General features: G+C 43.9%; 1 protein-coding gene and 3 non-coding genes across 4 annotated transcripts; 3 read left to right on the top strand and 1 right to left on the bottom strand.

The window, feature by feature from the left end:
• Positions 1-2,366: 2,366 nt before the first annotated feature.
• Positions 2,367-2,440, top strand: TRNAN-GUU (transfer RNA asparagine (anticodon GUU)). The gene has a single exon. It is a non-coding gene; the product is annotated as a tRNA-Asn (tRNA).
• A 29,376-nt stretch (positions 2,441-31,816) lies between these two features.
• TRNAN-GUU (transfer RNA asparagine (anticodon GUU)) lies at positions 31,817-31,890 on the top strand. The gene has a single exon. It is a non-coding gene; the product is annotated as a tRNA-Asn (tRNA).
• A 15,950-nt stretch (positions 31,891-47,840) lies between these two features.
• Positions 47,841-48,218, bottom strand: LOC138368018 (uncharacterized). The gene has a single exon (XM_069330312.1). The coding sequence runs from the start codon at positions 48,216-48,218 to the stop codon at positions 47,841-47,843; it is 378 nt and encodes a 125-aa protein (XP_069186413.1).
• A 2,889-nt stretch (positions 48,219-51,107) lies between these two features.
• On the top strand, positions 51,108-51,181 carry TRNAN-GUU (transfer RNA asparagine (anticodon GUU)). The gene has a single exon. It is a non-coding gene; the product is annotated as a tRNA-Asn (tRNA).
• Positions 51,182-72,089: the final 20,908 nt, after the last annotated feature.

Genomic DNA, 72,089 nt, shown 5'->3' with positions numbered 1-72,089 from the left:
GGTGGATATGGGAGTGTTGAAAATAGCGCTCCTGAGATGTAACCACCTCTCACTTGCGCTATCCAGGGTGGTACAGGAAGGTCATTTACCAGCGCAGCAGTGAATTCCTCCACCTTGTGAAGGTCACGGGTCTTGTTTACGTTAATGCTTGGTCTTCCCTCCTTCTTTAATCTGTGGATTTTCCGTGGCTGGAACTTTACTCTGCAAACGACGAGAGAGTTGTCGGTGTCACAATCTGCGAGCTGGAAGCTGCGGGTCAGTTTGACGTTTCTCAGATTGCTAAGCCCCCCCCCCCCCCCGTAAGTACCAGGTTGAGTTGGTGCCAATGCTTAGACCTCGGGTGTCTCCAGGAAACCTTATACTGGGGCTTGGTATCGAAGAAGGAATTGGTGATGCAGAGATCATGATGACAGCAGAACTCCAGGGGGGCGCTGCCCACTCTTATTCATCTTCCCAAATCCAAACTGGCCCAGGCAGGAAGGCCAAGAGCTGTGATCAGAACCAACTCTGGCATTAATGTCCCAGGAAGAAGACTGGCTCTTGTTGATTCATGTCTCTGAGAGTTAGGCCGAGGTCATCATAGAACTCGTCCTTCTCTTCGGTAGAGGAGGTCAGTGTTGGTGTATAGGCGTTGATGAGGTTGACAATTCCTGTTGCTGTATAAAGATGAAGTTTGATGATCCTTGCAGACCCCTCCGTGGGTGGAACGATGGACCCTAACAACCTGTTCCTGATGGCGAAGCCAATGCCATGCTCCCTTCTCTTCTGGATGTTTGCCCTGCCAGAAGAAGGTAAAGTCCTTCTCTTGTATGCTGCCGGTCGCAGGCAGACGTGTCTCCTGCAGGGCGACTATGTCCATCTGGAGGCTGCTAAGTACATTGTTGATCACAGCTGCCTTGCGGGCGTCGGTCACTTCCAGTGGATCTTCCGAGAGACCCGGTGTCATAGTCCTAACATTCCATGTGTCCAGTTTGAGAGCTGGGTGACTCTGTGTTTTCTTTTGCCTGGTGCATGGTTGACGATCCGCTTTTTGGATTGTGGCCTAAGCCCCACGCACTCAGTGGAGCAAGTGGACCATTACGGGACAGCACCTTATTGGCTGGGGGTCGCTCAGCTTGAGGTGGGATGTAGCTGTACTATGAAATCGGGTGATTTCTCCCACCGACGGAAGCAACCCCTGGCGCCTCACACATCTATGCTAATTGAGTGGTAGGCTTATCACCGGTAACTGTCACTTCCCGTGCAGAGCCATCGCCTGCTGGAGTGTCCCCTCCAGGGCACAGGCCTGGGCAGTAATTATGGAGAACCGGCTGTTGCCTATGTAGCAGATCCACACTCTCCACACAACTGATGTGATCCAAGGGAAGGGCAGGCGCCGATACGCTTGGCACTAGTGTCGTCGCAGGAGTTGCCAGAATCTAGCTGTAAACAGCTGCAAACTGCCTTAGGGACTATAACTCCTGATTTTTCCTCAGGGTTGACTCCTGAAGCCTTTCCCATGATTGGGTTTAACCGCAAGACAGCAGAGGTTTGAATTCGGGATTTTCCTTCCCCTCGATGAGCTGCCTTCCCAGGCTAACGAGTCCCATCTGCTCAAAGCAACTGGTTTTAAGGCGCCAGAGACCCGCCTTCGCCCATTCTCCTGTTTCTGGAAGTAGTTCCGCCAGGCCTAGACGCTAAGCCACACGTGCAGACCAGGAGCTGGACTTGGTTATCAGAACTATTTGAGACGCACGCCATCACGGGCACTTTACAGGCTGTGGGAGCTTATCTCTACAACCCTCCCCCCCCCGGCTATAACAACCCTTGGAACCAAGGAAGAAACACGCTGGATGAATGGTCTCAACCTGGAGATGCTGAGGATCCTAGAGGACGCTCATTGGCAGCTCATGACTCTTCTATTGAAACTAATGTGTTATTAATCACTTACACACTGAAGGTGAATAGAGAACTTGTATATGGAAGGATATGGAATGAAATCAATGAACAGGTTGTAGGGGCAAACATTGTTTATATTTTCATAAGTAAATGTGATTGAGAGAGGGAGGGAATTATCAGGGTAATGCGCCAAGCCATTACGACAGTATAGCCTGGAAGAGGTCAGAATTAAGGATTTTGGATGGGATGGGGGAAGGAATGGTGCCCAAACACTTGGACGGTCGGGGGATTGAACGCAGACCTGAATGAAGCGAGACCGTTGCTCTACCGTCCAACACAACTGGTTGGGTAGATATAATAGACAAATAAGGAGAGACTTTTCTGCCAGACAAACTGTGACTAACAAGGAGGACACGACAAACTAAATGTGAAACGCGTAAACACACACAAACAGAGTTAACAAACACACAAACGCAGGTTTAACCCAAGCCTCCGTGGCACAATTGGTTAGCGCGTTCGGCTGTTAACCGAAAGGTTGGTGGTTCGAGCCCACCCGGGGGCGGCTGTTTTGAAGTTTGTTCAGCTTCACTTGTTTGAGAAAATGAGAACAATTATATAATTATTTTCTTAACATGGATGATTTTACCAAAAGTTTACCAAGAGTTTAGCAAGGAATAAATGTGGGAGTATTATAGAGAGAGAAGCTGCTGGTGACCCAAGGATATAATCGTGGTGATGGCTCTGGCTGCTGGTGACCCAAGGATATAATCTTGGTGATGGCTCTGGCTGCTGGTGACCCAAGGATATAATCTTGGTGATGGCTCTGGCTGCTGGTGACCCAAGGATATAATCTTGGTGATGGCTCCGGCTGCTGGTGACCCAAGGATATAATCTTGGTGATGGCTCCAGCTGCTGGTGACCCAAGGATATAATCTTGGTGATGGCTCTGACTGCTGGTGACCCAAGGATATAATCTTGGTGATGGCTCTGACTGTTGGTGACCCAAGGATATAATCTTGGTGATGGCTCTGGCTGCTGGTGACCCAAGGATATAATCTTGGTGATGGCTCTGGCTGCTGGTGACCCAAGGATATAATCTTGGTGATGGCTCTGGCTGCTGGTGACCCAAGGATATAATCTTGGTGATGGCTCCAGCTGCTGGTGACCCAAGGATATAATCTTGGTGATGGCTCTGGCTGCTGGTGACCCAAGGATAGAATCTTAGTGATGGCTCTGGCTGCTGGTGACCCAAGGATATAATCTTGGTGATGGCTCTGGCTGCTGGTGACCCAAGGATATAATCTTGGTGTTAGCTCCGGCTGCTGGTGACCCAAGGATATAATCTTGGTGATGGCTCTGGCTGCTGGTGACCCAAGGATATAATCTTGGTGTTAGCTCCGGCTGCTGGTGACCCAAGGATATAATCTTGGTGATGGCTCTGGCTGCTGGTGACCCAAGGATATAATCTTGGTGAAGGCTCCAGCTGCTGGTGACCCATGGATATAATCTTGGTGATGGCTCTGGCTGCTGGTGACCCAAGGATATAATCTTGGTGATGGCTCTGGCTGCTGGTGACCCAAGGATATAATCTTGGTGATGGCTCTGGCTGCTGGTGACCCAAGGATATAATCTTGGTGACGGCTCCGGCTGCTGGTGACCCAAGGATATAATCTTGGTGACGGCTCTGGCTGTTGGTGACCCAAGGATATAATCTTGGTGATGGCTCTGGCTGCTGGTGACTCAAGGATATAATCTTGGTGATGGCTCTGGCTGCTGGTGACCCAAGGATATAATCTTGGTGATGGCTCTGGCTGTTGGTGACCCAAGGATATAATCTTGGTGATGGCTCTGGCTGCTGGTGACCCAAGGATATAATCTTGGTGATGGCTCTGACTGTTGGTGACCCAAGGATATAATCTTGGTGATGGCTCTGGCTGCTGGTGACCCAAGGATATAATCTTGGTGATGGCTCCAGCTGCTGGTGACCCAAGGATATAATCTTGGTGATGGCTCCAGCTGCTGGTGACCCAAGGATATAATCTTGGTGATGGCTCCAGCTGCTGGTGACCCAAGGATATAATCTTGGTGACGGCTCTGGCTGCTGGTGACCCAAGGATATAATCTTGGTGATGGCTCTGGCTGCTGGTGACCTAAGGATATAATCTTGGTGATAGCTCTGGCTGCTGGTGACCCAAGGATATAATCTTGGTGATGGCTCTGGCTGCTGGTGACCCAAGGATATAATCTTGGTGATGGCTCTGGCTGCTGGTGACTGGACCAAGAACACTGAGCTGGTGCATCACACCTTCCTCTACTCACCAAGTTGTGAGATGTTTTACTATTTTAGTCTTTTCTATCTTTCTAGCTTTATTATGTTACTGTCATACTAGCTTTATTATCTTTCTATCATGACTTTCTTACTATCTTAATGTCTTGACTTTCTATCTTACTGTCTCTACTATCTTACTCTCTTTTCTATCTTACTATCTTTATTATCTTACTGTGTTCAAGTGTTTATTATCTTACTTTCTTTACTTTCTTTCTGCCTTTACTATCTTACTGTCTTTACTATCTTATTCACTTTATTGTCTTAGTGTCTTACTAACTTAATTTCCTAATATTTTACTATCTTACCATCTTACAGTCTTTACTATCTAACTCTCATTACTCTTATAGTATTTTACTAGCTTAATTTCTTAATGTCTTTCTGTCTTTACTTAGTGTCTTACTATCTTATTTTCATTGTGTCTTTACTATCTTACCGTCTTACTAAGTGTATTTCCTATATTTGAGTCTTTAATATCTTATAGTCTTAGTACTTTATTGTGGGATGTTCCCAGAAATAACCGAAATGTATAATATAAAAGAAATCAGGAGTTATCACTACGAATTGTTGCCTGTTAAATAACTTTAAAGTTGATAAGTGAGAGTTACACGAGAACAATATTGTGTGATTCCTGCCATAACGAGCTTAGTAGACACTACAGTAGAGTTACAAGGAATCTTAATGCCATAACAATGGCAGTCAGCTCTGCTTGCGATGAAGAGGCCTCGTTCTCAATGCGTGATTTCGCCATTTCCGTTTGAAAGTCATTATTCCTAATTATAGTGATTGCTGCTCCAGCTCTGCCATAGGCAGGATTAGATAACCCATCAGTGTACATTTAATCTGATTCATATCCGGCTTTTATATAAATTTCCTCAAGATAACTGTGCCTCATTTCTTGTGGTTAGACTTATTCGTTGTCATCTCATTGATGATAATCCTGCATGGGTCATGCTCCCAGGAAAGTAACCTCTCTACAGGCAGGAGATCACGGGCTTGCTCAAGCAGATGAAGTTCTTCAAGGTAGCAGACTGATCTGTGGTGCCATTTTGCTTCTCCTCTTTCCTCCTGTAACACAAAACTCAAATTTTACTTGACAATATCATTGTAACGTAATATAAACTGACGTATGGTGTGCCACTGATAATTACTGCAGGAACCAAAGGAACCCTTCCAAGGAAATGCTGCACAGGGAACAATTTAATTTACTACGCTGCCACAATCCTGCTTGTCCATTAGCTATATCAAACATTGAGACAAGAAACATTGCTTGACTTGGAGAGTCCTTTATTTAATTGCAAATAACTACGGGCCGGTTGTTAACAAAACTATACACAGAGGAGTTTGAAAGGTTCCGTTTAATTGACACTGATTGAGAGATTAACATGAATTTATTGAGAATAAAATACGATAGTTCACCAACTTTAAGTCCCTACTCTAACACCGGCAAATGTTCAGAAATCTTACATGGACAATATGAAACATCACACACATGTCCTGATCCACCACCTGAGTGAGTCTGTGTCCTGAGCCTCGCTTGATGGCCCGTGTCCTACACTGCCTCTGTTCCTCCAGCAGTCGCTGTCCCTCTAACTCCACTACAGGGGCATATATACACGCCCCCAAAACTGCCATACCTCCTATTAGCTGGAGAAAGTGGAGGGGGGGAGATTTGCTGTTGCTAACCTACATTGAGCCTTGCAAGAGGTCTGCCCACATGTGCACACTCAAGAATTTACCATTAAGATGTTTGACAACCACCATACACCTCTTCAAGGAGAGGCATTATTAATTACAGGAGTGTGGCTGACCTCTGACCTAGCCGAATGGTGTAGGTCCCTGGTGTTTACACAGATCTCTGGGAGTTATAATCCCCCCTAATATGTTAGTCAAGATTATCATGATTAAGTATCACCTACTTGAAACTAGCTGACTAAGACTAGCCAGGAATATTTTAATTATCTTTGCAAGACGATCCAGAGACCATCTGGGCTGACCTCTTGGAGAAGGCTTCCCTGGGTGTGAGCTCTGGGGGTGGGGGGGGGGATCATGGGTGTTACAGTCGTACCTTATAGGCAGAGTTGCCAAACAAGCTGAATTTAATGTAGTTTTCATTGAATTATGTTATTGCAATTTTTTGTTATTTGAGTGAAAAATAACATAGATATTTTATCAAACATATCCTAACTTAACGTATCCTAACCTAACATAATATACCTAAGACAGTAATTCATGATTATTAGTGTTAGAAAAGAAACAATCTAGAAAGAAATATTTGGTAATAACGAAAGTTATTCTGCCTGTTAACACATAGGACTTTGCATTAGAACTTAAGAATAAAGAAACTGTAGAAAGCCTATTGGGCCACTCGAGACAGCTCCTATCTATATCCTTCCGAACTTATTCATATATATGTCTAACCTATGATTGAAACAATCAAGGGATCCTATGTTTATTATGTTACGGGGTAATTGGTTCCACCAGTCAACAACCCCGTTATTGAACCAGTATTTACCCAGGTCTTTCCTAAATATTAAATCATCTCATTTATACCCATTGTTTCGTGTTCTATTATGTGTTCATAAATTGAATACCCTATTAATATCTCCTTAACAGAGAAATCATATAAACGTGATATATCAATGCGAAATTCCACAGGAGGGGTGAAGAGAATTCGAACCTATGCACTGGGAATTCAGACACTAAGTTTATTTGGAAGTTTGTCGATGCAAGTATCTCGTACATCTTTAAAAAAAAAAAAAGGAAATGCTCGTTTGTGCATAACCGTTAATCACCGAGAGTTCTTCAACGATTGCTTAGAAATTTTGACACAACGTTGCATTCGAATAGGCGCGTCTATTTATATACCTACTATATAAATGCCACCCCTCTGACAGGTAAAACAATTCGTTTTTGAAAAACAGCACCAACAGTTGCACATAATAGCAACATGCACGCTATAATAAATATGTCACGAATTCCATTTCAATGTTTCCGATTGCACTGATAAATTTTATTTACATAGATTTCTATTTATTTTATTTTATATTTAATTATTTTGTGTGACATTGTGTTGGAATTGAGCTGTGTTGTTTACTATTCCGTTCATATCTTAAGTATAGATGCCACACCTGTGACAGGTAAAACTATGCTTTGCTTGACAAACAATGCCATCTGTTGCATTTAAGAACACGACACATGCTATACTAAATATGTTACAATTCCATTTCAATGTTTCTGATTACATTGATAAATTGAATTTTCATAGATTTTGATTTATTTTAATTTTGATTTAATTATTTTGTGTGAATTGCGTTGGAATTGAGCTGTGTTGTTTACCATGCCGTTCATTTCGTGAGTATAGTTTATTGGTTTTTCATTTCATTTTTTAACTATTTTTCTTATATTTCAGTGATGGGAACATCAGATCACTTGATGTTCCCAATTTTCCGATGAGAACATCAGACCATTTGGAGGGCATCAGACGAGGGAGTGGGAAATGGTGGGGATGATGAGGGGACGGAAGTGAGAAATGGGGGGGGGGGCAGACGAGGGGATATGGGAGGGGGGTAATGGTAGGGAAGGACTAGGGGACAGGGAGTCTGGGATGGTGAGGACAAGGGAATGGAGAATTGTGGGGAGGACAAAGGGACAGGGGAGTGGGGCACGGTGGGAGGGAAGAGTGGACGGTGGAGTGGAGAATGGTAGGGAGGCCGAGGAGACGGGTGAGGGCAGAACTGTGTGGAGGACTGGGGGGAAAGGGAAGGTTGCTGTGGCCGGGTACTGCTTGTATTATAATAATATATGAAGTGAAAAAATTCCCCAACTACATGTGTTACGTTTATCATATTATTATGGATTTAAAAATATCGCTAAGGGCTTGGAACTTTTTGATGTACACGTATTGTTTAATTATGAAAATACTGTTGGAAAATTATTAGTTAGAAACACACCTCGTAGTGACTGCTGTGTCATTAATAAAATATCTTGTAAAGGTTGTAATAGGTTTATGTAGTTCAAACATCCAAAGATTTGATATTTAGAATTTTTCAGCACACATATTCTATAATAAATAGCAAATTAACAAATGCTCTGTTTGCTCATTTGTCAGAAATTTCTGTCCAAATTGATTGGGAAAGATCTTCTTTAATAACTAATTGTAAACTCATCTTCAACTGAATCATTTCTGAATCTCTTTTAATACAAATCACAAAACTTTATAATATGAGCATTAGTAATGGTTTGTATAATTTGTATACATTTTGTATTGATCCATAAAAAACGATTTGAGTAAGATCATTAATACACAGTTATCTCAATAACATCTTCTTAAAATCTCATAATTATCTCATTAATATCTTGTTAATATCTCATTATTATCTCATTAATATTTCATTAATGCCACATTATTATGTCATAAGTGTTGTTGATTCCAGGAACTCACATGTAAGGGTCATTGGGCCTTCTGAAGTTTACTCTTAAGTTAGTAAGCAAAGACAGTGTTTTACACCCCTCTTTCCTGCCAATATATATACACCACAACAACAGACTTGTAAGAACATAAGAACATAAGAACAAAGGCAACTGCAGAAGGCCTATTGGCCCATACGAGGCAGCTCCTATTCTATAACCACCCAATCCCACTCATATACTTGTCCAACCCGTGCTTGAAACAATCGAGGGACCCCACCTCCACAATGTTACGCGGCAATTGGTTCCACAAATCAACAACCCTGTTACTGAACCAGTTTTTACCCAAGTCTTTCCTAAATCTAAACTTATCCAATTTATATCCATTGTTTCGTGTTCTGTCCTGTGTTGATACTTTTAATACCCTATTAATATCCCCCCGGTTATGTCCATTCATCCACTTGTAAACCTCTATCATGTCACCCCTAACTCTTCGCCTTTCCAGTGAATGCAACTTAAGCTTTGTTAATCTTTCTTCATATGAAAGATTTCTAATTTGGGGAATTAACTTAGTCATCCTACGCTGGACACGTTCAAGTGAATTTATATCCATTCTATAATATGGCGACCAAAACTGAACTGCATAATCTAAATGGGGCCTAACTAGAGCAAGATATAGCTTGAGAACCACACCAGGTGTCTTGTTACTAACGCTGCGATTAATAAATCCAAGTGTCCGATTTGCCTTATTACGAACATTTATGCATTGATCCTTTTGTTTTAAATTCTTACTAATCATAACTCCCAGATCCCTTTCGCAATCCGACTTCGCAATCACAACACCATCTAGCTCGTATCTTGTAACTCTATCATCATTACCTAACCTCAGAACTTTACATTTATCAGCATTAAACTGCATCTGCCAATCCTTTGACCATTTCAAAACCCTATCTAGATCAACTTGAAGTGATAGTGAGTCCTCCTCCGAATTAATTTCCCTACCGATTTTCGTATCATCGGCAAATTTGCAAATGTTGCTACTCAAACCTGAATCTAAATCATTTATATATATTATAAACAACAGAGGTCCCAGGACAGAGCCTTGAGGCACTCCACTTACAACATTTTCCCACTCTGACTTGATTCCATTTATACTAACTCTCTGTTTCCTTTGGTATAGCCATGCCCTAATCCAGCTTAATATAGCACCCCCAATACCATGAGACTCTATCTTTTTAATCAGTCTTTCATGTGGCACTGTATCAAAAGCTTTGCTAAAGTCAAGGTATACAACATCGCAATCCTTACCACTATCAACTGCCTCAACAATGCTAGAATAAAAAGATAACAAATTTGTTAAACATGAACGGCCATTTATAAAACCATGTTGAGACTCAATTATTAATTTATGTTTTTCAAGATGAAGACGAATTTTATTTGCTATTATAGATTCGAGTAACTTTCCCACAATAGACGTTAGGCTAATTGGTCGATAGTTAGACGCAAGTGATCTATCTCCTTTCTTAAAAACTGGTATCACATTAGCAACTTTCCAAAACTCTGGCACTCTGCCTGACTCTATTGATTTATTAAATATGGTTGACAGTGGGTCACAAAGCTCCTCTTTGCATTCTTTAAGCACCCTGGCAAACACTTCATCCGGCCCTGGGGATTTGTTTGGTTTGAGTTTTACTATTTGTTTAAGAACATCCTCCCTGGTAACTGCTAAACTCGTCAACCTGTCCTCGTCCCCACCCACATAGACTTGTTCAGCTGAAGGCATATTGTTAAGTTCCTCTTTAGTAAATACAGATACAAAATATTTATTAAAAATACTACTCATCTCTTCATCACTATCTGTTATTTGACCTGTCTCAGTTTTTAATGGACCTATCCTTTCCCTAGTCTTAGTACGATATAACTGAAAAAACCCTTTAGGATTTGTCTTTGCTTGCCCTGCTATGCGAACTTCATAGTTTCTTTTTGCTTTCCTTATCTCTTTTTTAACATTTCTAACCAGTTGTACGAATTCCTGTTCTAAAGTGATCTCCCCATTTTTAATCCTTTTGTACCAAGCTTTTTTTTTACCTATAAGGTTCTTCAAATTCTTTGTTATCCACTTTGGGTCATTAGTATTCGATCTATTCAATTTGTATGGTATACTACGTTCCTGTGCTTTGTTTAGAATATTCTTAAATAAGTTATATATTGAATCCACATCGAAATCCCCATTTAAGTCACCTATCGCTGGGTTCATGTCTCGCTCCAAGACCGGCCCACACCCCATACCCAAGACTTTCCAATCAATTTGACCCAAAAAATTTCTTAGGCTATTAAAATCAGCTTTTCGAAAATCTGGCACTTTAACAGAATTTTCTCCTACTGGTCTATTCCATTCTATGCTAAATCTGATTTCTTTGTGATCACTGCTCCCTAGCTCACTCCCTATTTCGATGTCATTAATTTGCGTTTCCCTGTTAGTTAACACTAAATCTAAAATATTATTTTCCCGTGTTGGTTCCTTAATGTGTTGCGTAAGAAAGCAATCGTCAATTAATTCTAGAAAATCTTCTGCTTCACTATTCCCTGTTTTGTTCAACCAGTTTATTCCGCTAAAATTAAAGTCACCCATGACATAAATACTGTTAGATCTAGATGCTCTAGATATTTCATCCCATAGATGCTTTGCTTCCATTCTGTCTAAATTTGGTGGCCTATATATTACTCCTATTATAATATTATTAGCTTTTTCGTTTAATTCAATCCAAATGGTTTCTGTGTGTGGCTCTGTTTTGATTCCCTCTTTGAGACTACATTTCAAATTGTCCCTAACATATATGGCTACTCCACCTCCTCGTCTAATATATCTATCTGTGTGAAATAGTTTAAATCCGTATATTTGATATTCAGCTAATAGTTCTCTATTTTCTACATTCATCCACGTTTCGGTAAGTGCAATAATATCTATTTTTTCTGTGCAGACAAGAGCATTTAATTCGTTAATTTTATTTCTTAGACTTCTACTGTTAGTGTAATATACCCTAAGTGAATTGTTATTTTGCGGACCTTCTCTTTCCCTGATCGTTTTGCCAATTCCTTTCTCCCACAAACACATACTTTTATTACCTCCTTCCTCCAAATCAATTCCCATACCTCTATCTACTAACAGTTTAAACCCAAACAAACACCTCTAACCACTTCTTCTAGCGAGTTCGCAACAGCAACAACCCCAGCTCTCGATAGATGCACCCCATCACGAGCATACATTTCATTTCTTCCATAGAAGTGTTCCCAGTTGTCTATGAAAGATATTGCATTTGATTTGCAATATCTTTCCAGCCGGCAATTGACACCAAGTGCCCTCGATATCCATTCATTTCCCACTCCCTTTCTTGGAAGAATGCCACATATGATCGGGATTCCTCCCTTGCTCCTAACTAACTCTATGGCTGTTTTATACCTCTGAATCAGTTCCTCACTCCTGACTCGACCAACATCATTTCCTCCCACGCTAATGCAAATAATGGGATTGTTCCCATTACCAGCCATAATATCATTCATGTTGTTTATAATATCACCAATGCCAGCTCCGGGATAGCAAACCCTTAACCTGTTCCCCCTATCTCTAGCACAAAACGTTCTATCCAAATACCTTATCTGGGAATCTCCCACAACTAATGTTTGCTTAGGTACTTTCTTTACTTTCTGAGGGGCCTGCGCTTCCTTTCTCTTCGTTGCTTTCCCTTTTGCGCGATCCACAGTCTCTCCACAGCACTCGTCCTCCAAAACGTCAAATGAATTTGAAGTTGCTATGGCGTTTGAAGGCGGCTTTATCAAAGTCTTCTTAAGGCCCCTGTCTTTCGCAACTCTCCAAGACGAGGTCCCTTTACTGCTGGTCTCCTCCTTCGTTACTTCTCGTTGTTTTTTAAGCTGACGCACCTCCTCCCGCAGAGAGTCCAACTCTGTCCTCAGGGCTCCCACTAGAGTCACCAGGTCCTTCACTACAACTTCCATATTGCTATGATAATATAACAACACTCAGGAGCTCCGGTTAACACAACCTCTCACTGTGACTTCACCTGACTAACTGAACAGTGAAGGCCTTGTAACAGTGAAGGCCTTCGTCCAGGACAACCGGATAGCTGGGGGTCACAAGAAAATAGTTCAACGTAGTCGCCCGCCCACTGCATCCAGTAAGTACACTGGGGGCAATGATGGCTAGAGCGTCAAAGTTTCCACTGATAACGGCCAAAGAGTAAACAGGCCCCAAACCAGTACAACAGTAAATAGTGCTCTAGCACAACTGGACACCCTTCGGCCAATACCTTGGTCACGGAACTGGTCAATAGTTTGCTGTCGATACACGGTATCAAGCAAACCACAGACACTCGAAAAACAATTGAGCACAAGCTCAAGAAATTTGAACAAACAATAGCCTCACCTTCAAGAACGCAGGGCAGGGGACACTCCTGAAAAACAGGTAGAGTCCAGTACGTCTGAAAGCAAAATTGATGAGTCATTTTCAGGTACACCAAGATCCTCAACTCCAGTTTCAACTTCGATGGCGTGTTCATCAGATTCCATTTATACCATGGTAATATCAGCAACTTCGAACAACCTATACATTTTGGTATTTCCTGTCCTCACTCGATGGCGCTGTCCATTTGGAGGGGGTTTCGGGAGCTGACCCACAGATGGCGTGGTCGTCACTGCTCCGTGCTCGGACGCTGGGCTCGGGTCCGTAACAGATGGGCATTATAATCACCACAAATGATTGTGTTTAATGTAGTCCCGTGTCCAAATAACATCATTTCATTTCAGCATGTGGAGGCCATCATATATTAAACATTACAAGATTGTAGTGCCTTAGCTCAATGGATTCTCCCATTACCTCTGTCCATGCTCGACAATCGGGTGGGCTGGTTATGGGTTTGGAGATCAGGTTACATTTCACATAGATTGCACATCCCCTGGATTGTCCATTGACCCATGGAAGGAAGAAGCCTCGATACCCTGAGATTTTAGGTTGTAATCCTGCTTGAAGCAAGCTCCGCTGTACTATCAGGACGTCTTTGTCTTTGGTAATGCTATGCATTGCAAGTGTTGTAATTTTGTGCACAGCCCTTGTGCATTCCATTGCAGAATCTTTAGTCCTCTAGGTTGTTCGAACTTGTTGATATTACCATGGTATAAATGGAGTCTGATGAACACGCCATCGAAGTTGAAACTGGAGATGAGGATCTTGGTGTACCTGAAAATGACTCATCAATTTCGCTCTAAGACGTACTGGACCCTACCTATTTTTCAGGAGTGTCTCCTGCCCTGCGTTCTTGAAGGTGAGGCTATTGTTTTTTCAAATTTCTTGAGCTTGTGCTCAATTGTCTTTCGAGTCTCTGTGGTTGGCTTGATACCGTGTATCGACAGCAAACTATTGACCAGTTCCGTGACCAAGGTATATGCCGGAGGGTGTCCAGTTGTCCTAGAGCGCTATTTACTGTTGAACTGGTTTGGGGCCTATTTACTCGTTGCCCTGAGTGTACTTACTGGATGCAATGGGCGGGCGACTACGTTGAACTATTTTCTTGTGACCCCCAGCTATCCGGTTGTCCTGGACGAAGGCCTTCACTGGTAAAAGTCTGATTGATGAAGATTAAGCCACCCAAGAGGTGGCACGGGCATGAATAGCCCATAAGTGGTGGCCCTTTTGAGCCATTAATAGTATCAAGAGCTGATACTGGAGATCTGTGGAGGTGCGAGTGCACCTTGCGTGACGGGAGATGTCTCCCCTGGTACAAGTCTGTTGTTGTTGTTTAAGATTCGCTACTCAGAACGATAAGTTCCAGTAGCACGGGCTATGGTGAGCCCGTAAGTGGAGGCTCTTTGGAGCCATTATCTGTATCAGTGGCTGATCTAGAGATGTGGCGATGGATGGGGGGTCTTCATGATGGTTTTCAGCCTGGAGGGCTGGCTATACCAGTTATGGGGCTGGTGGGGTTAGTGTAGACCTCTAAGTTTTCCGTTTTTTCTTTGCCTGCGACTTTGGCTGAGCAGTGCTGTCGTTAGAGTTTGGTGACGTGGCCTCCATGAGGAAGTCTTGAACCGTGTCGTATTTGTGATGCGGCAGTGGAGCTCCTACTTCCTCGTCTGAGGAGTCCGTAACCTCCGTAGTGGACGTTTTTGTCTTTCGCCTCGCAGCCATAGGTAGGTTTAGGTGTCGTTGATTGGTGGTTGTAGCTATTTCAGGAGCGCTGGTGGTGCTGTTATCGTTTGTAGACAGCACGTCTGCTAGCGCGGCTGCTGAGATAGTGATGGTAGGAGTGTTGGGAGCTGGAGAAGGAATTACCTCTGTTTGTGTCGCCCGGGTCATGGGTGGTTCTGGAGTCGGTGTTGAAGTTGACCACCTGGTCGTCCTGGTGGTAGTCTCCGGATTGGTAGAGGAGGCAGTGAGATTTACGCTAGTGGCTATGGTGGGGGCCAGGCCATTGTCTATGTATAATGCGTTTAATTCACTGACAAAGCGCTGGTTGTCTGGTCCTGCAAGCCTTTCCGCTAGTTTAAGAAGACCAGGGATAATGCCTGCACGTGATGCAGGGGGCTGTGAAGGAGCCTGTGGGACCTTGTGGACCTTGGGTCCCCAATGAGAAGGCTGTGTCGCCTGCTGGGAGGAGCCACATGTTGGTCGGACCGGAAAGTCTTCTGGTCGACTAGTGAGAGCTAAGGTGGTGAGTTGAACGCTTGGGGCTCTGGTCGAGGAGGTAGACGAGTTGTTTCTTTTGGCTTCAACCTGGGCCTTTATGATTTCCTGTCTGCTGGGGCAGCGGTAGGAAATTGCGGGGTGATTGCCATCACAGAGCAAGCAGTGATGGACTGTTGCCTTGCATATGGAGTAGTGATGGTCCAGTGCGCACAGGTTGCACTTCTGGACAGGGTGCTGACACTTGTTGGTCGGGTGGGAGAGCTCGTAGCACTTAAAGCACTGCTGGATCTCATGGTATCGTTCCTTTTTTATTTGGTGGGGTGGTATTTTTAGGCCGAAGCAGTAGAATCCTTGTGTGGCAGCCTGGGTGGCCGCAGCTATGGTGGTGAATGTAATCTTCATTGATGTTTTGTCGGTGTTGCAGAACTCTAGGTTGAATACCGACAGGTTTGGATTTTCGTCCTCGATATTGCTTATGATATGATGTTGAGGTTGCTCAACGATCCACCGGCTGGTCCTGCTGGTAAAAACAGTTCTTCCGGCCAGGAACTGACGTGGGAAGTGAGGATGTAGGTAGTGCTCTTCGCGAAGAATGGCATCGTTAGTAAGGAGTTTTTCTAGCTCCTCTTCACATGAAAAGTAGAGCACGATATCTTCACCTTCCTGACTAATGTCAGCGGGTTTGAGGCCAGTTACGTCCTTTAGGACCTTTAAAGTATTGCTTCTTCCGATAGCATGACCGTCAAGTGGAGTAGCTCTGACCTTAAGACGTTTGGGTCGCATTGTGACCACACTGCGCCTTGTGATGTGTTGGCGGGAGATGTCTCTCCCGTCCTGTGTCGGTACAAGTCTGTTGTTATGGTGAATATATTGGCAGGAAAGAGGGGTGTGAAACACTGTCTTTGCTTACAAACATAAGAGAAAACTTCAGAAGGCCCAATGACCCTAACATGTGAGTTTCAGGAATCAACAACACTTATGACATAATAATGTGGCTTTAATGAAATATTAATGAGATAATAATGAGATATTAACAAGATATTAATGAGATAATAATGAGATAATAATGAGATATTAACAAGATATTAATGAGATAATTTTGAGATTTTAAGAAGATAATATTGAGATAACTGTGTATTAATGATCTTACTCAAATCGTTTTTTATTGATCAATACAAAATGAATACAAATTATACAAACCATTACTAATGTTCATTTTATATAGTTTTGTGATCTGTATTAAAACAGATTCAGAAATGATTCTGTCGAAAATGATTTTACAATTCATTATTAAAGAAGATCTTTCCCAATCAATTTGGTGAGAAATTTCTGACAAATGAGCAAACAGAGCATTTGTTAATTTGCTAATTATTATAGAATATGTATGCTGTAAAATTATAAATGTCAAATCTTTGGATATTTGAACTACATAAACCTATTACAGCCTTTACAAGATATTTTATTAATGACACAGCAGTAACTACGAGGTGTGTTTCTAACTAATAATTGACCAACAGTATTTTCATAATTAAACAATACGTGTACATCAAAAAGTTTCAAGGCCTTAGCGATATTTTTAAATCCATAATAATATGATAAACGTAACACATGTTGTTGGGGAAATTTTTTCACTGCATATATTATTATAATACTAGCAATACCCGGCCACAGCAACCTTCCCTTTCTCCCCAGTCCTCCCCACCATTCTGCCCTCACCCGTCCCCGCGTCCTCCCCACCATTCTCCACTCCACCATCCCCTCTTCCTTCCCACCGTGCCCCACTCCCCTGTCCCTTTGCCCTACCCACCGTTCTCGATTCCCCCATGTTACGAACCCGGAATCAGCGTCCGAGCAAGGAGCAGTAACAACTACGCCATCTGTGGGTCAGCTCCCGAAACCCCCGCCAAACAAACGACGACACCGGATGGGGACGGCGAATATCGGCCACAAGGGCCAGTTTCCAGTCCTGTGCAGCTCACAACACAGCCGCTCCTGACCTCTGGTGAGGTGGTGCTCCGACGACAGCGCCATCTATAGACTGGATACGTCAGGTGTTTGCGCCCGAGCCCGTAAGTGAGGCGTATTAGTGTCCCTGTTATTGATGACGTGTCTGTTTACAGAGTCGACCTGGGACCACTGTGTTGACGGTTGAGTCAGTCTACCCGAGGCAGCCAGTCTCCATACGGTGAAGTTTGCTGCAGCTGTTGTGACGTCGTCCCCCCGGAAGAACACTGTGTTGTGTTAGCCTGCCAGTGGAGTGGCAGTGAAAGGATTTACCCGGGACCGACTGTTGGAGACGATAATCCACTGGGGTATTGAGGACAGGAGGGTGATTTGTGATATCACACGAGACTCCTGTCTAGGGCGTACCCCTTTTATCGTTCGTGGAGTGGCCGTACCAGCCTTGGTGGCTCAGTACCTGCCAGCAGACCAGCTGGACGTGTGGTTGACGGCCTCCACGACGGTGCCCCCAGTGGACCTGTGTTTTGGCTGACCTGTGGCCAGGGTAGGCTCGGCATTCTCAGAGGACACGTCTTGAGGCCACGAAGAAAGCACCGCGGACTCAGCACCTAGCTTCTTGATCAAGAGTCTTCAGCAGAAGACTAGATTGTGCATGATCCCCTTGTAAAGTGTTAATACCCCTCCCCCTTGTGTACTCTTTTATTCTATATATTTAATCGGTGATGGTGAACATTATAATATTAAGTTCTTAACTTTCTTTCCCTACTCCCTTTTAAGTTACTTGCGTCACGGATCTCATCCCTTGATAGCCACTACTGGCTTGGGAACGGATACATATATCTTCCTCTAACATCAGAGTGAGAACCCCGTTGCGTCCCGAGAGGGCCGTAACACCCCATCCCCTTGTCCCCACCATCCCAGACTCCCCTGTCCCCTCGTCCTTCCCTACCATTACCCCCCTCCCTTGTCCCTTCGTCTGCCCCACCATCTCTCACTTCCATCCCCTCGTCATCCCCACCATTCCCCACTCCCTCGTCCGATGCCTTCCAAATAGTCTGATTTTCTCTTCGGAAAATTGGGAACATGAAGTGATCTGATGTTCCCATCACTGAATTATAAGAAAAACAGTAAAAAAAAAAATGAAAAAAATACACTATACTCACGAAATGAACGGCATGTGCGCACTGGACCATCACTACTCCATATGCAAGGCAACAGTCCATCACTGCTTGCTCTGTGATGGCAATCACCCCGCAATTTCCTACCGCTGCCCCAGCAGACAGGAAATCATAAAGGCCCAGGTTGAAGCCAAAAGAAACAACTCGTCTACCTCCTCGACCAGAGCCCCAAGCGTTCAACTCACCACCTTAGCTCTCACTAGTCGACCAGAAGACTTTCCGGTCCGACCAACATGTGGCTCCTCCCAGCAGGCGACACAGCCTTCTCATTGGGGACCCAAGGTCCACAAGGTCCCACAGGCTCCTTCACAGCCCCCTGCATCACGTGCAGGCATTATCCCTGGTCTTCTTAAACTAGCGGAAAGGCTTGCAGGACCAGACAACCAGCGCTTTGTCAGTGAACTAAACGCATTATACATAGACAATGGCCTGGCCCCCACCATAGCCACTAGCGTAAATCTCACTGCCTCCTCTACCAATCCGGAGACTACCACCAGGACGACCAGGTGGTCAACTTCAACACCGACTCCAGAACCACCCATGACCCGGGCGACACAAACAGAGGTAATTCCTTCTCCAGCTCCCAACACTCCTACCATCACTATCTCAGCAGCCGCGCTAGCAGACGTGCTGTCTACAAACGATAACAGCACCACCAGCGCTCCTGAAATAGCTACAACCACCAATCAACGACACCTAAACCTACCTATGGCTGCGAGGCGAAAGACAAAAACGTCCACTACGGAGGTTACGGACTCCTCAGACGAGGAAGTAGGAGCTCCACTGCCGCATCACAAATACGACACGGTTCAAGACTTCCTCATGGAGGCCACGTCACCAAACTCTAACGACAGCACTGCTCAGCCAAAGTCGCAGGCAAAGAAAAAACGGAAAACTTAGAGGTCTACACTAACCCCACCAGCCCCATAACTGGTATAGCCAGCCCTCCAGGCTGAAAACCATCATGAAGACCCCCCATCCATCGCCACATCTCTAGATCAGCCACTGATACAGATAATGGCTCCAAAGAGCCTCCACTTACGGGCTCACCATAGCCCGTGCTACTGGAACTTATCGTTCTGAGTAGCGAATCTTAAACAACAACAACAGACTTGTACCAGGGGAGACATCTCCCGTCACGCAAGGTGCACTCGCACCTCCACAGATCTCCAGTATCAGCTCTTGATACTATTAATGGCTCAAAAGGGCCACCACTTATGGGCTATTCATGCCCGTGCCACCTCTTGGGTGGCTTAATCTTCATCAATCAGACTTTTACCAGTGAAGGCCTTCGTCCAGGACAACCGGATAGCTGGGGGTCACAAGAAAATAGTTCAACGTAGTCGCCCGCCCATTGCATCCAGTAAGTACACTCAGGGCAACGAGTAAATAGGCCCCAAACCAGTTCAACAGTAAATAGCGCTCTAGGACAACTGGACACCCTCCGGCATATACCTTGGTCACGGAACTGGTCAATAGTTTGCTGTCGATACACGGTATCAAGCCAACCACAGAGACTCGAAAGACAATTGAGCACAAGCTCAAGAAATTTGAAAAAACAATAGCCTCACCTTCAAGAACGCAGGGCAGGAGACACTCCTGAAAAATAGGTAGGGTCCAGTACGTCTTAGAGCGAAATTGATGAGTCATTTTCAGGTACACCAAGATCCTCATCTCCAGTTTCAACTTCGATGGCGTGTTCATCAGACTCCATTTATACCATGGTAATATCAACAAGTTCGAACAACCTAGAGGACTAAAGATTCTGCAATGGAATGCACAAGGGCTGTGCACAAAATTACAACACTTGCAATGCATAGCATTACCAAAGACAAAGACGTCCTGATAGTACAGCGGAGCTTGCTTCAAGCAGGATTACAACCTAAAATCTCAGGGTATCGAGGCTTCTTCCTTCCATGGGTCAATGGACAATCCAGGGGATGTGCAATCTATGTGAAATGTAACCTGATCTCCAAACCCATAACCAGCCCACCCGATTGTCGAGCATGGACAGAGGTAATGGGAGAATCCATTGAGCTAAGGCACTACAATCTTGTAATGTTTAATATATGATGGCCTCCACATGCTGAAATGAAATGATGTTATTTGGACACGGGACTACATTAAACACAATCATTTGTGGTGATTATAATGCCCATCTGTTACGGACCCGAGCCCAGCGTCCGAGCACGGAGCAGTGACGACCACGCCATCTGTGGGTCAGCTCCCGAAACCCCCTCCAAATGGACAGCGCCATCGAGTGAGGACAGGAAATACCAGCCACAAGGGCTAGTTTCCCGTCCTGATCAGCTCATAACACAGCCGCTGCTGACCTCTGGTGAGGTGGCGCTTAGACAGCAACGCCATCTATGGAGTGGATAGGTGGGCGTTTGGGTCTGAGCCGGTAAGTGACGTGCCCTAGAGTGTCCCTATTACTGATGACGTGTCTGATTACAGAGTCGACCTGGGACTGCTGTAATGGAAGTTGGATCAGTCTACCCAAGGCAGCCGTCTTGTTTCCAAGTATTTGCTGCAGCAGCTGTGAGTCACCCCCCCCCACCCCTGGATGAACATTGTGGTGTTAGCCTGCCTGTGACGTGGCAGCTGAAGGATTGTCGTACCCGGGACTGACTGGTGGAGACGCTTAACCACTGGGGTGTTGTGGCGAGGAGAGTGGTCTGTGGGATCACACGAGGCTCCTGACTAGGGCTCGCTACCCTAGTATCGATCGTGGAGTGGCCTAACCAGCGTTGCTGATTGGAACCTGCCAGCTATCGGCTGGACTTGTGGTTGATGGCCTCCACGACGGTGCCCCCAGTGGAACTGTGATTTGGCTGGCCTGTGGCCAGGGTAGACTCAAGAGAATCGAAGGATTCGTCGTGAGGCCACAAGAGGACCAAGAGCTTAGCATCGTTGAGCACCGTAAACGTCCAGAGTCTTCAGAGGAAGACTACGTTGTGTATAATAGTGTTTAACCCCTCCCCGTGTAACCTTTTATATATTATTTATGGTGACGGTAATAATTATATTATTAAGTTTTTGCCTTTATTTCCCTTCCCCTTTAATTTACTTGCGTTACGGATCACATCCCTTGAAAGCCACTACTAGCTTGGGGCCGGATACCCTACCTCTAACAACATCAGAGTAAGAACCCGGTTGCGACCCGAGAGGGCCGTAACATAATTGGCATCCCCAGCGGGATCCGACCCCTTGTCAAGCATGTTTGACAGGGGTGGTGAAGTGGCGTAATCCCTGTAAATAATTCCCCCTGTGTGTGACTATTAGGACGTTATACGTCCTGTGCGGTGCTCGGAGTGACTAAGTGCAATATTGTGCAGTGCGGTGCTCGCTGTGATTGAGTGCAATATTGTGTAGTGCGGTGCTCGGTGTGATTCAGTGCAATATTGTAGAGCGAGGTGCTCGCTGTGATTAAGTGCTATATTGTGTAGTGCGGTGCCCGATGTAATTACGTGCAATATTAGCAAGTGCAGTGTTTGGTGCGATAAAGTGCAATACTGACGTAGAACAGTGCTCGGTGCGTTCAGTGCTAAAGTGAACGCGGTGTGTTAAGTGCTAGTGCTCCATTTCAGTGACAATGGCGGAAAAAGCTACCATCGATGATCTGGACGATGTTCAGGCTTTTCTGAACAGAGAGGACTGTCTTGCCAGATTGAAATATCTGGGAAAACAGGAACTCGTGTTAGTAAGTGCCTACCTGGAGATTAAGATACGTGCCAGTGATTCCCGTGTGGAGATCTTGTCCAAGGTTCACAAGCATTTGAAGGCCGAGGAGAAACAGGAAGGCGAGGCGCATAGAATAAAAGAAGGTGACGAGATAGCTTCCACTGAAAAGGAAGGTAAGAGCAGTGATGTCGAAAGTGATGAGAGTGAACTAAATATAAGTTTACTTACGGTGAAAATGCGTGAACTAGAGATCCATCGTGAAATAGAATGGAAAAAGCTAGAAATCGCTAAAGAGAGAGAAGAGAAAGCGAGAGAGAGAAAAGATAAGAAATTAGAAATGGAAAGAGAGAGATTAGGAAAAGAATTAGAGATAAGGCGTTTAGAATTAGAACGAGAAGAAAGAAGAGAAGAGCGAGAAAGAGAAGAGCGAGAAAGAGAAAAGAAACGAGAAAGAGAAGATCGAGAAAAAGAAAGAGAAGAGCGAGAAAGGGAAGAGAAACAACGAGAGAGAGAAGAAAAAGAAAGACAGAGACAACATGAACTAGAAGTATTGCGGTTAGGTGGTGGGAGGCAAAGAATGGAAACAAGTATTTTCGATCCGGTAAAGAACATCAAAATGGTCCCAAAATTCAATGAGAAGGAAGTGTCGAAGTTCTTCGCGGCCTTCGAGAAAGTCGCTGCCTCTTTGGAGTGGTCAAGGGAGAATTGGGCCATCATGATACAGTCAGTCTTGACTGGGAAGGCCCAAATCGCCTACTCCACGTTGTCCCTTGACGACTCCGGCGATTATGACAAGGTGAAGAAGGTAGTGCTCATGGCGTACCAATTGGTACCTGAGGCTTACAGGCAGAAGTTCAGGAACCTGAAAAAGACCTCAGAGCACACTTTCACCGAATTCGCCACTATCAAGGAGCGACTTTTCCAGGAATGGTGTGCCTCTCGGAAGGTGGAGACCAAAGAAGACCTCGAGCAGCTCATACTGTTAGAGGACTTCAAGGATTGTTTGTCTGGAGACCTGAAGAGTACCTAGAGGAACAGCAGGTAGAGACCTTGGGTGCGGCAGCCACCATGGCTGAGGAATACATCCTAACGCATAGGCCTTCTGCTAAGTACGTCCCGAGGAATTACCCCCGCCGGTTTGACAAACCTCATCAGGAAGAGGAGAGACCCGTCCCACGAAGCACTGAGAAGACGCCCCCAAGTAGCCCTCGAAGGAACAGTCCTAACAGTCTGAAACACCGGAGTCCGAGGAGGAATATGGTGTGCTGGACTTGTGGGCAGAAAGGGCATGTAGCTGCTATGTGCCGAGGCAGAAGAGGTAGCGGCCCACGTAGGGAGGTGCTGTTAGTGAGCTGTGTGACGCCACCAGAGGGAACCCCGTCCCTGATGACTAGTCAGGAAGAATCCAGATTGTTTTCCCCTCACACTTCAAGCGGGTATGTATCGAGTGGTCATACTGGTAGATCTGTTGTAGTGCTCAGAGATAGTGGAGCAGCCCAGTCCCTGATAGTGAAAAACTCGTTACCCGAGGGAGTGAGTGTGGAAGGGAGACAAAAGGTTATCCTGGTTGGGTTTCCTAGGACGCAGTGCATCGCCCCCTTAGTGCCGATACATCTCGACTTGCCTTACTTCAGCGGCACATGTGCGTTGGCAGTAGTCGATACCCTCCCTATAGCTGGGATTGACGTGATACCAACGACTTGGTGACAGATTGGAGCACCAATCATCCCAAGATTGAGGACGAGTCAGCCGGAACAGCAAGGTCTGAGGTAACAGCAGGCAGTGGTAATGTCCAGGTACAGTCAGACCCGGAATCAGGTAACATGTTTAATTTGTCCTCTACCCGACAGATCGAAAGCATCCTAGCAGAGTCTCCTGATTCTTCTCCCGACGAGGAACATGCGGTTAAGGTAGCAGAAGCGACTGAGCAAGAAGAGAGGTCTCATGTGCAAGCACCCACGGATACCAAAGAGTCTGGAGCGAAGGCGGATGAGTACTTGCGGTATGGCAAGGTACAGCGTTCATTGAACCAGCCAGAGATTCCCCAGACGTCGGAGGTATGTGAGGTATGTGCGAAGGTTGTAGTGTCCTCTTTGGTCCAAACCAGGCTAATGGATGTAGCCGGCTATGGACATTTCAAGCTCAGGAAACTTGTCCCTAAGTTAACCAAATGTTTCCTAGCGGTATTTTTTGTTCTTATGTGTGTTCTCGGTAAGGACCAGTGGACGACCCGACAGATGATGGCTCCCTTGAACATCGTGAAAAGGCCCCAGGGATTAGAGATTTGCACTGCGAGTGTTGCAATCAAAGGAGGGACCTGGAAGGTGATGGTAGATACAGGAGGTACGAGATGTGATATTATGATTGACTGTTTCCGAATGGTTGACACTTCCCGCGTGATTGCTGAGCCTAAATGCAGCGTTATACGGAACGTTGGTCGACCTGACGGTGGCAGAGCGAATGCCATCCTCTGTGTACGAGCAGCTCTGTTGGGACTAGGTGTGGACCTAGTAGAAGCGTATGTAGTAAGTATTGACGTACCCACTGTCGCTGTCACTCTGAATTATCAGACCCCTGTATTCCAGGTTTCTGTCTCCCTGAAGGACCGCCGGACCGGTACCAGAAAGGCCGTCTGTGACCAGCCATCATCGGTGCTACGACACAGGGAAGTGTCGAGTCCCCGCAGATCGTGTCTACACCAATCCTTACTCGGGACACGTGAGAATATGCCCCTGCTTGACATCGCAGTGGAGGTGTGGAAAATTACGTCAAGCAGGTCATTGCCTAATATCTTCAAGTTTCATCTGTGCCAGAGTTTCTCGTTCGGACAGTTCTGTGGACAGGACATCCTCGCCATTCCAGTTCTTAGTGTACGTGAGTCCGTGTGGAGTTGTATCCACGTACTAATTTGGTTTGTGTTTCACTTTTTAGAACCCCAAACCAAATTCATTTTGGTGGGGAGGTGTTACGGACCCGAGCCCAGCGTCTGAGCACGGAGCAGTGATGACCACGCCATCTGTGGGTCAGCTCCCGAAACCCCCTCCAAATGGACAGCGCCATCGAGTGAGGACAGGAAATACCAGCCACAAGGGCTAGTTTCCCATCCTGATCAGCTCATAACACAGCCGCTGCTGACCTCTGGTGAAGTGGTGCTTAGACAGCAACGCCATCTATGGAGTGGATAGGTGGGCGTTTGGGTCTGAGCCGGTAAGTGACGTGCCCTAGAGTGTCCCTATTACTGATGACGTGTCTGATTACAGAGTCGACCTGGGACTGCTGTAATGGAAGTTGGATCAGTCTACCCAAGGCAGCCGTCTTGGCTGCCTTGTCTGCAGGTTGTAAGGCCAAATATTGTTTATATTTTCATAAGTAGACATGATTGAGGAAGGGAATTAACAGGGTAAAGCGCCAATATAATTACGATTATATTACACTTGGAAGAGGTCAGAATTAAGGATTTTGGATGGGATGGGGGAAAGGAATGGTGCCCAAACACTTGGACGGTCGGGGGATTGAACGCAGACCTGAATGAAGCGAGACCGTCGCTCTACCGTCCAACCTAATTGGTTGGGTAGATATAATAGAGAAATAAGGAGAGACTTTTCTGCCAGACAAACTGCGACTAACAAGGAGGACACGACAAACTAAATGTGGAACGTGTAAACACACACAAACTAGAAAAAACTTTTTCAGTGTCAGAGTAGTTAACAGGTGGAATGCATTAGGAAGTGATGTGGTGGGGGCTGACTCTATACACAGTTTCAAATAATGATAATAATAATAATATTTTATTTAGGTAAGGTACATACATACAATAAATTTTTACAAAGATTGGTTGACTTATAGGTAGAGCTAGTACATACAATGCCTAAAGCCACTATTACGCAAAGCGTTTCGGGCATGATAAACTTAAATGACAAGCTTAATACTAATTGAGCATAGTGAGTAGATGAAAACAAGAAATGAAAACATAGATGAAAAAGCAGCACAAATACAAATATGTCGACAAACAGCGCTCTTTAAAGAAAAACAGACATTGGTTGACAATAGAAGGGTAAGGTAGGTTACATGGAATTTATTAGGTATAGCTTCGTTTTTAACTTAAACTGGTTGAGAGAGGTACAGTCTTTAACATGGTCGGGAAGACCATGTTAAGACCTTAACATTCCACATTCTGGGCCCCTTGATTTGTAGAGCATTTCTAGTTTGATTAAGTCGTACTCTAGGAATATCAAAACTGTATTTATTTCTGGTGTGGTGCTCATGGGTTCTGTTACAACCTTCTATGAAGCTTTTGAGATCAGGATTGGCATTATAGTTTAGCGTTTTATATATGTATAATACACATGAGAGAATGTGCAGTGACTTAATGTCTAACATATTCAGAGATTTGAGTAGGGGTACCGAGTGATGTCTGGGGCCAGAATTGGATATTGTCCTAATAGCAGCTTTGTGTTGAGTAATTAGAGGACGTAAGTGATTTTGGGTAGTAGAGCCCCAAGCACAAATACCATAGTTGAGATATGGATAGATAATGGAGTAATAGAGAGTCACCAGGACAGGGCGTGGTACATAATATCTGATCTTAGAAAGAATGCCCACAGTTTTTGAAACTTTTTTTGATATATTTAGAATGTGTCCCTGGAAATTCAGCTTGTGGTCAATGAGAATGCCAAAGAATTTGCCATCTAATTTGTTACAAATTTGGGTATTGTTTATTTTGAGATTTATTTGATTAGAGGATTTATTGCCAAACAGAATATAGAAAGTTTTGTCAATGTTAAGGGTGAGTTTGTTGGCAGTTAGCCAAAGATGGACTTTATTAAGCTCAGTATTTACTGTGGCATTTAGAGCAAGGGAATCAGGACTGGAGTAAATGAAGGTTGTGTCGTCAGCAAATAGAATTGGTTTGAGGTGTTGGGAGGCATTTGGAAGGTCATTAATGTAGATGAGAAAGAGGAGAGGGCCAAGAATGCTGCCCTGAGGAACACCAATGTTGATGGGTAGGGTGGGAGAAATTGTATTATTCACAGAAACATATTGGAGCCTGTCAGTAAGGTAGGATTTGAGGTATTGTAGGGAGTGTCCTCTGACTCCATAATGATGTAATTTAAGAAGAAGGTTTTGGTGGTTGACAGTATCAAAAGCTTTACGCAGGTCCACAAATAACCCAACAGGGAACTCATTTTTATCAAGAGCTGTATGAATCGAGTTAAGCATACTAATAAGTGCATCGTTAGTGCTTTTTTTGGGTCTGAAGCCATATTGGCAAGGGCTAAGTATATTGAGTTTGGCTAGATATGAGTAAAGCTGCTTATAGAATAGTTTTTCAAAAATTTTTGACAAGTTTGGCAGGATTGATATAGGTCTGTAGTTGTTAACATCTGTGAGATCACCACATTTGTGGACAGGCGTTACTCTCGCTTTTTTTTAGAATATCTGGAAAGGTTTGGAGTTCAAGTGACTTGTTGAAGAGCAAAGCAATAGCAGGGGCTAAAGATCTGGAGGCTTTTTTGTAAATTAAAGTTGGTATCTCCTCAAGGGCACCAGACTTGGTTTTAAGGGAAAGGATTATCTCATTGACGTCAGTGGAATTAATAGGCTTTAGGTACCGAGACTGTGGATAGTTACCTGTAAGATAGTCCTTAATGTCAGTACTGGAAGATGGAATATCATTTGCAAGGGATGAACCAATGGAAGAGAAGAACCTATTGAACTCAATAGCAGAATCAGAGGCTGAAAGCTGACCATCGTTAATAGACAGGAGAGTTGGTTTGTTATTTAAAGACTTCTTTGATCCCAATATTTGTGAAATTGTGCTCCAGGTTTGTTTAATGTTGCTCTTAATTTGGGTAAATTTATCTTCATAGTATTTAGTTTTGGCTCGTCTAATTATCTTAGATAGCAATAATGAGTAATTCTTTGAGAATTCTTTGGAGACAATTCCTAACCTATACTTCTTCTCAAGGTCATGTTTTTTATTAATAGATTTAAGTATTCCCTTTGTAAGCCAGGGATTGTTAAGCCTTTTGGTTGTGACTTGTTTTGTAAGCATAGGACAGTGGGTATTATAAAGGCTAAGAGTTTTTTGAAGAAAAGATTGCACTGCTAGGTTGATGTCCTCTATGTTACCTAACTTGGACTCCCAGTTGACATTATCAGCAGCAGTTATAAAATTGACTATAGCAGTTTCATTGTGCAGTCTAAAACGTATCTCTCTTGACTCAAGAGGTGGTTTGCTAATGTTAGTTAAGAGAAATGTGGGGTAATGGTCTGTAGTGCTATCGGTGATTATACCTGAAGTAAGCGGAGAGGTTATGTTTGTCCAGATGTGATCTAGAGTCGTGGCAGTGCTATCAGTGATTCTAGTAGGTCTAGTGATTAAGGGTATGAGGAAGCAGGAATTCATACAGTTGAGGAAGCTAACAGCAGTAGGGTGTTCAGGCTCGCAGAGGTCAATATTAAAGTCCCATGCAATAACAGACTGAACAAAAACCACCTAATTATCAAGTATTAGATTTCTAAGGTTTGAGTTGAATTCAGACACATCAGTGTTAGGAATTCTATAAACTGCACCCACAGACAGGACAGACTCGGCACCCTTGACTCTGAAGCTGGCGAAGATATACTCCCCATAGCAGTCTCTAGTTCTAATTTCATTTAAGCATGTTAGTTCTTGGTGGTAGTAAAGAGCAGTACCACCACCTCTTTGAAGTTGACGACAGTTGAGAATTGCTGAGTAGTTAGGCATGTTAAAGAGTTGAGTAGTATCCTCTTTCAACCATGTTTCAGTAAGTATAATAAAAGAGAATTTGTTGTCAATAGTTTCAATCAAGGCACTAACATCATCGAAGTGTTTACCTAGGGATCTAACGTTCAAATTGATTACAGAGATATTGTGATTATGAGTTAATACATTGTTTACATCATGTGCTGCAAAATATTTGGAATTTAGATCATTAAAGTGATTATTGTCATAGATAGTGGATAAGAGGTTAAGTTCTGGGTCTATACTTGTCTGCATAAAAAAAGCTGATTGCAGGAAAAACAAGGAAAGAAAGGCAAATTACAAGGTAAAAATAAACTATAAAATAGGGAAAAATATGTACACAATACTGTACAAAACAAACACAAAATGAAAAAGAAAAAAAGGTAGTTTACAAGGGGCTTACAGGGGTACAATGGAGTAAGGGAGTATGGCTAGGCTAGGCAACCTAGGTAATAAATGAGATTAAAGAAAAAACATATAAACATGGACTATACAAAACACAAGATATAGAAATACAAAACAAAAATATAAACAAGACTAAGCAATACAAAAACAAATTGAGCAAAAATGAAAAATGAGGTAGATTGCTTACAAGTACTCTCAGGTACACTGTAAGTAACAATTTGCAATTTGAGATGCAGGCAAAGCCAGGGGTACAATGGAGTAAGGGAGTATGGCGAGGCTAGGCAACCTAGGTAATAAATGAAATCAAAGAAAAGTTGAATAATAAAAATAGGCAAATTTAAGCTAATGATTATTAACTATAAATAGTTCAGTTATGACTGTATAATTAATAAGACCTGAAGAACTATCAATGCACTCAATTAAATAATTTCAGTAAATGACTGGCTACCTTACCTTGAGGTTACCTTGAGGTGCTTCCGGGGCTTAGCGTCCCCGCGGCCCGGTCGTCGACCAGGCCTCCTGGTTGCCGGACTGATCAACCAGGTTGTTGGACGCGGCTGCTCGCAGCCTGACGTACGAGTCACAGCCTGGTTGATCAGGTATCCTTTGGAGGTGCTTATCCAGTTCTCTCTTGAACACTGTGAGGGGTCGGCCAGTTATGCCCCTTATGTGTAGTGGAAGCGTGTTGAACAGTCTCGGACCTCTGATGTTGATAGAGTTCTCTCTCAGAGTACTAGTTGCACCTCTGTTTTTCAACGGGGGTATTCTGCACATCCTGCCATGTCTTCTCGTCTCATGTGATGTTATTTCTGTGTGCAGGTTTGGGACCAGCCCCTCTAATATTTTCCACGTGTAAATTATTATGTACCTCTCCCGCCTGCGCTCAAGGGAGTACAGTTTTAGGCTCTTTAGTCGGTCCCAATAGTTTAGATGTTTTACTGAATGGATTCTAGCAGTAAAGGATCTCTGCACGCTCTCCAGTTCAGTAATTTCTCCAGCTTTGAAAGGTGCTGTCATTGTGCAGCAGTACTCCACTCTAGAGAGCACAAGCGGTTTGAAAAGTATCATCATCGGTATAGCATCTCTAGTGTGAAAAGTTCTTGTTATCCAACCTGTCATTTTTCTTGCAGTTGTGACGGCTACTTTATTGTGTTCTTTAAAGGTAAGGTCTTCCGACATGAGTACACCCAGATCCTTTACATTGCCTTTTCATTCTATGTTATGATTTGCCTGAGTTTTGTACGTGGTTTCCGTTTTTATATTTTCATTTTTTCCATAGCGCATGAGCTGGAACTTATCTTCGTTAAACACCATATTATTTTCTGTAGCCCATAGAAAGACCTGATCTACATCTGACTGGAGGTTCGCCGTGTCCTCTATGTTGCCTACTCTCATGAAGATCCTAGTGTCATCTGCAAAGGATGATACAGTGCTATAGGTTGTGTTCTTGTCTATGTCCGATATGAGGATGAGAAAAAGTACTGGAGCAAGCACAGTACCCTGGGGGACTGAGCTCTTCACGGTTGATGGGCTGGATTTTATTTTGTTGACTATTACACTGGAAAATTAGAAAAGGAAAATGCGTTCCTTTTGAACGCATTTTATGTGCAATAACACCATGGTCACATTTATAAAAAGCTTTTGCGAAATCTGTGTAAATTACATCCGCGTTATGTTTGTCTTCCATAGCATCTAATGCCATATCATGGTGGTCCAGCAACTGCGACAGGCAAGAGCGCCCTGTTCTGGAACCATGTTGTCCGGGGTTATGGAGTTGCTGTGATTCCATAGGCTAAGAGTAAGTTAAAAATTAAGTCAGAAAATGAAACAAGGAGACTGAGGATACCTAGCCCCACTAGTTGACAGGGGGTTAATTAAGTTAATTCACTGGGAGTGATAATAAGGTGAGACAAACCACATTGGGAGAGGAAAGTGTTGAGGTTCTCTTCTTTAGTAATTGTAAACATTTTGCCCTCTGCGGTTTTTCTCACCTTTATCAGTCCATCTCTAACGAAGCACTGATGAATCGCATCTGGGTTTTGTTGACGGATTTGACGCAGGCGGTGGAGGAGTTGCTGTCTGTTCCTGGTCAAGCACTCGTTGATGTATAATCCCTTCCGTTGGGATGCAGCTGTCCGGACTAGATGGGATTTCGTGAACTGGGAAGACAGCTTTAGGCGAATTTTCCGCTAGTTTTGACCTGATGGATTCTTTTTGCCTACTCTGTAGGCAGCAATAACGTCAGATTTGTTTGGAATGAGCTGCAATTTGTTTTTTAAGAGATCCTGAGCTATTTCGACACAATTTTCACCTTCATGTTCCACAGGTATATCATGGGACGACAGATATAAATGTAGGTATGATAGAGCCCAGTTGGCTCAGGAATCTGTACACCAGTTGATTGACAGTTGAGAGGCGGGACCAAAGAGCCAAAGCTCAACCCCTGCACGCACAACTAGGTGAGTACAAGCAGAGTTAACAAACACACAAACGCCGGTTTAACCCAAGCCTCCGTGGCACAATTGGTTAGCGCGTTCGGCTGTTAACCGAAAGGTTGGTGGTTCGAGCCCACCCGGGGGCGCCTGTTTTGAAGTTTGTTGAACTTCACTTGTTTGAGAAAATGAGAACAATTATATACTTATTTTCTTAACATGGATGAGTTTACCAAAAGTTTACCAAGAGTTTAGCAAGGAATAAATGTGGGAGTATTATAGAGAGAGAAGCTGCTGGTGACCCAAGGATATAATCTTGGTGACGGCTCCGGCTGTTGGTGACCCAAGGATATAATCTTGGTGATGGCTCTGGCTGCTGGTGACCCAAGGATATAATCTTGGTGATGGCTCCGGCTGTTGGTGACCCAAGGATATAATCTTGGTGATGGCTCTGGCTGCTGGTGACCCAAGGATATAATCTTGGTGAAGGCTCCAGCTGCTGGTGACCCAAGGATATAATCTTGGTGATGGCTCTGGCTGTTGGTGACCCAAGGGTATAATCTTGGTGATGGCTCTGGCTGTTGGTGACCCAAGGATATAATCTTGGTGATGGCTCTGGCTGCTGGTGACCCAAGGATATAATCTTGGTGATGGCTCCGGCTGCTGGTGACCCAAGGATATAATCTTGGTGATGGCTCTGGCTGCTGGTGACCCAAGGATATAATCTTGGTGATGGCTCTGGCTGTTGGTGACCCAAGGATATAATCTTGGTGACGGCTCTGGCTGTTGGTGACCCAAGGGTATAATCTTGGTGATGGCTCTGGCTGCTGGTGACCCAAGGATATAATCTTGGTGATGGCTCTGGCTGTTGGTGACCCAAGGATATAATCTTGGTGATGGCTCTGGCTGCTGGTGACCCAAGGATATAATCTTGGTGATGGCTCCAGCTGCTGGTGACCCAAGGATATAATCCTGGTGAAGGCTCCAGCTGCTGGTGACCCAAGGATATTATCTTGGTGATGGCCCTGGCTGTTGGTGACCCAAGGATATAATCTTGGTGATGGCTCTGGCTGCTGGTGACCCAAGGATATAATCTTGGTGATGGCTCCGGCTGCTGGTGACCCAAGGATATAATCTTGGTGATAGCTCTGACTGCTGGTGACCGAAGGATATAATCTTGGTGAAGGCTCCAGCTGCCATGGTGACCCGAGGATATAATCTTGGTGATGGCTCTGGCTGCTGGTGACCCAAGGATATAATCTTGGTGACGGCTCTGGCTGCTGGTGACCCAAGGATATAATCTTGGTGACGGCTCTGGCTGCTGGTGACCCAAGGATATAATCTTGGTGATGGCTCTGGCTGCTGGTGACCCAAGGATATAATCTTGGTGATGGCTCTGACTGCTGGTGACCCAAGGATATAATCTTGGTGAAGGCTCCAGCTGATGGTGACCCAAGGATATAATCTTGGTGATGGCTCTGGCTGCTGGTGACCCAAGGATATAATCTTGGTGATGGCTCTGGCTGCTGGTGACCCAAGGATATAATCTTGGTGATGGCTCTGACTGCTGGTGACCCAAGGATATAATCTTGGTGAAGGCTCCAGCTGATGGTGATCCAAGGATATAATCTTGGTGATGGCTCTGGCTGCTGGTGACCCAAGGATATAATCTTGGTGATGGCTCCGGCTGCTGGTGACCCAAGGATATAATCTTGGTGATGGCTCCGGCTGCTGGTGACCCAAGGATATAATCTTGGTGACGGCTCTGGCTGCTGGTGACCCAAGGATATAATCTTGGTGATGGCTCTGGCTGCTGGTGACCCAAGGATATAATCTTGGTGATGGCTCTGGCTGCTGGTGACTGGACCAAGAACACTGAGCTGGTGCATCACACCTTCCTCTACTCACCAAGTTGTGAGATGTTTTACTATTTTAGTCTTTTCTATCTTTCTAGCTTTATTATGTTACTGTCATACTAGCTATATTATCTTTCTATCATGACTTTCTTACTATCATTATGTCTTGACTTTCTAACTGTCTTATTGTCGCTACTATCCTACTCTCTTTTCTATCTTACTGTTTTTATTATCTTACTGTGTTCAAGTTTTTATTATCTTACATTCTATACTTTCTTTCTGCCTTTACTATCTTACTGTCTTTACTATCTTGTTGTCTTTACTATCTTATTGTCTTTACTGTGTTTACTATCTTACTCTCTTTACTGTCTTAGTGTCTTACTAGCTTAATTTCCTAATGTCTAACTATATTAGTGTATTTACTATCCTATCATCATACAGTCTTTACTATCTAACTCTCATTACTCTCTTAATATTTTACTTAATTAATTTCTAAATGTCTTACTATCTTACTGTAATAAAGTGTTTACTTAGTGTCATACTATCTTATTTTCTTTGGGTCTTTACTATCTTACCGTCTTACTAAGTGTATTTACTATATTTGAGTCGTGGGTATCATTCAGTCTTACTACTTAATTTTGGGATATTGCCAGAAATAACAAAATTTAGCACGTAAATTGTGTGTGGTGTAAACTAATTATTAACCGAAAAATATTATATACAAAAAAAATCAGGAGTAAACACTTTAAATTTTTGCCTGTTAAATAACTTTAAAGTTGATAAGTGAGAGTTACACGAGAACAATATTGTGAGATTCCTGCCATAACGAGCTTAGTAGACGCTACAGTAGAGATACAAGGAATCTTAATGCCATAACAATGGCAGTCAGCTCTGCTTGCGATGAAGAGGCCTCGTTCTCAATGCGTGATTTCGCCATTTCCGTTTGAAAGTCATTATTCCTAATTATAGTGATTGCTGCTCCAGCTCTGCCATAGGCAGGATTAGATAACCCATCAGTGTACATTTGATCTGATTCATATCCGGCTTTTATATAAATTTCCTCAAGATAACTGTGCCTCATTTCTTGTGGTTAGACTTATTCGTTGTCATCTGATTGATGATAATCCTGCATGGGTCATCCTCCCAGGAAAGTAACCTCTCTACAGGCAGGAGATCACGGGCTTGCTCAAGCAGATGAAGTTCTTCAAGGTAGCAGACTGATCTGTGGTGCCATTTTGCTTCTCCTCTTTCCTCCTGTAACACAAAACTCAAATTTTACTTAACAATATCATTGTAACGTAATATGAACTGACGTATGGTGTGCCACTGATAATTACTGCAGGAACCAAAGGTACCCTTCCAAGGAAATGCTACACAGGGAACAATTTAATTTACTACGCTGCCACCATCCTGCCTGTCCATTAGCTATATCAAACATTGAGACAAGAAACATTGCTTGACTTGGAGAGTCCTTTTTTTTAACTGCTATTAATTTCGGGCCGGTTGTTAACAAAATTCTCCACAGAGGAGTTTGAAAGGTTCCATTTAATTGACACTGATTGAGAGATTAACAAGAATTTATTAAGAATAAAATATGATAGTTCACCAACTTTAAGTCCCTATTCTAACACCGGCAAATGTTCAGAAATCTTACATGGACAATATGAAACATCACACACATGTCCTGATCCACCACCTGGGTGAGTCTGTGTCCTGAGCCTCGCTTGATGGCCCGTGGCCCACACTGCCTCTGTTCCTCCAGCAGTCGCTCTCCCTCTAATTGATTGATTGATTGATGAAGATTAAGCCACCCAAGAGGTGGCACGGGCATGAACAGCCAGTAAGTGGTACAATTTTTTTTCTCACTATTCTGAGTTTCCATTTAACCATCAAGCTGTTATCGCGGGGGAGGATACTGCTTCACAGTCATTATGAGGGTGTCCAGCTGCTGGACACCTTTGTTGACCAGGAGAGTGGCTGTGTTGATGGCTTCAGGGTGGCCACTGCATGATTCAGGAACTCTTAAAGCTCTTCTAAGGTCATTGGTTGCTTCACATTCCAAAAGATAGTGAAGTAATGGCTTTTCTGTGACAGTTTGGCAGAAGATACACTCTCTCTGTCGGGGTTCACCAATCTCCCAGTTTCATCTGTAACCTAGACGTAGTCTATATAACCTAACTGCTATTTCCCTGTGGATTCCTTTTGGGATATTTAACCTTTCTAATTTGGTTGCCTGAAGATACCATGTTGCAGATAGCGAACCTTCAGCTATTCTCTGGTGTAGGTAGGCTTTGTTGAGATGTGAGAGTTTTTTGGTGATGATGTTTTTTATGTTCTCTAGGCTGGGTTGAATTGTTTTATGTATCACTGGATGACGAGTTGCCAATTTAGCAATTTCATCAGCTTTTTCATTTAATGGGATTCCACTATGGGATGGGATCCAGTTTAAAGTTATGTTGAGTCCTTTGCCTTTAGCGACTGCTCCAAGATACAAAATGGTGGTAATTATTTCCACATTATCTTTCCACTGTTTTTGTCCTAGTATTTGAAGTGCAGCTTTTGAGTCTGTGTGTATGATTGCATTTTGAGTGTTTTGTGCAATCGCATATGCGAATGCCTGTTGTATGGCAAACAGCTCAGTTTGGGTTGATGATACTAGTCCTCCCAGTCTCCAATATGCCTGTACGCTGGCTGTGCAAAGAGCAGCGCCAGCACTCTCATTTTCTGTGTCCACCGATCCGTCTGTGAAGATGTGGGTGGCTCCTGCTACTGCTATGCTATACATTTGCTCTTCTATTATGCGCCTTAGGATTGTCGGATCATAGGCACCCTTTTTCATTGGGAGACTTTCTATTACTATTTTGAAAGTAGGCTCTTCCCACGGCGCGGAAGGAGTGTAATTTGGGTGTGGATGATCACCCTCTCTATCAAGAATCATGTTTTTTAAATGTAGTCTGTTTAGGACTTTTCCTGCTCTTGCAGCCCAAGAGTTTCCATTGTTTTGGCCTAGTCCAACCACTAAGGCCTGCCGTACTGGGATTGGATCAGAAGAAATAATTATCTTACTGATAATTGTAGCTGTTCTTTGTGATATTCTTTCTTGTAGAGAGGGCAAACCCGTCTCCAGTCTAAGAGTTTCAAGCCTGGTCCACATAGGGGCTCCCAGTGAAGCTCTCATAGCATTGTTTTGGGCAACTTCAAGCTTTTTCCACTGTTGGTGTGATAGATTTGTGAGTGCAGGTGCGGCATAATCGATCACTAATCTGACTGCCTGTACATAGTATGTGCGAAGGACTTGCAGATTGGCTCCTCCAGAAAGGGAGGTTAGCGACCTGAGGATTGCCGTCCGGGCCGCAGTTCGCTCTCTCAAGTAAGTGACCTCAGCATTAAAATTCATGTGTGTGTCCAGGATGATTCCTAGATACTGATAGGTGTCGACCCATTCAATTGGTTGACCCTATACTGTGAGTTGGATGTTGGGCTTCGCTATTTTTATGGGCATGGCCTTTGACTTTGAGGGGTTGAGTTTGATTCCAATCTGTTTTGCCTCTTTACTGATGCAGTCTAAGCATTTGGGTGCAAGGCGCGCCGCATCCCTTCCTTTTATGATGATGACAAAGTCGTCCGCGTAGTTTAGCAGCCTGCAGTGATGTGGGAGTTTCAACCTCATTATTCTTTCCATTAAACAGTTGAAGAGAAGAGGGCTGAGAATACCTCCTTGCGGTGTACCATTTTCATGTCTTTTGTACTCAGAGACTGTGCCATGAAGTTTTACTCTTGCTTCTCTATTTATGAGACAGTTTTTGGTCCAGGAGAGCAGGTTGCCTCTGACCTCTTTGTCAATGAGGCAGCAGAGAATAGCTGGGGCGCTAGCCAGTTCAAAGGTTTTTTCGATGGGCCTGGGGTTAGCTGGATCTTTGGGTTTTGTGATCGGCACTATGTCTGCTCTATTCCAAGCAGAAGGTCTTGTTTGAGAAGTCCAGGCTAAATTAATTAACCTTAGGTATGCAGTGTCTCCATCTGGGCCGAGGTTTCTAATCATTTTATAGGTTATTTTGTCGGCTCCAGGGGATGTATCCTTGGAGTTTTTCTTAGCCCGATTGAGCTCATCCAGTGTGAAGGGGGCATAAGTGTCAGAGACTTCTTCACATGCTGTAAGGATTCTGTGCCACCTTTCTTCCTCTAGTCCGGTCTGTACTGCTAATACATCTGGTGGAAGTTGATTGCTGGCTGCTCTCTCTGCAAACCTGGTTGCCAGTACTTCGGCTTCCTGTTGAGGATCCTTGGGGTGTGGAGCTTTAGGGGTTTTATTCCCTTTGGCCCGGTGAATTTGCTGCCACATCTCTCCGAGAGAGGTGTGTTCATTCAGGTGTGAACACCATTCCAGCCACTTTTGTTCTTTTATTTGTCTGGTCTCTCGATGTACATGTTCCTTGACCTCACAAAGTAAGATCCTGTTGCGGTCACTTGGCTGCTTTTTGTATAGCTTTCTTGTTCTGTTGAGTCTATGGTTGAGTTCTTTGACACGTTCGCAATAGTACCAATGATCTTTATGGTGTCCGGTGGACTGTTTTTTCAGTGGGATTGAGTGGTTGGCTTCACTTTGAATCGCTTTGACAAATTCTTGTTCTGCCTGATTAATGTCTTCGGGAAGATCATAGTTTTTTTGCCACTCTGAAATGAGGTTTTGAAATAAGTCCCAGTTTGCTAAAGCAAAGTTTCAGGCTTCAGATGGAGGCGGAGGTGGGGTGGTTAGGTCTAACTGAAGATCAATTTGGACCCCATAGTGGTCGCTTGTGAGTGTGGGCTCAACTGACCATGTTGCTACATCTCTTAGGGAGGCTGAAACGAAGGTTAGGTCTAATCTGCCTCCTTGGATGTGGGTAGGTTCATTCTTGTTTAGGATTTGTATTTCTGGAAGCTGGTCCAGTAGATGTGTAATGTGTATGCCGGCTTCATTTGTTCTGTTCGAGCCCAGTGCCAATCGATGATGGGCATTAAAATCTCCACAAATGATTGTGTTTGTTGTTGTCGCGTGTTCAAATAACACAGAGAGATCCATTTCGGCTTGTGGAGACCTGTACACATTGAACACTTCAAGTTTGTCGTGTCTTAGCTCAATGGTAACTCCCATTACCTCTGTCCCTGCTCCACAATTGGGTGGGCTGGTTATGGACTTGGAGATCAGGTCACATTTTACATAGATTGCACATCCCCTGGATTGCCCATTGATCCATGGAAGGAAGAAGCCTCGATAGCCTCGATTTAGGTTCTAATCCGGCTCGAAGCAAGATCTCTTGTAGTATCAGGATGTCTATGCCCTTGGTTGCTGCTATGCATTGCAAGTGTTGCAATTTAGTGCGCAGTCCTTGCACATTCCATTGCAGGATCTTTAGACCTGTAGGTTCTTGGAATTTGCTGATAATTCCGTGGTATCCATGGAGTCTGATGAACACGCCATGGAAGTTGCAATTGGTGTATAGGTTCTTAGTGGACCTGAAATTGACTCATCAATGTCGCTTTCCGACGAGCTGGACTCTATCTGTTTTTTATGGGGGTGTCTCCTGCCCTGCTGTCTTGACGGTGTGGATATTACATCTTCGAAATTTTTGAGCCTGTGCTCAATTGTCTTCCGAGTCTCTGTGGTTTGCTTGATTCCATGTGATGACAGCAGGCTTTCGATCAACTCAGTGACCAAAGTTTTGAGCATTGGCCAGAGAGCGTCCAGTTCAGTGGGAGCACTATTTAATGTTGTGCAGGTTTGGGGCCTAGTAGCTTTTAGACCCTTCTCGGTGGTAACTTTGACACTGGAATTGCTACTCCTATTGGCCCCAGTGTGCTTGCTTGAGGAAATGGGAGGCCGACTGCTTTGAACATGATTCTTGTGTCCTCCATCTTTCTTTTTGTCCTGTACTGTCTTCTCACCCTTCACCATGGCCGATGGTGAAGGGCCGTGTGCCCCCTCTTCCTGAATGGGTAGACCCCACGCGGTTTTAGTGGGCATGGGAGCTGGTATTCGTTTTGGTGGGGGTTTCGGCTCCGCTGTAGGCGTGGTGGGGTTCGTTTGAAGCCTTTTGAGCCTTTCAGGGCATTTCAAGTTCCAAGCATGATGTGCCTTGGAACAATTTGGGCATTTTGCCTGAACAGGGTGGTTTGCCTTGAGCTTATCAATACATGTTTTTGTGTCATGGGGCTGGCTGCAGACTCCGCACCTCACTGGGCGTTGGCAGCCATCTTTGTGATGCCCAAATCTCTGACATCTGAAGCATCTTAGGGGCTCTGGGGTGTAAGGCCTGTGTTGGAACACGCCCCAGATTCCAAGGTCAAGTTTCTCCGGGATCCGTCCTCTTACTGTGAGAAGGACTTGTCGGGTTTCCTGTTTTGTGGTTCGTACTTGGCATCTCTCTGCTGACTCCACATAGTTCAGCTTTTCAAGATGGCCAAGGGCCATATGCAAGGGATAGTGGAGGACAATGATTTTACTTATTTTATCCTTTGGTTTCAGTTCCTCACATTTTGCGTAATTTTTTAGAATCGTAGCGGCCGACTCGTCTTTAGGCCTCAGAATGTATTCTCCTCTGAGATTACGTTTTGCTCTGACCTGGAGCTGGTGTTACTCTTTTTCCAGGTCCACTACAGTAGCGTAGGAAGACTTACCTTCCGTGTGCTGCACTTTGAAGATTGGAAGCGTAGATCTAGTCTGAGGCGCTGGGAGAGCTGGAGAAGCTGGAAGGATTAATGGGCGATGGGTCGTCATGGAGTGGCTTGTCCTGTTCGCCTTATTCATGTGATGCCACTCGCCGTCACTTTTAGAACTTATATCCAGTATCGATGGTCTTTTCCTACACTGAGCAGCATTGCTGGATCGATTATAATTCAATTGGAATTCCATGATGAAATTCAAATGATCACTTGTGGAGTGGTCTGGTGAGTGAAGGTGATGCTCTGTGCTACTTGAGATAAGTCAGCGTGGAGTTGGCTCACTGGGTAAACTGAGTGTCTCCCTCTAATTCCACTACAGGGCCATATATACACGCCCCCAAAACTGCCATACCTCCTATTAGCTGGAGATAGAGCGGGGGGGGGGAGATTTGCTGTTGCTAACCTACATTGAGCCTTGAAAGAGGTCTGCACACTCAAGAATTTACCATTAAGATGTTTGACAACCACCATACACCTCTTCAAGGAGAGGCATTATTAATTACAGGAGTGTGGCTGACCTCTGACCTGGCCGAAAGGTGTAGGTCCCTGGTGTTTACACAGATCTCTGGGAGTTATAATCCCCCCTAAAATGTTAGTCAAGATTATCATGATTAAATATCACCTACATGAAACTAGCTAACTAAGACTAGCCAGGAATATTTTAATTATCTCTGCAAGACGATCCAGAGGCCATCTGGGCAGACCTCTTGGAGAAGGCTTCCCAGGGTGTGAGCTCTGGGGGTTGGGGGGGTGGTCATGGGTGTTACAGTCGTACCTTATAGGCAGAGTTGCCAAACAAGCTGAACTTTGTTTAATTATTAAATTTTTCAACAAAAAATCCTTTGAAATAATGTAGTTTTCATTAAATTATGTTATTGCAATTTTTTGTTATTTGAGTGAAAAATAACATAGATATTTTATCAAACATATCCTAACTTAACCTATCCTAACCTAACATAATATACGTAAGACAGTAATTCATGATTATTAGTGTTAGAAAAGAAACAATCTGGAAAGAAATATTTGGAAATAACGAAAGTTATTCTGCCTGTTAGCACATAGGACTTTGCATTAGAACTTAAGAATAAGGAAACTGTAGAAGGCCTATTGGGCCACTCGAGACAGCTCCTATCTATATCCTTCCGAACTTATTCATATATATGTCTAACCTATGATTGAAACAATCAAGGGATCCTATATTTATTATGTTACGTGGTAATTGGTTCCACCAGTCAACAATCCCGTTGTTGAACCAGTATTTACCCAGGTCTTTCCTAAACTTTAAATCATCTCATTTATACCAATTGTTTCGTGTTCTATTATGTGTTCATAAATTTAATTTCCTATTAATATCTCCTTAACAGAGAAATCATACAAACGTGATATGTCAATGAGAAATTCCACAGGAGCTGTAAAGAGGATTCGAACCTATGCACTGGGAACTCTGACACTGAGTTTATTTGGAAGTTTGTCGTAGCAAACTATCTCGTACATCTATTTAAATAAAAATTGAAATGCTGGTTTGTGCATAACTGTTAATCACCGAAAGTTCTTCAACGATTGCTTTGAAATTTTGACACAATTCTGTTCATATCGTAAGTATAGATGCCTCACCTGTGACAGGTAAAACTATGCTTTTATTGAAAAACAGTGCAAACTGTTGCACGTAAGAACACGACACATGCTATACTAAATATGTTACAATTCCATTTCAATGTTTCTGATTGCATCGATAAATTGAATTTTCATAGATTTTGATTTTTTTTCATTTTGATTTAATTATTTTGTGTGAATTGCGTTGGAATTGAGCTGAGTTGTTTACCATGCCGTTCATTTCATGAGTAAAGTTTATTTGTTTTTCATTTCATTTTTTTAACTGTTTTTCTTATATTTCAGTGATGGGAACATCAGATCACTTGATGTTCCCAATTTTCCGATGAGAAAATTAGACCATTTGGAGGGCATCGGACGAGGGAGTGGGGAATGGTGGGGATGACGAGGGGACGGAAGTGAGAGATGGTGGGGCAGACGAGGGGAACAAGGGACGGGGGTAATGGTAGGGAAGGACGAGGGGACAGGGGAGTCTGGGATGATGGGGATGGGGGAATGGAGAATGGTGGGGAGGACAAAGGGACAGGGGAGTGGGGCACAGTGGGAAGGAAGAGGGGATGGTGGAGTGGAGAATGGTTGGGAGGCCGAGGAGATGGGTGAGGGCAGAACTGTGGGGAGGACTGGGGGAAAAGGGAAGGTTGCTGTGGCCGGGTACTGCTTGTATTATAATAATATATGCAGTGAAAAAATTCCCCAACAACATGTGTTACGTTTATTATATTATTATGGATTTAAAAATATCGCTAAGGGCTTGGAACTTTTTGATGTACACGTATTGTTTAATTATGAAAATACTGTTGGTCAATTATTAGTTAGAAACACACCTCGTAGTGACTGCTGTGTCATTAATAAAATATCTTGTAAAGGCTGTAATAGGTTTATGTAGTTCAAATATCCAAAGATTTGACATTTACAATTTTGCAGCATACATATTCTATAATAAATAACAAATTAACAAATGCTCTGTTTGCTCATTTGTCAGAAATTTCTTTCCAAATTACATTGGGAAAGGTCTTCTTTAATAATGAATTGTAAAATTATTTTCAACAGAATCATTTCTGATTCTGCTTTAATGCAGATCACAAAACTATGTAATACGAGCATTAGTAATAATTTGTATAATTTGTATTCATTTTGTATTGATCCATAAAAAACGATTTGAGTATGATCATTAATTCACAGTTATCTCAATAACATCTTCTTAAAATCTCATAATTATCTCATTAATATCTTGTTAATATCTCATTATTATCTCATTAATATTTCATTAATGCCACATTATTATCTCATAAGTGTTGTTGATTCCAGGAACTCACATGTAAGGGTCTTTGGGCCTTCTGAAGTTTGCTCTTAAGTTAGTAAGCAAAGACAGTGTTTTACACCCCTCTTTCCTGCCAATATATTCACCACCACAACAGACTTGTAACAGTGAAGGCCTTCGTCCAGGACAACTGGATAGCTGGGGGTCACAAGAAAATAGTTCAACGTAGTCGCCCGCCCATTGCATCCAGTAAGTACACTTGGGGCAATGATGGCTAGAGCGTCAAAGTTTCTACTGATAATGGCCAGAGTAAACAGGCCCCAAACCAGTACAACAGTAAATAGTGCTCTAGCACAACTGACACCCTCCGGCCAATGCCTAAAACCTTGGTCACGGAATTGGTCAATAGTTTGCTGTCGATACACGGTATCAAGCCAACCACAGAGACTCGAAAGACAATTGAGCACAAGCTCAAGAAATTTTAATAAACAACAGCCTCACCTTCAAGAACGCAGGTCAGGAGACACTCCTGAAAAACAGGTAGAGTCCAGTACGTCTTAAAGCAAAATTGATGAGTCATTTTCAGGTACACCAAGATCCTCAACTCCAGTTTCAACTTCGATGGCGTGTTCATCAGACTCCATTTATACCATGGTAATATCAGCAAGTTCGAACAACCTAGAGGACTAAAGATTCTGCAATGGAATGCGCAAGGGCTGTGAACAAAATTACAACACCTGCAATGCATGGCATTACCAAAGACATAGACATCCTGATACTACAGGAGAGCTTGCTTCGAGCAGGATAAGAACCTAAAATCTCAGGGTATCGAGGCTTCTTCCTTCCATGGGTCAATGGACAATCCTGGGGATGTGCAATCTATGTGAAATGTAACCTGATCTCCAAACCCATAACCAGCCCACCCGACTGTGGAGCATGGACAGAGGTAATGGGAGTATCCATTGAGCTAAGGCACAAAAACTTGTAATGTTTAATATTTGATGGTCTCCACATGCTGAAATGGATCTCTCGGCGTTATTTGGACACGGGACTACATTAAACACAATCATTTGTGGTAATTATAATGCCCATCATCGATTGGTACTGGGCTCAAACACAATTAATGAGGCCGGCCCTCACATAGCACATCTACTAGTCCATATACCAAAAATCCAAATCCTAAACAAGAATGAATCCACCCACATCCAAGTCGGTAGATTAGACTTTACTTTCGTTTCCGCTTATCTAAGAGATGCAGCAACATGGTCAGTTGAGCCCACACCCACAAGCGACCACTATGGGGACCAAATTGATCTTAAGTTAGATCTACCCACCCCACCTCCATCTGAAGCCGGAACTTTGCTTTAGCAAAATGGGATCGATTTCAAAACCTCACTCTAGTGTGGCAAAGAAACTCTGACGTTCCCGAAGACATTAATCAGGCAGAACAAGATTTTTCAGAACGATTCAAAGTGCAGCTAACCACTCAATTCCAATAAAAAAACAGTCCACAAGACACCACAACGATCAATAGAACAATTTTGAACGTGTCAAAGAACTCAATCAGACTCAAGAGAACAAGGAAACTATCCAAAAAGCGACCAAGTGACCTCAACAGGACCTTACTTTGTGAGGTCAAGGAACATGTGCATCAAAAGACCAGGCTAATAAAAGAACACAAGTGGCTGTACTGGTGTTCACATCTGAATGAACACACCTCTCATGGAGAGATATGGCAGTAAATCCACCGGGCCAAGGGAAATAAAAACCCCAAGGCCCCACACCCTTAGGATCCTCAACTGGAAGCAGAAGTACTGACAACCTGGATTGCAGAAAGACCAGCCAGTAATCAGCTTCAACCAAATGTATTAGAAGTGAAAACCGGATTAGAGGAAGAGAGGTGGCCCAGAATACTTACAGCAGGTGCAGAAGTCTATGACACTAATACCCCTTTCATACAAGATGAGCTGAATCGGTCTAAGAAAAACTCCAAAGATACTTCCACTGGAGACGAGAAAATAACCTATAAAATGATTAGAAATATCGGCCCAGAGGGAAACATTGCATACTTTAGGTTAGTTAATTTAGCCTTGACTTCTCAAACTAGACCTACAGCTTGGAATAGAGCAGACATAGTGCTGATCACAAAACCCAAAGTTTTAGCAAATACCAGGCCATCTCTCTTCAAAGCTGTGCAGCCAAGATGGCTGACAGAATTGCTATAAACAGAATTGAGTGGAAAAGGCCTAGACTTCACCATGATATGTATGTCTATAGAAGAGGGTTTGACACAGTAAAATGTATTACAGCTCTGTTAGCCCACTTGAATGACAGACAAGGAATGCTGATATTCCTGGACCTCGAGAAAGCCTTTGAACTGGCTAGCGCCCCAGCTGTTCTCTGCTGCCTCATCGACAAAAAGGTCAGAGGCAACCTGGTCTCCTAGAGCAAAAAACAGTCTCATAAACAGAGAAGCAAGAGTAAAACTTCTTGGCACAGTCTCTGAATACAAAAGACCTGAAAATGGTACATCGCAAGGAGGCATTCTGTGTCTCCTTCTCTTCAACTGTTTAATGGAAAGAATTATGAGGCTGAAACTCCCTCAACACTGCAGGCTGATAAACTAAAGGGGACGATTTTGTCATCATCATAAAAGGAAGGGATGCGGCGAGCCTTGCACCCAAATGCTTAGACTCCATCAGTGAAGAGGCAAAGCAGATTAGTATCAAACTCAACACCACAAAGATAAAAGCCGTATCCATAAAAATAGCGAAGCCCAACATCGAACTCACAGTACAGGGTCAACGAATTGAATGGGTGGACACTTATTAGTATCTAGAAATAATCCTGGACACACAAATTTTAATGCTGAGATCACTTACTTAAGAGACAGAGCACTGCGGCCTGGACGGCAATCCTCAGGTTGCTAACCACCTTCTGTGGTGGAGCCAATCTGCAAGTCCTTCGCACATACTATGTACAGGCAGTCAGATCAGTGATCGACTATGCCGCACCTGCATTCACAAGACGTTTCCACAACAGTGGAAAAATCTTGAAATAATCCAAAAGAATGCTATGAGATCTACCCTGGGAACCCCGATATGGACCCACTTGAAACTCTACGAATGGAAACAGGTTTGCCCTCTCTTCAAGAAAGAATATCACAAAGAACATGTACGATTATCAGTAAGACAATTATTTCTCTTGATGCAGTCCTAGTCCGGCAGGCCTTGGTGGTTGGACGTGCTCAAAACCACGGAAACTTTTGGGCTGACATAGCGAGAATGTCGAGTACCACAGATCAGGTCAAGCAGCGCGTTCTGGCTACTGGTACATTACCTTTCACACCCACTTACACGTATATGTCTCTCCTACTATGACTGGGTAACATAAGCCCTATTGGAACTATATAGTAGGCATCCGTCAAACCGTGGGGTTATGGAGTTGCTCCCTTGGTGTCTTGTTGTTGTAGTCTAGTTGGATTCATCGCCTGCTGTGGCTGTGAAGGCCAACCCAAGAATGACATTCCCGACTGCAGCGAGCGCAGATTAACGCCAAAGCGGGTGCGTCTGACAGTGGTCGAGACCTCTTCTGAAGACTATTATCCTTTGCCTGCCTCTTCAATTCATTCTCGAATTGCTCGAGTCCGTTCTGCACTTTGCATCTCCAGGCAGATCTGTCCGCAGCTGCTGCCTCCCAAGTGTTGATGTCGATGGATATCTGCTTGAGATCTTTGAAATGCAGCTGAGGTTTTCCTGTGGGTCTCCTTCCTAATGCCAGTTCTCCATACAAGAGGTCCTTCGGTATGCGGCCATCTTCCATGCATGTGACATGTCCCCGCCATCGCATGCATCTCTGCTTCAGGAGAGTGAATATTGCAGGGACTCCTGTTCTCTCGAGTACTGTGTTGTTGGTGACGACGCATCCTTGACATCATCCACGTGATGTGAAGGATGCGTCTCAGGTTCCACGTGTGAAAGGTATTAAACCGTCTATCCTGGCGAGAGCGCAGGGTCCAGGATTTCGAGCCGTAAAGAAGTGTAATCACCACACATGCCATGTAGACTTCTGCCTTGGTATGCACTGTCAGTTTGGCATTTTCTCCAAACGCGCTTTGTGAGCCTGGCCAGTGTTGTTGCGGCCTTCATGATACGCCTGTTGAGCTCAGTGTCCAGGGAAAGGGTGTCTGAGATTGTGGAGCCCAGGTACACAAACTCGTGAACTGCCTCCAACACATAGTCTGCTATGTTTATACGAAGGATCTATTGACGTCTAGTCCCAATTACCTGTGTCTTCTTCAGGCTGATTGTCAAGCCGAATGCTTAACAGGCTGCGGCAAAGCAGTTGAATAGCTGCTGCAGGCTTCCTGCTGTGTGTGTGGTGATCGCTGCGTCGTCGGCGAAGAGGAACTCCCTGAGGATTCGCCTCTGTACTTTCGTCTTTACTCGGATTCTGGATAGATTATACAGCTTTCCATCAGATCTAGTACGGAGATAGATGCCCTCTGTAGTTGTGCCAAAGGATTGTTTGACAAGGATCGTGAAGAAGATGCCATACAGGGTTGGAGCAATAATGCACCCCCTATTTAACACAACTGTTGATGTTGAATGGTTCAGAAGTTGAGTCGTCCTGCACGACTGTTCGTTCATATCCTTATGGAACGATTTTATCATGCTGAGTAGGGTGGGTGGACATCTAATTTTGGGAAAGATCTTGAAGAGTCGTCCGTGCTCATGAGGTCGAAGGCCTTTGTAAGGTCAATGAAGGTGATGTACAAGGCTTCTCTCTGCTCCCTGCACTTTTCTTGAAGCTGTCTCAGGGAGAACACCATGTCAGTGGTCGACCTCTCTGCTCGGAAACCGCACTGTGACTCAGGGTACACTCTTTCAGCAAGAATCTGAAGCCTGACCAAGACGTCCCTGGTGAAGAGTTTACCATCTCCCTCCTCAGTGGCATCTTCGCTGAGGAGGGAGATGCCGCGATAGATGTTGACATCGCTATTGTCACCTTTATTTTTGTAGAGAGTGATGATGTTTGCATTTCTCATGTCTTGTGGCACCGAGCACTCCCTCCAGCACTGGCTCAGAAGTTCATGAAGCTCAGTTTTAAGTGTTCCACGAGCGCACTTGAGAACTTCAGGCGGAATCCCTTCATCTCCTGGGGCCTTCCCTGAGGAAAGTGAATCCACTGCTTTCTCAACATCTTCCACAGTCGGTTCAAGATCAAGTTCTTCCATGATGGGCAAGCACTCGATTGCATCCAAAGCCTCTACGCTGACCATGTTGTATCTGGAGTAGAGTTTGGAGTAATGTTCCACCCACCGATTCATCTGTTGATCACGGTCTTTAATGATCTCTCCAGTGATGGCCGTCACTGGAGAGATCATTCAGAGGAGCCGTCCTGTTTTGTGTAGGGCCTGTTGCCTATTTGATATATGCCTCTTATGTTGCCGACAATAGCCGCGGTCTGGATGCTGGAACTAAGTCAAAGCCAGTAATCGTTAGCACAGCGCCTCGCAGTTTGTTGAACTCTATTGCGTGCAATACGGAGGACCTTTAGGTTCCTTCCTGAGGGCAGGTTCTTGTAGGATGAGAGAGCTTGTCGCTCTCCTCAACGAGGGGGTAAAAGGTCCTCTTCACTGGACTCGAACCAATCTGCTGACTGGTTCTTCCTCTTACCGAAGGTGGATAATTCAGTGTTGAAAATAACGCCCCAGAGATGTGACCACCTCTCACTTGCGCTATCGCAGGGTGGTACAGGAAGGTCATTTACCAGCACAGCAGTGAATTCCTTGTGAAGGTCACGGGTCTTGTTTACGTTAATGCTTGGTCTTCCCTTCTTGTTTGCTCTGTGGATTTTCCGGGGCTGGAACTTTACTCTGCAAACGACGAGAGAGTTGTCGGTGTCACAATCTGCGCTCTGGAAGGTGTGGGTCAGTTTGACGTTTCTTAGATTGCTACGCCCCATAAGCACCAGGTTGAGTTGGTGCCAATGCTTAGACCTCGGGTGTCTCCAGGAAACCTTATACTTGGGCTTGGTGTCGAAGAAGGAATTGTTGATGCAGAGATCATGATGACAGCAGAACTCCAGGGGGGCGCTGCCCACTCTTATTCATCTTCCCAAATCCAAACTGGCCCAGGCAGGAAGGCCAAGAGCTGTGATCAGAACCAACTCTTGCATTAATGTCTCCCAGGAGGAAGACTGGCTCTTGTTGAGGCATGTCTCTGAGAGTTAGGCCGAGGTCATCAAAGAACTCGTCCTTCTCTTCGGTAGAGGAGGTCAGTATTGGTACATAGGCGTTGATGAGGATGACCATTCCTGCTGCTGCTGTATGAAGCTGAAGTTTGATGATCCTTGCAGACCCTTCCGTGGGCGATACTATGGACCCTAACAACCTGTTCCAATGGCAAAGGCAACGCCATGCTCCCCTCCTCTTCTGGAGGTTTGCCCTGCCAGAAGAATGTAAAGTCATTCTCTCGTATGCTGCCGGTCGCAGGCTGACGTGTCTCCTGCTGAGTGACTCTATGTTTGTTTTATTTTGCATGGTTGACGATCCGCTTATTGGATTGTGGCCTAAGCCCCACGCACCCATTGGAGCAGGCAGATCGTGGTGGGACAGCACCTTATTGGCTGGGGGCTGCCCAGCTTGAGGCGGGCAGTAGCTGTCCCATGAAATCGGATGATTTCTCCCACCGACGGAAGCAACCCCTGGCCCCTCACAGATCTATGCTAATTGAGTGGTAGGCTTATCACTGGTAACTGTCGCTTCCTGTGTTGAGCCATTGCCAAGGTAATGCTGGAGTGTCCCCTCCAGGGCACAGGCCTGGGCAGTAATTACGGAGAACCGGCTGTTGCCCATGTAGCAGATCCATCCTCTCCACGCCACCGATGTGATCCAAAGGAAGGGCAGGCGCCGATAAGCTTGGCACCAGTGTCGTCGCAAGAGTTGTCAAAGCAACTGGTTTTAAGGCGCCAGAGACCCGCCTTCGCCCATTCTCCTGTTTCTGGAAGCAGTTCCGCCAGGCCTAGACGCTAAGCCACACGTGCAGACCAGGAGCTGGACTTGGTTATCAGAACTATTTGAGACGCACGCCATCACGGGCACTTTACAGGCTGTGGGAGCTTATCTCTACAACCCTCCCCCCCCCCCCCGGCTATAACAACCCGTGGAACCAAGGAAGAAACACGCTGGATGAATGGTCTCAACCTGGAGATGCTGAGGATCCCAGAAGACGCTCATTGGCAGCTCATGACTCTTCTATTGAAACTAATGTGTTATTAATCACTTACACACTGAAGGTGAATAGAGAACTTGTATATGGAAGGATATGGAATGAAATCATTGAGCAGGTTGTAGGGGCAAACATTGTTTATATTTTCATAAGCAGACATGATTGAGAGAGGGAGGGAATTATCAGGGTAATGCGCCAAGCCATTACGACAATATAGCCTGGAAGAGGTCAGAATTAAGGATTTTGGATGGGATGGGGGAAGGAATGGTGCCCAAACACTTGGACGGTCGGGGGATTGAACGAAGACCTGAATGAAGCGAGACCGTCGCTCTACCGTCCAACACAACTGGTTGGGTAGATATAATAGAGAAATTAGAGGAGACTTTTCTGCCAGACAAACTGTGACTAACAAGGAGGACACGACAAACTAAATGTGGAACGCGTAAACACACACAAACTAGAACAAACTTTTTCAGTGTCAGAGTAGTTAACAGGTGGAATACATTAGGCAGTGATGTGGTGGAGGCTGACTCTATACACAGTTTCAAGTGTAGATATGATAGAGCCCAATAGGCTCAGGAATCTGTACACCAGTTGATTGACAGTTGAGAACCAAGACCAATGAGCCAGAGCTCAACCCCCGCACGCACATCTAGGTGAGTACAAGCAGAGTTAACAAACACACAAACGCCGGTTTAACCCAAGCCTCCGTGGCACAATTGGTTAGCGCGTTCGGCTGTTAACCGAAAGGTTGGTGGTTCGAGCCCACCCGGGGGCGGCTGTTTTGAAGTTTGTTCAGCTTCACTTGTTTGAGAAAATGAGAACAATTATATAATTATTTTCTTAACATGGATGAGTTTACCAAAAGTTTACCAAGAGTTTAGCAAGGAATAAATGTGGGAGTATTATAGAGAGAGAAGCTGCTGGTGACCCAAGGATATAATCTTGGTGATGGCTCTGGCTGCTGGTGACCCAAGGATATAATCTTGGTGACGGTTCTGGCTGCTGGTGACCCAAGGATATAATCTTGGTGATGGCTCTGGCTGCTGGTGACCCAAGGATATAATCTTGGTGACGGCTCTGGCTGCTGGTGACCCAAGGATATAATCTTGGTGATGGCTCCGGCTGCTGGTGACCCAAGGATATAATCTTGGTGATGGCTCGACCAGCTGCTGGTGACCCAAGGATATAATCTTGGTGATGGCTCTGGCTGCTGGTGACCCAAGGATATAATCTTGGTGACGGTTCTGGCTGCTGGTGACCCAAGGATATAATCTTGGTGATGGCTCTGGCTGCTGGTGACCCAAGGATATAATCTTGGTGACGGCTCTGGCTGCTGGTGACCCAAGGATATAATCTTGGTGATGGCTCCGGCTGCTGGTGACCCAAGGATATAATCTTGGTGATGGCTCGACCAGCTGCTGGTGACCCAAGGATATAATCTTGGTGATGGCTCTGGCTGCTGGTGACCCAAGGATATAATCTTGGTGACGGTTCTGGCTGCTGGTGACCCAAGGATATAATCTTGGTGATGGCTCTGGCTGCTGGTGACCCAAGGATATAATCTTGGTGACGGCTCTGGCTGCTGGTGACCCAAGGATATAATCTTGGTGATGGCTCTGGCTGCTGGTGACCCAAGGATATAATCTTGGTGATGGCTCGACCAGCTGCTGGTGACCCAAGGATATAATCTTGGTGATGGCTCCGGCTGCTGGTGACCCAAGGATATAATCTTGGTGATGGCTCTGGCTGCTGGTGACCCAAGGATATAATCTTGGTGACGGTTCCGGCTGCTGGTGACCCAAGGATATAATCTTGGTGATGGCTCCGGCTGCTGGTGACCCAAGGATAAAATCTTGGTGATGGTTCCGGCTGCTGGTGACCCAAGGATATAATCTTGGTGATGGCTCTGGTTGTTGGTGACCCAAGGATATAATCTTGGTGACGGCTCTGGCTGCTGGTGACCCAAGGATATAATCTTGGTGACGGCTCTGGCTGCTGGTGACCCAAGGATATAATCTTGGTGATGGCTCTGGCTGCTGGTGACCCAAGGATATAATCTTGGTGATGGCTCCGGCTGCTGGTGACCCAAGGATAAAATCTTGGTGATGGTTCCGGCTGCTGGTGACCCAAGGATATAATCTTGGTGATGGCTCTGGTTGTTGGTGACCCAAGGATATAATCTTGGTGACGGCTCTGGCTGCTGGTGACCCAAGGATATAATCTTGGTGACGGCTCTGGCTGCTGGTGACCCAAGGATATAATCTTGGTGATGGCTCTGGCTGCTGGTGACCCAAGGATATAATCTTGGTGATGGCTCCAGCTGCTGGTGACCCAAGGATAAAATCTTGGTGATGGCTCCGGCTGCTGGTGACCCAAGGATATAATCTTGGTGATGGCTCCAGCTGCTGGTGACCCAAGGATATAATCTTGGTGATGGCTCTGGCTGCTGGTGACCCAAGGATATAATCTTGGTGATGCTCTGGCTGCTGGTGACCCAAGGATATAATCTTGGTGATGGCTCCGGCTGCTGGTGACCCAAGGATATAATCTTGGTGATGGCTCCGGCTGCTGGTGACCCAAGGATATAATCTTGGTGATGGCTCTGGCTGCTGGTGACCCAAGGATATAATTTTGGTGATGGCTCTGGCTGCTGGTGACCCAAGGATATAATCTTGGTGATGGCTCTGGCTGCTGGTGACCCAAGGATATAATCTTGGTGATGGCTCTGGCTGCTGGTGACCCAAGGATATAATCTTGGTGATGGCTCTGGCTGCTGGTGACCCAAGGATATAATCTTGGTGATGGCTCTGGCTGCTGGTGACCCAAGGATATAATCTTGGTGATGGCTCTGACTGCTGGTGACCCAAGGATATAATCTTGGTGATGGCTCTGGCTGCTGGTGACCCAAGGATATAATCTTGGTGATGGCTCTGGCTGCTGGTGACCCAAGGATATAATCTTGGTGATGGCTCTGACTGCGGGTGATCCAAGGATATAATCTTGGTGATGGCTCTGACTGCTGGTGACTGGGCTATGAGCACTGAGCTGGTGCATCACACCTTCCTCTACTCACCAAGTTGTGAGATGTTTTACTATTTTAGTCTTTTCTATCTTACTAACTTTATTATGTTACTCTATTCTCTTTACCATCTTAATGTCTTACTAGCTTAATTTTCTAATATCTTACTATCCTAGTGTTTTTACTATCTTACATCTTACAGTCTTTACTATCTAACTCTCGTTACTCTCTTAGTATTTTACTAGCTTAATTTCTTAATGTCTTACTGTCTTTACTTAGTGTCATACTATCTTATTTTTTTGTATCTTTACTATCTTACCGTCTTACTAAGTGCATTTACTATATTTGAGTATCTTATAGTCTTTCTACTTTATTGTGGGACATTCACAGAAATAACCGAAATATATTTAAAAAAAAAACAGGAGTAATCACTAAAAATTGTTGCCTGTTAAATAACTTTAAAGTTGATAACTGAGAGTTACACGAGAACAATATTGTGTGATTCCTGCCATAACGAGCTTAGTAGACACTACAGTAGAGATACAAGGAATCTTAATGCCATAACAATGGCAGTCAGCTCTGCGTGCGATGAAGAGGCCTAGTTCTCAATGCGTGATTACTCCATTTCCGTTTGAAAGTCATTATTCCTAATTACAGTGAATGCTGACCCAGCCTGAATGCTGACCCAGCCCTGCCATCGGCAGGATTAGATGACCCATCAGTGTACATTTGATATGATTCATATCCGGCTTTTATATAAATTTCCTCAAGATAACTGTGCCTCATTTCTTGTGGTTGGACTTATTCGTTGTCATCTCATTATAGGCCTGCATGGGTCATCCTCCCAGGAAAGTAACCTCTCTACAGGCAGGAGATCACGGGCTTGCTCAAGCAGATGAAGTTCTTCAAGGAAGCAGACTGATCTGTGGTACCATTTTTCTTCTGCTGTTTCCTCCTGTAAGTAACACAGAACTAAATTTTTACTTGACAATAGAACTAAATTTTTACTTGACAATATCATTGTAATGGGGGTCTCTGGCTATCTTAATTGCAAGCTTAACAATCAGTTCCTTGATTCTGATTTTAACAGTGGCGAGGGACAGTAACAGTGCAGCTGTCGTGTAACACTTATTTTATATTGTAACACTAAACTTAATATATGGTATCCTAGACCATACTGATTAATGTTAATATACTGAGTAACACTTCCTACTGGATGTATTTAGTAACATTTTGAACAAATTGAAAATGATAAAGCCTAGAGGATATTAGGTATTGAACACTGGTTATTTAAATTCACCGTAATATAAACTGACATATGGTGTACCACTGATAATTACTGCAGGAACCAAAGGTACCCTTCCAAGGAAATGCTACACAGGGAACAATTTAATTTACTACGCTGCCACCATCCTGCCTGTCCATTAGCTATATCAAACATTGAGGCAAGAAACATTGCTTGACTTGGAGAGTCCTTTATTTAATTGCCATTAACTACGGGCCGGTTGTTAACAAAACTATACACAGAGGAGTTTGAAAGGTTTCATTTAATTGACACTGATTGAGAGATTAACATGAATTTATTAAGAATAAAATACGATAGTTCACCAACTTTAAGTCCCTATTCTAACACCGGCAAATGTTCAGAAATCTTACATGGACAATATGAAACATCACACACATGTCCTGATCCACCACCTGAGTGAGTCTGTCTCCTGAGCCTCGCTTGATGGCCCGTGGCCCACACTGCCTCTGTTCCTCCAGCAGTCGCTGTCCCTCTAACTCCACTACAGGGGCATATATACACGCCCCCAAAACTGCCATACCTCCTATTAGCTGGAGAAAGTGGGGGGAGATTTGCTGTTGCTAACCTTCATTGAGCCTTGAAAGAGGTCTGCCCACACGTGCACACTCAAGAATTTACCAATAAGATGTTTGACAACCACCATACACCTCTTCAAGGAGAGGCATTATTAATTACAGGAGTGTGGCTGACCTCTGACCTGGCCATAAGGTGTAGGTCCCTGGTGTTTATACAGATCTCTGGGAGTTATAATCCCCCCTAAAATGTTAGTCAAGATTATCATGATTAAATATCACCTACTTGAAACTTGCTGACTAAGATTAGCCAGGAATATATTAATTATCTCTGCAAGACGATCCAGAGGCCATCTGGGCAGACCTCTTGGAGAAGGCTTCCCTGGGTGTGAGCTCTGGGGGGGAGGGGTCATGGGTGTTACAGTCGTACCTTATAGGCAGAGTTGCCAAACAAGCTGAACTTTGTTTAATTATTTAATTTTTCAACAAAAAATTCTTTGAAATAATGTAGTTTTCATTGAATTATGTTATTGCAATTTGTTGTTATTTGAGTGAAAAATATAGATATAGATATTTGACATAGATATTTTATCAAACATATCCTAACTTAACGTATCCTAACCTAACATAATATACCTAAGACAGTAATTCATGATTATTAGTGTTAGAAAAGAAACAATCTAGAAAGAAATATTTGGTAATAACGAAAGTTATTCACGTAGGACTTTGCATTAGAACTTAAGAATAAGGAAACTGTAGAAAGCCTATTGGGCCACTCGAGACAGCTCCTATCTATATCCTTCCGAACTTATTCATATATATGTCTAACCTATGATTGAAACAATCAAGGGATCCTATGTTTATTATGTTACGGGGTAATTGGTTCCACCAGTCAACAACCCCGTTATTGAACTAGTATTTACCCAGGTCTTTCCTAAATTTTAAATCATCTCATTTATACCCATTGTTTCGTGTTCTATTATGTGTTCATAAATTTAATACCCGATTAATATCTCCTTAACAGAGAAATTAAACTAACGTGATATATCAATGAGAAATTCCAAAGGAGCCGTGAAGAGGATTCGAACCTATGCACTGGGAACTCAGACACTAAGTTTATTTGGAAGTTTGTCGATGCAAGTATCTCGTACATCTATTTAAATAAAAATGGAAATGCTCGTTTGTGCATAACTGTTAATCACCGAAAGTTCTTCAACGATTGCTTTGAAATTTTGACACAACGTTGCATTCGAATAGGCGCGTCTATTTATATACCTACTATATAGATGCCACCTTCTAACAGGTAAAACCATTCGTTTTTGAAAAACAGCGCCATCTGTTGCACATAATAGCAACATGCACGCTATAATAAATATGTCACAAATTCCATTTCAATGTTTCCGATTGCATTGATAAATTTTATATACATAGATTTCTATATATTTTATTTTTTATTTAATTATTTTGTGTGACATTGTGTTGGAATTGAGCTGTGTTGTTTACCATTCCGTTCATATCGTAAGTATAGATGCCACACCTGTGACAGGTAAAACTATGCTTTCCTTGAAAAACAGCGCCATCTGTTGCATGTAAGAGCAATACACATGCTATACAAAATATGTTACAATTCCATTTCAATGTTGCTGATTGCATTGATAAATTGAATTTTCATAGATTTTGATTTATTTTCATTTTGATTTAATTATTTTGAGTGAATTGTGTTGGAATTGAGCTGAGTTGTTTACCATGCCGTTCATTTCGTGAGTAAAGTTTATTTTTTTATTTCATTTTATTAACTGCTTTTCACATATTTCCGTGATGGGAACATCAGATCCTTTGATGTTCCCAATTTTCCGATGAGAACATTAGACCATTTGGAGGGCATCGGACGAGGGAGTGGGGAATGGTGGGGATGACGAGGGGACGGAAGTGAGAGATGGTGGGGCAGACGAGGGGAACAAGGGAGGGGGGTAATAGTAGGGAAGGACTAGGGGACAGGGGAGTCTGGGAAGGTGAGGGCAACTGGATGGGGGAATGGAGAATGGTGGGGAGGACAAAGGGACAGGGGAGTGGGGCACGATGGGAGGGAAGAGGGGATGGTGGAGTGGAGAATGGTTGGGAGGCCGAGGAGACGGGTGAGGGCAGAATGGTGTGGAGGACTGGGGGAAAGGGAAGGTTGCTGTATCCGGGTACTGCTTGTATTATAATAATATATGAAGTGAAAAAATTCCCCAACAACATGTGTTACGTTTATTATATTATTATGGATTTAAAAATATCGCTAAGGCCTTGGAACTTTTTGATGTACACGTATTGTTTAATTATGAAAATACTGTTGGTCAATTATTAGTTAGAAACACACCTCGTAGTGACTGCTGTGTCATTAATAAAATATCTTGTAAAGGCTGTAATAGGTTTATGTAGTTCAAACATCCAAAGATTTGACATTTACAATTTTGTAGCATACATATTCTATAATAAATAACAAATTAACAAATGCTCTGTTTGTTCATTTGTCAGAAATTTCTGTCCAAATTACATTGGGAAAGGTCTTCTTTAATAATGAATTGTAAAATCATTTTCAACAGAATCATTTCTGATTCTGCTTTAATACAGATCACAAAACTATGTAATATGAGCATTAGTAATGGTATGTATAATTTGTATTCATTTTATATTGATCCATAAAAAACGATTTGAGTATGATCATTAATTCACAGTTATCTCAATAACATCTTCTTAAATCTCATAATTATCTCATTAATATCTTGTTAATATCTCATTAATATTTCATTAATGCCACATTATTATCTCATAAGTTGTTGATTCCTGGAAGTCACATGTAAGGGTCTTTGGGCCTTCTGAAGTTTACTCTTAAGTTAGTAAGCAAAGACAGTGTTTTACACCCCTCTTTCCTGCCAATATATACACCACCACAACAGACTGGTAACAGTGAAGGCCTTCGTCCAGGACAACCGGATAGCTGGGGGTCACAAGAAAATAGTTCAACGTAGTCGCCCGCCCAGTGCATCCAGTAAGTACACTGGGGGCAATGATGGCTAGAGCGTCAAAGTTTCCACTGATAACGGCCAAAGAGTAAACAGGCCCCAAACCAGTACAACAGTAAATAGTGCTCTAGCACAACTGGACACCCTCCGGCCAATACCTTGGTCACGGAACTGGTCAATAGTTTGCAGTCGATACACGGTATCAAGCCAACCACAGACACTCGAAAAACAATTGAGCACAAGCTCAAGAAATTTGAATAAACAATAGTCTCACCTTCAAGAACGCAGGTCAGGAGACACTCCTGAAAAACAGGTAGAGTCCAGTACGTCTGAAAGCGAAATTAATGAGTCATTTTCAGGTACACCAAGATCATCAACTCAGTTTCAACTTCGATGGCGTGTTCATCAGACTCCATTTATACCATGGTAATATCAGCAAGTTCGAACAACCTAGAGGACTAAAGATTCTGCAATGGAATGCGCAAGGGCTGTGAACAAAATTACAACACCTGCAATGCATGGCATTACCAAAGACATAGACATCCTGATACTACAGTGGAGCTTGCTTCGAGCAGGATAAGAACCTAAAATCTCAGGGTATCGAGGCTTTTTCCTTCCATGGGTCAATGGACAATCCTGGGGATGTGCAATCTATGTGAAATGTAACCTGATCTCCAAACCCATAACCAGCCCACCCGACTGTGGAGCATGGACAGAGGTAATGGGAGTATCCATTGAGCTAAGGCACAAAAACTTGTAATGTTTAATATTTGATGGTCTCCACATGCTGAAATGGATCTCTCGGCGTTATTTGGACACGGGACTACATTAAACACAATCATTTGTGGTGATTATAATGCCCATCATCGATTGGTACTGGGCTCGAACACAATAAATGAGGCCGGAACTCACATAGCACATCTACTAGTCCATCTACCTGAAATCCAAATCCTAAACAAGAATGAATCCACCCACATCCAAGTAGGTAGATTAAACCTTACTTTCGTTTCCGCTTGCCTAAGAGATGCAGCAACATGGGCAGTTGAGCCCACACCCACAAGCGACCACTATGGGGACCAAATTGATCTTAAGTTAGATCTACCCACCCCACCTCCACCTGAAGCTGGAACTTTGCTTTAGCAAAATGGGATCGATTTCAAAACCTCACTCTAGTGTGGCATAGAAACTCTGATGTTCCCAAAAACATTAATCAGGCAGAACAAGATTTTTCAGAACGATTCAAAGTGCAGCTAACCACTCAATTCCAATGAAAAAGCAGTCCACAAGACACCACAACGATCAATAGAACAATTTTGAACGTGTCAAAGAACTCAATCATAGACTCAAGAGAACAAGGAAGCTATACAAAAAGCTACCAAGTGACCTCAACAGGACCTTACTTTGTGAGGTCAAGGAACATGTGCTTCAAAAGAACAGGCTAATAAAAGAACAAAAGTGGCTGCACTGGTGTTCACATCTGAATGAACACACCTCTCATGGAGAGATATGGCAGCAAATCCACCGGGCCAAGGGAAATAAAAACCCCAAAGCCCCACACCCTTAGGATCCTTAACTGGAAGCAGAAGTGCTGACAACCTGGATTGCAGAAAGACCAGCCAGTAATCAGCTTCAACCAAATGTATTAGAAGTAAAAACCGGATTAGAGGAAGAAAGGTGGCACAGAATACTTACAGCAGGTGCAGAAGTCTCTGACACTAATACCCCTTTCATTCAAGATGAGCTGAATCGGTCTAAGAAAAACTCCAAAGATACATCCACTGGAGACGACAAAATAACCTATAAAATGATTAGAAATATCGGCCCAGAGGGAAACATTGCATACCTTAGGTTAGTTAATTTAGCCTTGACTTCTCAAACTAGACCTACAGCTTGGAATAGAGCAGACATAGTGCTGATCACAAAACCCAAAGTTTTAGCAAATACCAAGCCATCTCTCTTCAAAGCTGTGCAGCCAAAATGGCTGACAGAATTGCTATAAACAGAATTTAGTGGAAAAGGCCTAGACTTCACCATGATATGTATGTCTATAGAAGAGGGTTTGACATAGTAAAATGTATTACAGCTCTGTTAGCCCACTTGAATGACAGACCAGGAATGCTGATATTCCTGGACCTCGAGAAAGCTTTTGAACTGGCTAGCGCCCCAGCAATTCTCTTCTGCCTCATCGACAAAGAGGTCAAAGGCAACCTGGTCTCCTAGTCCAAAAAACAGTCTCATAAACAGAGAAGCATGAGGGAAACTTCTTGGCACAGTCTCTGAATACAAAAGACCAGAAAATGGTACATCGCAAGGAGGCATTTTGAGTCTCCTTCTCTTCAACTGTTTAATGGAAAGAATTATGAGGCTGAAACTCCCTCAACACTGCAGGCTGCTAAACTTCGGGGACGATTTTGTCATCATCATAAAAGGAAAGGATGCGGCACGCTTTGCACCCAAATGCTTAGACTCCATCAGTGAAGAGGCAAAGCAGATTGGTATCAAGCTCAACACCACACAGATAAAAGCAGCATCCATAAAAATAGCGAAGCCCAACATCGAACTCACAGTACACTGTCAACCAATTGAATGGTTGGACACTTATTAGTATCTAGAAATAATCCTGGACACACAAATTTTAATGCTGAGATCACTTACTTAAGAGACAGAGCACTGCGGCCTGGACGGCAATCCTCAGGTTGCTACCCTCCTTCTCAGGTGGAGCCAATCTGCAAGTCCTTCGCACATACTATGTACAGGCAGTCAGCTCAGTGATCGACTATGCCGCACCTGCATTCACAAGACTTTTCCACAACAGTGGAAAACGCTTGAAATAATCCAAAACAATGCTATGAGATCTACCCTGGGAGCCCTGATGTGGACCCACTTGAAACTCTACGAATGGAAGCAGGTTTGCCCTCTCTTCAAGAAAGAATATCACAAAGAACATGTACGATTATCAGTAAGACAATTATTTCTCTTGATGCAGTCCTAGTCCGGCAGGCCTTGGTGGTTGGACGTGCCGAAAAGAACGGAAACTTTTGGGCTGACATAGCGAGAATGTCCTAAACAGACCACAATTGAAAAGCATGATTCTTGATAGAGGGGGTGATCAACCACACCCTAACTACACTTGTTCCCCACCGTGGGAGGAGAATACCTTCAAAATAGTAATAGAAGATCTTCCAGTGAAAAAGACTGCCGATGATCCAACAATCCTAAGGCATATCAAAGAAAAGCAAATGTGCAGCATTGCAGGAACCACCCACATCCTCACAGACGGATTGGTGGACACAGAATATATGAGTGCGGGCCATGCTCTTAGCACGGACAGCAAGCAGGCATACTGACTGGCATGAAGAGAGGCATATAGAGACTGGGAGGACCAGTATTATCAACCCAAACTGAGCTGTTAGCTAATAAAATAGGCATTCGCACACGTGATTCAATAAAACACTCAAAATGCAATCATACACAGACTCAAAAACTCCATAACATATATTAGAAAAAAAGCAGTGGAAAGACAACGTGGAAATAATTACCACCAGTTTGTATCTTGGAGCAGTCGCTAATGGCAAAAGACTCAACATCACCCTAAACTGGAGCCCATCTCATGTTGGAATCCCATTAAATGAGAAAGCCAATGAAATTGCTAAACTGGCAACTTGTCATCCAGTGATACATAAAAAACAATCCAACCCAGCCTAGAGTATATAAGAAACACAATCACCAAAAAACTCCCACACCTCAACATAGCCCATCTACACCAGAGAGTAGCAGATGGTTCGCCCTCTGCAGTATGGTATCTTCGAGCCACAAAGTTAGAAAGGTTAAACATCCCAAAAGGAATCCACAGGGGAAATAGCAGTTTGGTTACATAGACTACGTCTAGGTTACAGATGCAACTGGGAGATTGGTGAACCTTGAGAGAGAGAATGCATCATTTGCCAAATTATAACAGAAAAGCCACTACTTCACTTTCTCTTGGAATGTGAAGCAACCAACGAACTTAGAAGAACTTTAAGAATCCCTGAATCTTGCAGTAACCACCCTGACGTCAACAACACTGCCACTCTTGTGGTCAAAAAGGTGTACAGCAGCTGGACACCCTCATAAATACTGTCAAGCAGTATCCTTCCGGCGATAGCAGCCTGACGATTAAATGCGACCTCATCACACAGTATACATTTACTAAACAAAGAAATCTACCACTTACGTTCTATTCATGCCCGTGCCACCTCTTGGGTGGGCTTAATCTTCATGAACCAGACTTGTAATATTCATCTTTCTGAAGATGTATTACTATATACGAAAGTACATAAAGGATTTTCTATCATATTAATTCCTTCTCTGTCAAACATTGTTATACACACAGAATGCAAGGCCTTAATTGTCTAAGAGGTAGAATTATTTTCCTCATTTTCAGATTTTTTTTCAATTTGGTTTATATAATATTTTTATATTAAGAACATAGTGGGTCCCGGTAGTACAGTCGGATTCGTTCTCGACAAACAATCGAGAATTCTGGGTTAGAATCCTGTTTTTTCTTTTTAGTTCAGTTCAATTATTTTGCATCCTCCATAAACCACAATTCATTTAGCTAAGCAAGTTACAATCTTGATGAGCTAGTTACAAAATTAAATGCATTTCGTCACATAAGCAAAGGGCTCGAGACCGACCACAAGTACAGTTTTTAATTTAAGCAACTGACATATGTGGAGAGCTAAAGTCACAATTGATATGTTTATCCTACACACCGCCTCCCCCCACCCCCCTCAATCTAATGGACAGCAGTGGATAGGTTATAATCACTCAGATACTACCTGCGGTTAGCAAACTGGGGAGATTAGGCCAAGACTTCTGGCAGCAGATTATTTTGAATTAAATATTTACACATATCTTGAACATGTGTTACAGAGTTGTCTTTGAATTCACGTATCTTTTCACCCTCCATCACACAGTGACGGAGGGTGTGCGAAGAATTTGGTTGACACAGTTTACATTTGGTCAGGTCTCCATCAGCAGTTAATAAAAATTCCCAGAGATACTTGTAACTGAGTCTAAGCTGAGCTGTAGTAACATGTAGAAGTCTGCTAATTTTATTGGATGATCCATAAATGTGTGGCTCCTCTCGTATGACAGAATGATGATAGATGGAATTATTGGTGTCGATTTCACTTTGCCTCATATCTACAAGATTTTCTTGAAGTTCATGGTGTACTAATGCTTTCAGACTGTTTATTGACAATCCAAGGTTATACTCAATTTCCCCTTTAAAGACAGATTCTTTGGCAAACCATCATTAATAATTTTGTTGTATTTGCTTCTAGCTTCAGACACGAACATGGTACAGTTACGTCTTAAAGAGTTGAGAGCAATTAAGGATGATAAAAAGTCACTTACAATTTATGTATCAAGTTTGGAAACTTATACACATTTCAATGCAAGAAGCAATGCAAATAGTTTCGGTCTGAAAGGTAGAGGCCCAGTTGTTTATACGGACTCCCGCACTCAAAATATAAACCATTGCCCATTGTCAGGACAACTGCACTTTCAGCTGCACCCGTGGGGCGCTGTAGGGAACCATCAGTGTATATGATTTGAGAGAGAGAGAATGCTCTGTGGACAGAGCATCAATATGGCTTGAGGCGTTGAGCTTTGCTTCAAGACGAAGCTTAGCTGATCTCTAATTTGCTTCTTGGGTGGAAAGAGGGGGATTAAAATTGGAAAGCGTGTACTCTCCCACGGGGCAGGAAAGTGCCGTTGTTGTCTCTCTTGGTACTAATTATATATCTGATACATTCTGAGTTCAATTCCAGTTTTAGTTATCTATTTGGAACAGTATTGATTTTCAATAAAGAAATTCTAGAGGGATTCTGTTCAAAGGTTAGGATGAGTTAGCCTAGGCCATTTTATTCCAATTTGACAGTTAATTTCAGTAACACGATCAACGACGCACGGAATATTAGGTTCCTTTCTCATGTTAAGTATCCTTGTGGTACGAAGGCACCCAAGGATTATCCTCAATGCTTCGTTCTGCATTTTTTCAAGCCCTCCCAGCTTCCTTTCACGCATTAAGACAAGCAGAGGTGCAGCATAATCCACTAAAACTCTAATGTATGCAAGGTTATATCATGAGGTTATCTTGAGATGATTTCGGGGCTTTTAGTGTCCCCGCGGCCCGGTCCTCGACCAGGCCTCCACCCCCAGGAAGCAGCCCGTGACAGCTGACTAACACCCAGGTACCTATTTTACTTCTAGGTAACAGGGGCATAGGGTGAAAGAAACTCTGCCCATTGTTTCTCGCCGGCGCCTGGGATCGAACCCAGGACAACAGGATCACAAGCCCAGCGTGCTGTCCGCTCGGCCGACCGGCTCCCAAAGGAATGGGACCGGCTGCAAGGAATATCATTTTGACAAAGTTGACCCTGGCACCATAGCCTGAGTGATAACCTGCAATAGCTTGAGAGCTCTGAGTCTCTCTTTATACTGATGACAGAGTCTGAATACAACAGGACCATACAGTGGCACCTCAGGGCCATGGTATTTAAATCTGTTAACGTAGACAAGCTGGGAGATATCATACCGTTGCACCTTGCGAACAGCTCCTCTCTGCCTGGGTTAACGCCGATTTAGTATCTTTGTTTTCTCTGCAGAGATAACTAAATCTCTGCATGATAACTAAATCTCTGCAAATCCTGACATGAGTCCATTTCCCCTTTCCCCGTTCCCTCGTCCTCCCAACTTTTCCCATTCCTCCATCCCCTCGTCCTTCCAACAATTACCCACTCCAAAGTACCCTCGTCCTCCCCACAATCTGAAACTCCGCCATCCCCTCGCTCTCCCTACCATTTCCCCGTCCCCTGTCCCCTCTTCCTCCCCACAATTCTCCATTCCCTCGTCCTCACCATCTCCAACTCCCCCCATCCCCTCGTCTTCCCCCAACATGAGCTCCCACCCCTGTCTCCTCGTTCACCACACCATCCCTCACTTCCTTCCCCTCGTCCTCCCCCACTCCTTTGTCCGATGCATTCCCAAATGATCTGATCATCAGAAAATTGGGAACATCAAATGATCTGATGTTTCCATCATTGAAAATAACAGGAACAGTTAAAATAAACGATATGAAAAACAATGAAAAAATAATAAATAAACTATGCCCATGAAATGAACGGTATGGTAAACAACACAACCCAACTCCAATGCAATGTCACATAAAATAATTAATTCAAAATGAAAATAAAAAGAAATGTATGTAAATTAAATTGTTCAATGCAATCGGAAACATTGAAATGGAATTGTAACATATTTAGTATTGTGAATGTTGTTCTTACATGCAACAGATGGCATTATTTTAAACAAAAAATGTTTTTTACCTGTCACAGATGTGGCATCTACATAGTAGGTATACAAAGACATGCGCGTATTGAAATGGAACTGTGTGTAAAAATTTAAAAGCAATCGTGAAGAACTTTCGGAGATTACAGTGTTTGATGCTATTACGTCCAACAGATGGCGCTGTTTTTTAAAAAAGTATGTTTTTTCCTGTCACAGGTGAGGCATGAATATAGTAAGTATATAAAAACACTCCCCTTTTTGAATGCAACGTTGTGTCAAAATTTCAAAGCAATCGGTAAGGAGGTTTTGAAGATTTCCTTCACATGAAAAACCCATGAAAAAGACAGTATTTAAAAAAAGCATGTTTTTTCCCGTCACAGACGTGACATATATATTGTTTGTATATAAAAACTTGCTCGGATGCGAATGGAACGTTGTGTGAAAATTTCAAAGGAATCACTGCAGAACTTTCGGAGATTAGCGATTTTGAAAAAAGGAACATTTCCATTTTTATTGATATAGATTTATATATTTATTTATAAGTACAAGACTTCTTACATTCTTGTACAACTGTCAAGGCAAGCAATACGATATTAAATAAGGTAGGACTGAGGTCACCTTCCTGTGGGGTGCCTAGTTCGATGTCTCTTGCTACAATCCAATGCCCCTGGAAACATACAGATGACTTCCTGTTGGATAAGTTACCCCTGATCCAATAATGAATCCGACCACCAATATTCATTCTTGCAAGCTCACTCAAGATAACATCTTGATTTGCAATATCAAAGGCCAACTTGAGATCTAGGAGGGTGGTATATGACTTTTCAGTATGCTGGGTATGAAAAGTGGTAATGCAATGATGCACATTCCTTCCATGCATGAAGCCATATGTCTGGCAGGAAATTCATGGTTCGTATTCTATGGAGAAGACGGTTCAGGACTTCTCTCGAATGTTTTGCAAATGTAGATATAAAGGAAAATTGGGCAGAAAGCATTCTTTTGATTTCTCTTGAGAATTGGAATGAGTAAACTGTTGGTCTAAGAGATAGGAAGTTCCCCAGTAACATAGCTCATATTATAATGCTCAAAAATCCTGGGAGGCACAGAAATGGATGGGCGAGTTTCCTTTCACCTAATGCTGCTGTCCACTTAGCAACAAATATGTTTACATGTGTTAGTCAGCTTGTTGTGGGGTTGCATCCTGGTAAGGGTTGGGGGGGAGGGGGTCAATATAAGCCTAATATGTACTGTATGTATAAACTGACTGCCTGTCCCCAGGCACAATGAATTTTTATATTATTTTTATTATATTATGTTTAGTTTAATCATATTTGTATGTTTGTTATCATATAAATTAAACAAATAAAATTATATTCAATATAATGGAAAGCTTAATCATTCCATAAGAAAAAAAATAGAAAAGTGTATAATTTGAGGAACATCGAGTACCACAGATCAGGTCAAGCAGCGCGTTCTGGCTACTGGTACATTACCTTTCACACCCACTTACACGTATATGTCTTTCCTACTATGACTGGGTAACATAAGCCCTATTGGAACTATATAGTAGGCATCCGTCAAGATGTATGCGGCCATCTTCCATGCATGTGACATGTCCCCGCCATTGCATGCATCTCTGCTTCAGGAGAGTAAATATTGAAGGGACTCCTGTTCTCTCGAGTACTGTGTTGTTGGTGACGTGGTCTTTCCACGTGATGTCAAGGATGTGTCTCAGGTTCCGCATGTGAAAGGTATTGAGCCGTCTCTCCTCACGAGAGCCTTGTGCCTCTGTGTGCACTGTCAGTTTGGCATTTTTCCAAACTCACTTTGTGAGCCTGGCCAGTGTTGTTGTGGACTTCATGATACGCCTGTTGAGCTCAGTTTCCAGGGAAAGGGTGTCAGAGATTGTGGAGCCCAGGTACACAAACTCGTGAACTGCCTCCAACACATAGTCTGCTATGTTTATACAGGGGTAGTTCATTGACGTCTTGTCCCATTACCTGTGGGACAAGACAGGTAATGGGACAAGACGTCCATGATCTGATTGTCTTCTTCAGGCTGATTGTCCGTCCGAATGCTTAACAGGCCTGCAGCAGCCTGAATAGCTGCTGCAGGCTTTCTGCTGTGTGTGTGGGTGATCGCTGCGTCGTCGGCGAAGAGGAACTCTCTGAGGATTAGCCTCTGTACTTTCGTCTGTCCTCGGAGTCTGGATAGATTTAAAGCTGTCCATTAGATCTTGTACGGAGATAGATGCCCTCTGTGGTTGTCCCAAAGACATGCTTGACGAGGATCGCGAAGAAGATACAGGGTTGGAGCAAGAACGCACCCTTATTTAACACCACTGTTGATGTTGAATGGTACAGAAGTTGAGCTGTCATACACGACTGTTCGTTCATGTCCTTGTGGAACGATTGTATCATGCTGAGAAGGGTGGTGGACAGCCAATTTTGGCCAAGATCTTGAAGAGTCGGTCTCTGCTCACGAGGTTAAAGGCCTTTGTTAGGTCAATGAAGGCAAAGTACAAGGCTTTTCTCTACTCCCTACGCTTTTCTTGAAGCTGTCTCAGGGAGAACACCATGTCAGTGGTCGACCTCTCTGCTCGGAAACCGCACTGTGACTCAGGGTACACTCTTTCAGCCAGAATATGAAGCCTGACCAAGACGACCCTAGCAGAGTTGGCCGACGACGCTGAGGAGGGAGATGCCGCGATAGTTGTTGACATCGCTTCTGTCACCTTTATTTTTGTAGAGAATGATGATGTTTGCATCTCTCATGTCTTGTGGCACCGAGCACTCCCTCCAGCACTGGCACAGAAGTTCATGAAGCTCAGTTTGAAATGTTACACGAGCGCACTTGAGAACTTCAGGCTGAATCCTGTCGTCTCCTGGGGCCTGCCCTGAGGAAAGTGAATCCACTGCTTTCTCAACATCTTCCACAGTCGGTTCAAGATCAAGTTCTTCCATGATGGGCAGGCACTTGATTGCATGCAAAGCCTCTACGCTGACCATGTTTTATCTGGAGTAGAGTTTGGAGTAATGTTCCACCCACCGATTCATCTGTTGATCACGGTCTTTAATGATCTCTCCAGTGATGGCCGTCACTGGAGAGATCATTCAGAGGAGCCGTCCTGTTTTGTGTAGGGCCTGTTGCCTATTTGATTTGTGCCTCTTATGTTGCCGACAATAGCCGAGGTCTGGATGCTGGAACAAAGTCAAAGCCAGTAATCATTAGTACAGCGCCTCGCAGTTTGTTGAACTCTATTGCGAGCAGTACGGAGGACCTTTTGGTTCCTTTGTGAGGGCAGGTTCTTGTAGGATGAGAGAGCTCGTCTCTTTTCCTCTACGAGGTGTAGCAGTTCCCCTGCAATGGATTTGAACCAATCTGCTGACTTGTTCTGCCTCTTACCGAAGGTGGATATGGCAGTGTTGAAAATAAATAGCGCCCCTGAGATTTAACCACCTTTCAATAGCGATATCCAGGGTGGTACAGGAAGGTCATTTACCAGCACAGCAGTGAATTCCTCCATCTTGTGAAGGTCACGGGTCTTGTTTACGTTAATGCTTGGTCTTCTCTCCTTCTTTAATCTGTGGATTTTCCGGGGCTGGAAATTTACTCTGCAAACGACGAGAGAGTTGTCGGTGTCACAATCTGCGCTCTGGAAGCAGCGGGTCAGTTTGACGTTTCTCAGATTGCTACCCCCCCCCCCCCCCCCATAAGCACCAGGTCGAGTTGGTGCCAATGCGTAAACCTGGGGTGTCTCCCGGAAACCTTATACTGGGGCTGGGTGTCGAAGAAGGAATTGTTTATGCAGAGATCATGACGACAGCAGAACTCCAGGAGGCGCTGCCCACTATTATTCATCTTCCCAAATACAAACTGGCCTAGGCAGGAAGGCCAAGAGCTGTGATCAGAACCAACTCTTGCATTAAAGTCTCCCAGGAGGAAGACTGGCTCTTGTTGACGCATGTCTCTGAGAGTTAGGCCGAGGTCATCATAGAACTCGTCCTTCTCTTCGGTAGAGGAGGTCATTATTGGTGCATAGGCGTTAATGAGGCTGACCATTCCTGCTGCTGTATGAAGAGGAAGTTTGATGATCCTTGCAGACCTCTCCGTGGGTGGTACGATGGACTCTAACAACCTGTTCCTGATGGCGAAGCCAATGCCATGTTCCCTACTCTTCTGGATGTTTGCCCTGCCAGAAGAAGGTAAAGTCCTTCTCTCGTATGCTGACGATCGCGGGCAAACGTGTCTTCTGCAGGGCGACTATGTCCATCTGCAGCCAGCGTAGTTCATTGTAGATCACAGCTGTCTTGCGGGCGTCGTTCACTTCCAGTAGATCTTCCGAGAGACCCGGTGTCATAGTCCTAACATTCCATGTGCCCAGTTTGAGAGCTGAGTGACTGTGTTTTCTTTTGCCTGGTGCATGGTTGACGATCCGCTTTTTGGATTGTGCCCTAAGTCCCACGCACTCAGTGGAGCAAGTGGACCATTACGGGACAGCACCTTATTGGCTGGGGGTCGCTCAGCTTGAGGTGGGATGTAGCTGTCCTACGAAATCGGATGATTTCTCTCACCGACGGAAGCAACCCCTGGTGCCTCACTCAATGCCAATTGAGTGGTAGGCGCCGGTAACTGTCGCTTCCCGTGCAGAGCCATCGCTTGCTGGAGTGTCCCCTCCAGGGCACAGGCCTGGGCAGTAATTATGGAGAACCGGCTGTTGCCTATGCTGCAGATCCACCCTCTCCACGCCACCGACGTGATCCAAGGGAAGGGCAGGCGCCAATACGCTTGGCACCACTGTCGTCGCAAGAGTTACCTGAATCTAGCTGTAAACAGCTGCAAACTGCCTTAGGGACTCCAACTCCTGATTTTTCCTCAGGGTTGACTCCCGAAGCCTTTCCCATGAGTGGGTTTAACCGCAAGACAGCAGAGGTTTGAATTCGGGATTTTCCTTTCCCTAGATGAGCTGCCTTCCCAGGCTAACGAGTCCCATCTGCTCAAAGCAACTGGTTTTAAGGTGCCAGAGACCCGCCTTCGCCACTTCTCCTGTTTGTAGAAGCAGTTCCGCCAGGCCTAGACGCTAAGCCACACGTGCAGACCAGGAGCTGGACTTGGTTGTCTGAGGCTATTTGAGACGCACGCCATCACGGGCACCTCACAGGCTGTGGGAGCTTATCTCTACAACCCTCCCCCCCTGTGGGATATCTGGGGCTTGACTCAATTATTCAATTATTTACTTATTTAATTTAATAACGAAGGACCACCCACTTTTGAGAAAAGAGGGAACTATAAAAGTGATCATTAGAAAACACACTGAAGAACCATTGTCTATGGATAAGTATTAGGAAGAATAATCACTTAAAATAAAAAATGGACTGTATGATTAATTAACTAAAGTCAGAGCCTCAAACACCTACATTGGGGGGGGGGGTATTGCTAGAACTTCATATACGTCTAGGAACTAGTGTGGTTTGTCACCAGTTCATTGTTGAGTAAATAATATTATGATCTAAAATGCTATAGTCAAATATGTAAACTCAAATAGTGAATATTAATGATTATTAAATTATAGAGCAATCATCTAAGTAAACACATAAGTTTCCAATAATCAGATATGGTAAGAATATTCAATATGATAATCTTGCAAATTTGTATAATGATGAAAAATGGAAGAATTAAATGTGTATAAAGTAAGTAAGTAATTATCAAAAGAAGGCACCAAACCGGGAAGGCTATGTAGCACCATCAAATACGCAAAATAATCAGAGGGTGCTAAATATCACCAAGGATGCCAATACGAGAACAAAAACGCATAAGGCGAACGATATCAAAAGTATCCGAGTCACCAAGAATTCTATCGAGGGACAGGTGACCGCGAGGGGCGGTCGGAAAGCAAGACACACGCTGGTCCTGGAAGTCAGGACATTCAAGAAGGACATGCACGACCGTAAGAGGGACAATGCAACTAGGACAATAAGGAGCAGGGCGGCGCTCCATCAAGTGACCATGGGTTAAGCGAGTATGGCCAATACGCAACCTCGCCAGAGCTGTTTCCCACCGCCGGTTACGGTGGAAGGAGGACGGCCACGAGGAAACACAACATTTAAGAGTACGTAGCTTGTTACCAGTAACAGACAACCAAGAAGCCTGCCAACGGGTAAGAACTGAGGAATGGATAACTGGGTAAAAGTCGGAATACGGAATGCCTTTACGAGAGATGGGACAAGAGCGGACAGCTTCCTTAGCGGCAGCATCCGCACGCTCATTTAAAGACACACCAATATGGCTGGGAACCCAACAAAACTCAACCGACTTAAATTTACTGTGAACGAGAAACAGCCAATGCTGGATCTCGACAACTACTGGATGAACCGGATTAAAGGACCCGAGAGCCATGAGGGCACTACGAGAGTCAACAACAACCACAAAGGAAGACTGACAACGAGAAAGCAGGAGACGAAGAGCATAGAGAATAGCATAAAGTTCTGCTGTAAACATGCTAG

Source organism: Procambarus clarkii, chromosome 24 (genome assembly GCF_040958095.1).
Source record: "Procambarus clarkii isolate CNS0578487 chromosome 24, FALCON_Pclarkii_2.0, whole genome shotgun sequence".
Taxonomy (NCBI): domain Eukaryota; kingdom Metazoa; phylum Arthropoda; class Malacostraca; order Decapoda; family Cambaridae; genus Procambarus; species Procambarus clarkii.
The sequence above is the reverse complement of the archived record's forward strand: the minus strand, read 5'-3'. Positions and strand labels throughout refer to the sequence as shown.

Excerpts from the sequence above, each read along its gene's own strand:
- LOC138368018 (XM_069330312.1), bottom strand. The coding sequence starts at position 48,218 with ATGAGAAATGCAAACATCATCACTCTCTACAAAAATAAAGGTGACAAT.